This window comes from Colossoma macropomum, unplaced genomic scaffold (genome assembly GCF_904425465.1).
Source record: "Colossoma macropomum unplaced genomic scaffold, Colossoma_macropomum, whole genome shotgun sequence".
NCBI lineage: Eukaryota > Metazoa > Chordata > Actinopteri > Characiformes > Serrasalmidae > Colossoma > Colossoma macropomum.
The window spans coordinates 5,081,223-5,153,311 of NW_023494790.1; the positions used below are offsets into that span (position 1 = coordinate 5,081,223).

The window sequence follows — 72,089 nt, forward strand, 5'->3', positions numbered from 1 at the left end:
AAACTCCCTAAGAGTATGAGGAGGAACCAGTGAGAGGAACCACGACTCAAAAGAGGTTCTGTCCTCTTCTGGGCTGCGCTGCAAAGTCAGGATCATCCAGAGAGTTCAGAAGTCATTGGAGAGCGATTTCATGAAGCGACACTTCCACTTTCTTAAGCCAAAAGAAACATTAGCTCAATCAAAAATAAGTGGGCCTTCTTGCTTTTGCCTGAACTTATCCAGGTAACTGAGAAATGCATAGTGAGATGCTTTATGGTTGTCTAGACTTGCTATTTTAGGACTGTAATTTAGGATATTGATGACATTTAAAATCCAGTAACTTTATAAATGACTTTATTGACTGATGAGGAGAAAACCAGGAGCTTGGGGTGGACGACAAGGTGCCCAAAATTGTGACTTTTAAATGGGAAATGTGCAGTAAGGTAGAACTTGTAGTTCTCAGAGCCATTAGCTAATGGCTCCCCAGTCCACAGCCAATTAGGACCCAGTCAGTATGTGTAAAACGGAGACAGGTAGCCACTCTCCCCTCCAGAACATCTCTCTCAGAAATGCCAGTGTGGTCATTACCGCCAGTACTTTATAATGAAAACCGTCTGCCTTTGCCAACTTTAATTGAAAGATTTTAAGACTGGCACTCGAAAGAGACTGCTGATCTTTCCTTTTGAATCCATTTTCTCCTTTCTTTCTTTCTTTCTTTCTTTTTTTTTTTTTTCAAAATGTCAACAGCTGGAAAATCGTCCAGCTCAGAGGAATCCGTTTGTTTTCAAATCTGGTTTGGAAGAAAAATGTCACTGCGGGCTGTATTCCCAACACTCATTAAAAAAATATTTATGCATCATAAGCATTAATTAGTCTCCGAGAGGTGCACGTGAACAACAACAGACAAACTGTGTGTCTTTCCTGGTATTTTGGATGAATTGCCTCAAAGTGTCTAGCGATAATTGGCCATTATGAGGTTTGTATAGTTCTATTCTCGGACGCCTCCTCCCACTGTAGATGCTGATAAAGCATGAGGCGGATCCTTTTTTAAAGTATTCAAGGTTCGAGCTCCTTAGGGTTCCATTATGTCCTCATGCTGGAGAGTCACTATTGGGCTAAATTGCTGACGATTGACCCAATCAGTGAAGGAAGTGCTCGGCCTTGGACGGCTGAATGACAGCAGTTGATAATTTGTATCAGAAATACTGAACCTGTTCTTTAGGCATTCATTTCAATCAATGAAGTGTTTCCTGGCCTTACAGCCCTGACAAGTGGCGTATAACCTTGGTTTGTGGGCAGCTGTTGCAGATGCAAGTCAGTCATGCTTTTTCTACTGGAGCTACAGACTCATAATTTGGTAATTTACCACTGAGACTCTGTTGTTCTTTCTTTGCATAGAATGTGCTGCTAACCGCAATAAATCATATTTACTCCAGTCCACAGTGAAACCATACAGCATTCGAGGTGGGTTGGAATCAAGACTGTGTCTTGTGAGATTGGATCAAATATACATCAGTCTCTCAGCCATCCTCTAGTCCTTCTTCAATGGTCATTTTCTGACCACTGAGGTCTTGGCTGGATATTTTTGGGTGGGGGTCCACTTTTAATCTAGCAGTGACTTTGATGAGTGTAAAAACCCCAACAACTCTGCTGTGAAAGCTTTAAGCAATAGTGCAACAGGGCTGTGAAAATCTTTTTCATTTTTTTAATATATTATGTTATTTGATATTTGTGCGCATTTGAATGCAGAAAATTCAATCGATCAACAATTGATCGTTAAAAGCTGCAGAAAAATGGAAAAACAACAATGTATGTATGGGGATATATTCAAAATTCATTTTAAACAAAAAAGTATGTTTTCAAACCCAATTCCCAAAAAGTTGGAGCAGAAGGAAAAGCGCATATTAAAACAATGTCTATAAGAAATTTGTAACTTGCACATCTGTGAAAGCACCAGTAAGGGGTACATATACATTTTTAGATTATATTCCATTTTCACAATTAAAATTTGGTGTCTTCAGTCTCCAAACAACTATTAGGTGCTGTTAAAAGGAAGGGTAATGTAACAATGGTAAACCTGCCCTTGTCCCATCTTTTTTGGAAAATTTGCAGATTGATATCTAAGATAAGATAAGATATATAAGATAAGAATAAGAAAATATAAACAAATAAACAAGCAAAAAAATAAAAAAAACAGTAAACCAGTAATCAGTGGAACACAGGTCAAAAAGAAATTGCTGCTGTTTTTGTTTGTATTTTGGAACTGGGTTTATATTTTATAAGATAAACAATGGCATTGACATCATATCAGTATTGGCAGCTGTTTGCTTAAAAAAATACTTTAAAATCTCCAAAATGGTAACTTTACAGGAGAAGGAAGAAACCTACTTTACTTTTAATGTGAGTCAATGGACCCAGATGTTTTTCCAAATCATTTTGGGCTGCTTCTTTTGGTCCATTCATCATGGAGTATACATACAATTTAAAGGGCAACAGGCATTTTCAAATTATGTCAAAAACTGAAAAATAACAAACATTTTATATATATATATAATGCATACATATAATGCATACACACACACACATAAATATATATATATATATATATTATATTTATGGGCGGCACGGTGGCGCAGTGGGTAGCGCTGTCGCCTCACAGCAAGAAGGGCCTGGGTTCGATTCCTGGCCAGGTGACCAGGGTCATTTCTGTGTGGAGTTTGCCTGTTCTCCCCGTGTCTGCATGGGTTTCCTCCCACAGTCCAAAAACATGCAGTCAGGCTGATTGGACACACTAAATTGCCCCTAGGTGTGAATGTGTCTGTCTGCCCTGCGATGGACTGGCGACCTGTCCAGGGTGTATCCTGCCTTCCGCCCAATGACAACTGGGATAGGCTCCAGCACCCCACCGCGACCCAGAAGGATAAGCGGTTTAGATGATGATGATGATGGATATATATATATATTTATTTATTTTAGGCAACTGGCTTTTGCATCAGTACAATATCAGCTCATCCCTGGGTAACTGGCAGAAATATGCTCACATATGAGGTAAGTGAATGGTCTGCTTCAAATGGCTGGCTGTTTTATAGTGTAGTAAGCTAATGTAAGCTTATATAATGTTTATAAGGTAGTGAAGTGAACTGAAGCAAGAGTGGAGCTTGATTTTCTCCTTTCTCTCAAGGACACAAAGGCAGGAGTGCACAAGTCCCTTATTTAAGTAAAAGGACTGGTAATCTAGTAAAATCAATACTCAAGTAAAAGTAAGACTTACATTTTTTACTCAGGTAGAAGTATAAAGGTTCCTGCTCATAAATGTACTTAAAGTAAAGAAGTAAAAGTGTTTCTTTAAAAAATCATTGTATGTAGTATAAACATACTAGGACTGCAAGCATCATCCACAAAAATGCAGTTGTCTAGAGCAGCAAACAGATCTCCTTTACAAGAATCTGAGATGGACATTGATGGAATTTCTACTAAGAAAGAAATGTTAATTCTATTTTAGCAGTCAAATCATTCCTTTCAGTATGGCCAGGGCCGGAATGGGTTTTCAGACTGGGAGTTACATGATGCAGGCCAGCTCACACTCCACACACACACACACACACACACACAAACACACACACACACACACACAAAATGCACTAATGTCCTGCAATGTCATTACGTCAGGCTATAGGCTATTCCTAACATCCAGTAGGGAGCCGATTTGCGCTTTCTTAGGTGTTCTAACACAATTTACTGATAAAAAAATACATAAATAAGTCAATAGAGCAATAAAATAGATAATTATATCATTAAAATTAAAGCAATGAGTCTGTTTTGAAAATATAGTGAGTAAAATGTACAGATTGTTCTTTTGAAATGTTGTGAGTAAAAGTAAAAAGAGCATCAAGTGACAGAAATACTCAAGTAAAGTACAGATACCTAAAATGACTTAAGTACAGTAACAAAGTACTTGTACTGCTACTACTTTGTTACTTACCACCTCTGCTTAAAGATGAAAGCTTTAAGTGCTGTTTATCTGATGGGGACAGTGTTGGTGTCTACCAGGTCTTCCAGGTGGTTGTTAGGAGTCTCATTTTCTCTGCATTTTAATTTCTCTGATTTTAATAGTTTTTTGAACTCTACTTTTGGAAACTCCTGTTTTTCATGTATTTTCCTTTGACTTTCTCCTTCGTTATGCATGTAAATTAACTTCATCTCTTAGAAACATTTCCTGAAAAATAATACTGTCCTTAAAGGCTGTTCAGACTGGAAAATGGAAATGAAATGAATGAAGGGTGCTCTCTGATATTTTCACAGTACTGTATATTACCATTCATGCCTTTGCTTTATAAACACTGAGAAATCATGTTGTTAAATAAGACGGACATGGCAGAAATGGCTGCTTTTCAGCTTTGGCCTTACAGGGTTAATTAAAGGGTTTTGATCATATTGTCGTCATTGTTCACCACAAAGCTAACGAATGTTAACGTCAGTCTGAGGGACTGTCTGTCTCGCCTCAGTGGGGACGTGGGGAGGGTCAATATGAGGCAGCAGGTGTGTGTGCTCCCTCAGTGAGAGCGCGTGGCAAACGCAGATCAGCAGAAATGTTCCAGAAGCTTGAGTCTCCAGGTGGGCCTCGGTGCTATTGACCAAACATTCACCTTCATCCTGTCTCGTCCCTTTTGTCCAGCCTTGTCCATTTTGTATATGTGGTTTAAAATAAGCTTGTCCTTCACACTCATCGTCCACTTTATTAGAAACTCCTTCCTTGAAGCTTGACCTTGCTAGACCTAATAGGGTCTGAACAGTCAGTGCGAATTTCTAAACCAATTCAAAGCCCTGTGAGGGTGGAGCCCAAAGTAGGGGGTGATGGCGCATTGGTCAGCATTGCTCAGTGAACAACCAGCCTGCTGTTTACACATAGATGATAAAAGTATCACGTCTGGCACTCTCTCAAGAGCTGAAACACATTTCAAACTTTTAACTCACATGGACTTCAGACTAAAATCCTTTTGCTTTGAGTGACCATATACCTCAATTATGTTTATTTTATTGAAACAGATGATTGAACATTCTATTTTGTCACTACCAGAACAATCATAACATTACCATTAACATTACTTCACCAATCGTTTTAGTAGTGACTATGTATATATACACACACACACACACACCGATCAGGCATAACATTATGACCACCTCCTTGTTTCTATGCTCATTGTCCATTTTATCAGCTCCACTTACTATATAGGTGCACTTTGTAGTTCTACAGTTACAGACTGTAGTCCATCTGTTTCTCTGCATACTTTGTTAGCCCCCTTTTACCCTGTTCTTCAGTGGTCAGGACCCCCATGGACCTTCACAGAGCAGGTACTATTTGGGTGGTGGATCATTCTCAGTACTGCAGTAACACTGACGTGGTGGTGGTGTGTGAGTGTGTGTTGTGCTGGTCTGAGTGGATCAGACACAGCAGTGCTGCTGGAGTCTTTTAAACACTGTTTCCACTCACTGTCCACTCTATCAGACACTCCTACCATGTCAGTCCACCTTGTAGATGTAAAGTCAGAGATGATAGCTCATCTGCTGCTGCACAGTTTGTGTTGGTCATCCTCTAGTCCTTCATCAGTGGTCACAGGACGCTGCCCACAGGACGCTGCCCGACAGGGTACGCTGGTTGGTGGATATTTCGTCGAGTGACACTGAGTGTTTAAAAACTCAGCACTGCTGTGTCTGATCCACTCAGACCAGCGCAACACACACTAAGTGGATCCGACACAGCAGTGCTGCTGGAGTTTTTAAACACTGTGTCCACTCACTGTCCAGTCTATTACCTTGTTGGTCCACCTTGTTGATGTACGATAGCTCATCTGCTGCTGTGCAATTTGTGTTGGTCATCCTATATATATATATATATATGTATATATATATATATATATATATATATATAGAGAGAGAGAGAGAGAGAGAGAGAGAGAGAGAGAGAGAGATATGAAACTTTACTCTATACGATACCAGCTCCTAAAGTGAGTTGATTCCAGGGTAAATGTTTCTGATAAAGTGGATGGTGAGTTTATGTGTATAGTGAAGTGTTTTGCTGTTGATTGGTTGATGTTTTCAGCTGTTGCCCCAGTGGATTCCCAATCCATTTTCTCCTGTTCCCCTGACCCAGTCCATGTTTTAGTTGAAGTCCAGCTCCAAGCTAGCCCACACAATCAGCACCCTGCAGCCCTTGATTACCAGACTGAAGTGTGCTGAGAGCTGGAGTGGGTCAGAAATGCAGACCAGAAGACTCGGACAGAAACGTCTTGTTTTATTTCACCAACGTCTTTGACCTGTGTGACCATTGTCCCCATTGTTCTTGAAAATACAATACAGTATAGAAAAACACAGAAGCCTTGGTCGGATATGTCTCTTAAACTGTTTATTGTGGAATGTACAGGTATATATGTATCTCTCTTGATCTGGAGTACAACATAAACTCTATGTATTAAAAATTAAGTATATTCTCTACTGTAATCAAAATACATGGAATACAGAACTTACAAAAATAAATCAGCTATTTGTTTAGCTTGCATAAATGAGCTGTGACAGTAATCCATCAAACACCTATCAGACTTTAGTGCTATGTAATGCTATCTGAATGACATCACACTCAGTATAATAATTAAAAAAGAGGTTTGAAAGCAGATAAAGTGACACATTAGCTGTAATGCAATAAATAACGAGACCCATGAACATCTGATGTATAATATGACAGTTTTTTCAAGGAAGGAACAAATAAATAAATAAATAAATAAATAAATAAATAAATAAATGATCATTCAGATGAAAAGAAGGCAAAAATGACATCTGGAAAACATTAATTTTGTCACACATCTGTAATCCACCTCACAGTGAAAGGTACGATAATACACTTCATACAACGTTTCACACACTATTATTCTTGATTCGTAGACATTTATAGTGCACATTAAGTTCAGATTATGTCAGCAGTTCCATCACAAGTAAGAAAATATGGTTACATTTACATTTAATGTATTATTATTCATTATTTTTTCTCTGACAATTGTTATCTAAACTATGATATTTTTACTCTTATACACATGAGTTCACAGGACATCTGAAATACTTACATACATACATACATACAGAACATGTTACAAGCAATGTATCGACTTATATTTGCATTTATTGCTTTGTATTTGACAGTAAACACCATTCAACAAAAATATATTTCATCACATATAACATCAGGAACGCATCACAGTTAAATCTGTAGGTTTATTCTCACCATAAAATACTGAATATATTTTAAACACGCACTGCTTAGTTCACTATGATAGTTCTTTACATAAAGTGCAGATCTTAACTCAGCTCGCCTTGCAATCATGGCCTTTATAGCTTAACAGTGTTTCAGTTCCATGATACAAATTTTTTATTTCAATTCTACCTTTCTGATTATAATATAATATATATATATATATATATATATATATATATATATATATATGAGTATTGTATTTGCACAAACCCTACCATTCAAAAGTTTGCAATTGTGTTGTATTAAACATTTTTCTTATTGTATATACAATACAGCTGTAAATCCTATAAAGTACACATTAAAACGTGTTTTTATATGTTATAGTTTATACTTAACCCTTGTGTGGTGTTCAGGTCTGTGGGACCTGTTTTCAATGTTTAGCAAAAGAAACAATGTTGTGATTTATTATTAATTCAACCTCAGATTCTTGGCCTTTGCTCATTTTCTGTGAAGAACATATAAAATAACCCATTTTCAGTGTCTTCACTCTGTTCACCCCCCACACATTCATATTACACATGTGGTGTTGGGTGAACCTGCGGGGAATAAAAGTGTGGAGGTGCTGTGTCCTTCACTCTGTTCTCCTCCTACATGGCCTGCTGTTAGTGTGTGTGTGTCTGTGTTTGTATGTGTTTGTATATATGTGTGTGTGTGTGTGTGTGTGTGTGTGGGTGGACAACATGGACAGGCTGCTGACTGGCTACAGCTGCTGAAAGGAGAACCCTACGCTGCCCGACTTGTGATATTTTAAACATCTGGTATTTTCACGTAAATTGTTATGGCTGTATTGATTTATATAAACAATAATGTGGTGGGTCCACCAGACCACTGAGTAACACACACATCAACACCACACAAGGTTTAAAAGGACATATTAGGATTTTGAGTTAATGTCTACTGCAAATTCTATACTGTAAGTAAAAGCTGTGCTGTACAGGATTAAGGCCCTGTTTAAACTAGGTATTAACTTGTGTCCTGGGTGCTCCAATCATAAGTGGACAGCATTAAGTACAGGTGTGAACAGGGTACAATGCCTTATGGAGGGAGATACACTGTGATTCGATCACTAAACCACCTTCAGAGGTGGTCAGGGATGCACACGACCACATTTACAGTGTGAACACTAAAGTGTCTTTGACAGTGATGAAGAACCGCCTCAGTCAGCTACGTCATCACAGCAGAGACGTAAGCAGCTGCGTATCACATTAATGCTTCATACGGTCTAAATGTCTGTAACAGCTCTTTCATTTACATGAACATGGACTTTTTATCAGTCAACTGACGCAGCAAGAGACTGACATAGTAAATATGAGTGGTGCCCTTCATGTTTGTCCTTCCAGGGATGTTAATACCAAGTGTGAACAGGGCCCAACATACTGAATTAATTTTATACATTCATCTGAAACAACATTGGTTTAATATTGTTGAAAACATTGATTCCAAACTTTTGAAAGGCAGCGTAATTGGCTAATAAATCTGCTGGAATTCTTTAGAATATTATTAAAAGTACAAAACTTATCACATTTTGTTATTGGATTTGGCACGTGAGCACATAGTTGTGTGCAAAAGTTTGGGGGCCCCGGGCAAATTCCATGTTTTTAATTTTGATTTTAAGTGTAAGTAAGTTAAGGCATCTTCTACAGAGAACACACTTCTGCATATTTTGCTGAATTTAACACATTGAGAAAAAAATAAAACATAATGTGACCTGTGCACATTTCATATTTTATGGCACTATTTATATTAACAGACAGATTTTATGATTTTAACATATTTCCAATTTGCAAATTCCATAAAAGGAAAGAAACTGTGCAAAAAAATGCAGAAAATGCTATATTTAAGTGTGCTCCCTGTAGAGGATGTGTTACCTCTTTTTCACAAATCAGCAAAACATTAATTTGACCAGGGGTGCTCAAACTTTTGCACATGACTGTAAGTTAATCTTTACTCATTTGATGCTGATCACAAAGGTACTGATTAATTCTTTAAATAAAAAATAACTGCAACCCAACCAGCATAAGAACAAACAGCTGATTCTCATTCTTAGCTTGCAGACATTGAGGCCTTTCAGACTCATTACACAAAGTGTGACACCTAATGCTGTTAGTTATCGCATTTTTCCTCCTCAAAAAATCTGATTTTGATATTTTTTTTTCAAATATGGGTCACTCTACAGAAACGTCCACTTTTCTGTCTCTCCATAGGAGTCACTGGTGTTACTGATCCTCATTGGTGTTACACATAATAAAGGGAACACCAGAGACATTTTTAATGAACAATGCATTTTACTAATTGGCTGCTACAGAGCATCAAACCACACGTTGTCAAGATTTTTTGTTCTGCAGTAACACCAGTGACACGACTCCTGCAGACTTTCATTATATATTTTATAATATTTATTTGCCATTTGTTTTCTTTATGTCATTTAATTAATATATTCCATAGTCATGTACAGATTATTGTAATTAAAATTGCACTGACTGTAAAGACGAGCTCTTCTGTGGTCCCTGGAGTTCTAGATAATTGATTTCAAAACCAATATTGCTAAATTGAGGCTCAAGAAGGTGTAACTGTTAAAATAATATTGTTTATATAAAAATGTAAATAAATTTTAACCCTAACATGTTTTTTTTAAGTGTAATATATCTGTAAATGTCAGGGACACAAAAATGGACGTTTCTGTAGAATGACCCATGTCTTTGAACAGTACAAGTGCACCGTCAGCACTGAGGGATATTAGAACCACTGCCAAGCTTAATTACTCTTAATGTTTACAGTTACGCTAATATGGTATAAGACATGCCAGTCACAGTAAGACTCTCACCCTGGAGAGTAAACATGGCTTTTGTTTCCCTTTTAGAAGCTACAGAGATCATAAAGCACTAGATTCAAATAAACTTCTATTATTCTATGCACCAATCTATCTTTTACAGTATAAAACTAAATACATGCATGCAGGCTCTCTTGCACTCTCAGGTAAGACACCTGCTCTGGGTTCTACATCATAATGCATTATAATCATCCAGTGCCTGACCTGAAGGTTAGTGCCGCATGGACTGGATGCGTTCTTTACTTAATGAAGTGATCTTAAACTGAAGGATGAGGAAATATGGCAGACCCACAGACTCACACATCACTCATAAAGCCTGAGGCAGCTCATATCAGCTTTGATAGCTGACAATGTAGAAGCAAGCACTGGGCGGCTGAACTGTGAAAGAGAAATCACATCCCATTGGCAACTGGACATCATTCAGAACAATGACTGACTGACACATGGGCCTGTCAATAGTCTGGCTCAGAAATCAGAAGAGAAGAACCAACAGCAGCTGATTATATCAGATTTGTCAAATTAAAAGACACTAAGTTTATGTTCACATTACAGCATTTGCAGCTGTGTGCAAAAGTTTGAACACCCCAGTCAAATTCCATTTAGATTTTTTAAATAAAAATAACACATCCTCAACAGAGAACCTGTATATCTGCAGATTTTAGTGTACAGTTTCTTTTTATTTGCTTTATTTGCTTATGAGAGGTAACGGTCTTAGTCCAGTCAAATAGATGGGTAATATAGTTTTAAACTCTTATAATAAAAGAAGCTGAACAATTTTTTGTCTACTGAAAGTCGACCCATTTTTCCACAAATCTGGGCTATAAACTGTAAACAAATGGCGTCTCTTCAGTGATCTGCTCTGTAAAAATAACTTTTATAAAAAAATACAAAGATTCTAAGATTTTTGGCTTTCAGCAGTAAACTGTAAGCATATAGCAATATGTGTGATCATAAACACATGTTCTGTTAATTTGAGGGGAACTTTTACAAAAAATAAATAAATAAATAAATTAAAAATTGACATTTATTTCATGCAGTTACTGAATAATTTGCCTTACAATTTGGTCATGTAAATTCAGATGGACAAATCAAAATATACCCTGTTCAATAAGAGGTTAATGCATGGAAACGAGATCCAAATGCGTGGCAACGACTTAGTAAGGCGCATTAGGATCTCATTCCCATGCCTTACTAAGTTGTGGCCATGCATTAGGATCTCATTCCCATGCCTTACTAAGTCCTGGCCACGACTTAATTATCTTGTTCCCATGCCTTACTAAGGCGTGGCCACACATTATTTTTATTTATATGGGATGTCACCAGCGGGGCCTTAAAACTTAAACTTAAAAAATAAAACACTTTATTTCTCCTTTTGGCTCGTAGTGAAGTGCACACTGAATCTCATTATGCTTCTACAATGACAATAAAGGTGCCATAACTTTTGCACGGGACATCATTTATTTTTTCCCTGTATGTTTAACTCACCAAATAAACAGTGATTATGTTTTAAAATGTGCAGAAGTTTGTCCTCTGTAGAGGGTGTGTTCACTTATTTACACTTAGAATATCAACAAAACATCTTTCGAGCAGGGGTGCCCAAACTTTTGCATATGACTTTAAGTGGTGAAAATCTGATACTGTTGCCTGACATACAGTACTGTGCAACACCCAATAAAACTGTTTAAAACTATTTATCTTGGCAATAAGTTTGTTTTTGCCAGTAAAATGCTATTAGACTCTAAAATAAATACAAATAAACATAAATAACTCAAGTAGGTACTGAATGGTAACTGTAAACACTGGACGTCCTCAAGGAGAGATTTGGAAAGAGGTTAGACTAACACTCCCAGACAGAACAGCCGCGATGGATGGGCTATTTGTTTATTTGTATTTCGCCGTGGTCAGAAGAAAACCTGGTATTTCCAAAATGGTAACTTTACAGGAGGAGGAAAAAACATACTTTACTTTTAATGTGAGTCAATGGAACCAGACGTCTTACCGAGTAATTTTGGGCCATTACTTTTGGTCCTGTAAAATTACATACAATGTAAAGTGCAACAGGCATTTTCGGATCATGTAAAAAACTGAAAAATGTCAAAAGTGGAGATACAAGGTTTTCTTCCAACAGCAACAATTTATTCTAATTTAAGTGTTTTTTAAACAAATAAATGTTTAAAATGGCTTTAAAAATCATTTTCTCTGATGCCTTTGGCTTTCGGACAGCACTGTATATGATTCTTTGATGAAAATGATCACTATATCAGTCATCGTGATCAGGATCATCAGTGGGAGCAGCGGGGCTTTCACAAATATTTCACACTTAAACCAACAAAAGTGAACCATGAGGGCAGAAAGATCAGATCTGAATACAGCAGTAAGGCTTGTAATATCAACGAAGCATAGGGACGTCGCGTAAACAGTTGGGACACAGCCTGTGAGACCTCGCCTGTGACTACGACTCACTTTCTGGGTGTGGCTGGTTTGGCTGCTCCCTTTTCTTGACCGCCAGTGTTGCATTTATTGCACAGATCCTTCATATCCATAAGCGCCTGCTCCAGGGCCTTCACCAGCACCAGCGAAGAGGTGGCCGTACACTCCCGAAAACTCGACACGCAGAACAGGATGTGTTCGGCCTGAGGGTTATAACAGGCCCCGTAACCGTTAGGAACCACTGGACCGTAACAGCAGAACATGTCTACTGTGGTGGGGACCTACAGGAAGAGGAGAGTTTGTCACAAGCATTGTAATTGTGCAGTAAAGCCACACTAGCAGACCTGTTTATGTTCTATAGCAGTGGTCACCAACCCTTTTGGACATCTACTCTCCTGAGTTTAGGTCCAACCTGCATCTAAAATGCTCCCTCCTTCCTCACCTAAGACTAACGTATCTGATCCAGCCAGTCAAGCAACTCTGGAGATGATAAACAGCTGGAGCAGGTGTGGCAGAGACTACACTCTGCAGGAAGGCAGATCTCTATGACCAGGGTTGGTGACCTCGGTTCTATAGCAACATCCAAACTCATTCAAATGTAATCAGTAAAGATTTGGTTTAGGCAAGTCTATTTTATAGTTTATTTATATAGCACCTTTCATCAGTGCTGTCATCAAAGTGATTCAAGTGTTTGGTATAGTGTAGTGGGTAACACCTCTGCCTTCTACTCTGTAGACTGGGGTTCAATCCCTGTCTGGGTAAGCACTCTACACTATACTGATAAGAGTCCTTGGGCAAGACTCCTAACACTGCCTTCACTTACCTGTGTAAAGTGATTAAATTGTAAATAGATCTGGATGAGCATGTCTGCCATATACCGTGAATGTAAAGTGCTTTAGAAATGAGGAAATACAAAGTCATTTAAAAAGTAAAGGTGAACCGAAAAACATAACGTGAAGGAGACGGGAGCTACAAGGCTATAATAGCTAACAAGTAATGGAAGCTTATATCCTACCATTGAACACTGTGCAAACTGAAAGGGACATAAGTACATCACGCAGCTAAAACCAGTAGTGGCAGCTAAACTGTCTATTTTTTGTCCATTTTCATAGATAATAATTCAGGTAATGGGAGAAATCTGTATATTTTACATATATTTGTCTAAGAATATTGGGATGGTGTACACTTTACTGTGTTCAGTAATGTGCAAAAGTCAGAGACCACCAACACCAATCATTTACTTAGTTTTGCAGCCGTTACATATAAATTATTTAAAAAACTTTTTTTAGCTTTTTTTTTAGCTTTAGGGAAAAATCAGAAGACACAGACATCTCAGTGAATGATCTCCAATATGACAACTTCACAGGAGAACCAGAATTTTTGGGAAGTAATTTTGGGCCATTTCTTTTGGTTCATTTGTCATGAAATTTACATGCAATATAAAGGACAACAGGTGTTTTCAAATTATGTGAAAAAAAAAGAAAAATGGAAAAAATGGAGGTACGAGGTTGTTCCAACAGCAGCAATATTTATCTCTATCTATCTATCGAAGGGCCTGGGTTCGATTCCCGGCCGGACGACCAGGGTCCTTTCTGTGTGGAGTTTGCATGTTCTCCCCGTGTCTGCGTGGGTTTCCTCCGGGTACTCCGGTTTCCTCCCACAGTCCAAAGACATGCAGTCAGGCTGACTGGACATGCTAAGGTGTGAATGTGTATGTATGTCTGTCTTGCGATGGACTGGCAACCTCTCCAGGGTGTTTCCTGCCTTCCACCCAATGACTGCTGGGATAGGCTCCAGCTCCCCCCACGACCCAGAAGGATAAGCGGCTTAAAAAAATGTGTGTGTGTGTGTGTGTGTGTGTATATATATATGTATACCTATATGTATATATATATCCAGTGAGGCTTCTTAACAGCTACACATCCTTTCAGACCCATAGCTCTGAGTCGTCTTCTCACAGTGGAAGGATGGACAGAAACACCTGTGGATGATTTCAGATCTGAAGCAGCTTGATTTTCTCCTCCCTCTCAAAGACGAAAGCTGTTTATCTGATGTTTTTTTTTTCAGTTTTGGTGTCTTCCAGGTCTTCCAGGTGGTTCTTATGATTTTTATAACTTTCAATCATTTCTTAAACTCTGTTTTGGAAACTCCTTTTTTTCCTTTGACTTTCTCCTTCCTTATATAAGATTTTCTTTGATCTAATCTCCTGAAAAATTAATAACTTGTCCTTAACAGTCATTTTATTTTGACCATCAATAAAATAAATTAGGGGTGGTCGACTGTTGCACAGTGCAGCTCATGCTATGGGGCCTTCTACTCTTACCTGACTAGTGGAGAGGATGAACTGGTTGCTGAGTTGGTATGTCTCATCCGTGAAAATGTCTGGGGTTTCCATCTTCAGCTCCTTAGCAATCTCCCGAAGACCTAGCAAGTGATTGTCTATTCCCATTCCTGTAATAGCCTTATTGGAGCAAGCAGAAAGAAGAGTTATTGTCAGCGTTGTTGTTGTTGGTGTGAACAGGTTGAACACAACGACAAACAGAGAACTTATTTAGATGATGAATGTGGCTAATCCTTACCATCTTTGTGTAATCGGTCTGCGCGTCTATAGCTTTTCTCAGCCTCTCCATCTTCTCTGAATCCTAAAAGAACGAAATGAGACCCGTTCCCCAAAAGATCCATAGCATCTTCGTACACAAAATAGAACTCAAGTCAAATGCAGTCCCAGCAGTCATGCTGAAATTGATAATCGCAGCAGTAGCTCTGTTTATCATCAGACTGCTAGAGAGCAGTTTTATTGGTCTAATTTACAGATCAGTATGATTCGTCATTGCCATTAATAGACAGTGAGAGGCCATCATGTGCAGCATTACTAGCCTGCCTAGATTACACACCACACTGCATCTCAGCTGGTTTGTAATCTCTAATGTGATTAGTGGTTTGGCTTACCAGAGGAGACAGAAGCCAGGGGACCCGTTTAACAGCGCTACATGATGGACAGAATTAGAAGAGAGGCGCGGTAATAGGAGGATAAGTAAGAAAAACGAGGCACCTGTGTGGAGGCTCTCTCGTCTGTCATGGCCTTCACGAAGTCCAGAGCCTCTGGGGTTGCTGAACGGATGTTGTCCACACGGCCCTCACGGAAACGGCGGGTGGCGGCACTCTCGTAGGTAGAAGCGATTCTTCCATTGGATCTGAGGAAGAGAAAGAAGAGAGCTGCTCATGTACAACAGCTCTGCCTTAAAGAGCTGAGCTTCCATGCTGAATCTTCAACTGATGAAAAGGTGAAGAGATATGAAAGGCAGATAGTGCTGGCTTTGGAATGATAACCCTACTGAAAAATATATCATAGACACCATTTAAAGTTTCTGTTGGTTCCTGTAGCCTCAAGTCTACTTTTATCTCATGGTTTCCTAATGGGAATGTCCTACAGGAAACCTGTGATCTCTTTTGTGAATAACCTTTTTTTATTTTTAATACTAAACAGAAACAAGAAGTACAATTACAACACTAATACAAAAAAAAAGATCCTTCCGCCAAATTATAGTTCCTTAACAAGAGCTTGTTGCTACGTTAGAGTAACGAACTCCACTCACTCGCTGCTCAGTCTGCTGTAAGAGTCGCCTTTTGAAGTACGGACTGAGTCATAAACTGCCGCAATATCAAGTTTAGCTCAGTTTTGTCATTTTTTGCCAGATCAATATTGATGTTCCAGCCAGTCTGTAAAGCATCTTACAGCCCACTTAGTTTGGCTGTTTCCAGGTTGTTTAGCTGTTCTTCTGTCACAGCTGCTGACTGAAAAGCTGCTCAGTGGTGATGACAGTTTGGGAATTTAGTGTCGTCTCATCTTCAGAGTCTGACCAAATTGGCTGTAGGTCAATGTGTGTAATCTTAAAAGTATCCATTTTCTGTTTCTGCCCAAAGTAAGAAGTAAAAAGGTTCAAATGGCTTGAGCGTCTCCTACAGCTGTCAAAGTCGTTGCTTAGCAACATCGTCTCAGCGGAGTGATACAGTGTTCGTGAACTGTTGTGTGTGTATATATATATATATATATATATATATATATATATATATATATATATATATATATATATATATATATATGCCTACATACCTTTAAGAGAGTGATGACATAAAGAGGTTAATCTGCTATTCTATCCTAGCATGTATTACAGTAAAGGTACTCTATATCTCAAATTTACCTTTTTTAAACACTTTACTCATGCAAACAGTTCACTAATGTTACTAGCCAAATTTGCCCATGTTTGGATTGTTGAAGCCTTAGCATTGTGTCTTCCAGAAGTAGAGATCTCCATCATAACTATATCAAGAAAATAAAATAACCACAACCTCCAACGCTGAACCATCAGCTGCAGTCAAACCAGCAAACATAATTCTCCGTTGCGGATACTGGTGGTGTAATATACTTAGAAATTGAAATTTGGATAATAAAGTGCTGTTACAGTGGAGAAAAAAAGAAATGATGCCCCTAAACGTTCAGCCGTCAGTGCAGAAGGCTGTAGAAGTTGTGTAATTTGAAAAGTGTTGAAATTGTAGAAACCTGTGAAATTTGAAGGTAGCTTTGAATGTCTCTTTACCTGTAGAAGGCCAGCTGCAGCGCCACCTGAACATAAGCATCAGGACTCATCTTCTGCTTCTTGATGAACTCTTTTCCCATAAGCTCTGAACGTGAAAACCTCCATGTCCAAAGTTTTTCACAAGCCTAAAGCGAGGAACAAGAAAGTTTTGAGGAGTGCTGTTCTCATGAGTGTTAGACAATTTTAGTTGTTTGAAGTTACACTATGTCAGATGATTTGGAGACCTCTCTGGTGGAAATGTGTAATTGCATGCAAAAATATTTTGTAATGTTGGTTGTGCTTTGGTCTCTTTCCCTGAGCAGACGAGTCTGATGTTTGCGAGTGCATTGAAAGAGAATTCAAAGAGAACTTAGTCAAATCTTGGTGAAGGATGTGTTGTCCAAGGACGTGAGTGAATTATCTACTATTGTCATCATATCTTCATCAGTATAATGTTTATTGGAGACCTAAACATTAAGCTGGACCTTTGTTTTTGAGCTTGTGTGTGTGACGTTAATACATAGATGTATGATATGGTACAAAAATCATCTGCAAAATCTGACCAGACGCCTCTGACTTTTAAATATTTGTTTCAGGCTTTACAGGGCAATTTACAGAGCACACACCATAGTTGGTTTTTCTCCTGACTCAGTAGTGCTACTTGCAGCACAGTCAGTTTTCAGTCAGTAGAACTATTAGATCATTTTATTTTGCCTTATAAGAATATTTTACACAGCTGCTTTTTCAAAGCGATACAGTTGTGTAGTATTTTGAGTTTATTTTTTAGGTTTGGATCTTCTTTGTCAGTCCTCTAATGAACTGAATGTTGGATGGAATACATTGAAGTCAATCAACTTTACTCTCATCACCTCAATATACACTGGCATCAGATTTAGCCATTAAGTCTGATGTCTACTAGCTCTACTCAGTAACTGAGTCATTTTCCATGACGTCACATTGTGAAGGATTCTTTTTCAGTTGTAATTAGAATTTAGATGTTTTTATTAGAAAACATCTGTACAGTACATCTCACCTGTGCAGGTTTTCTGCAGAGGAGGCCAGCATGCCCTGGACCTGAGGAGAGCACCTCCAGGGGAGCCTGCGAGGATCTGGAAGCTCAGTCACACTGGAGCCCCTGCTCAGCTTACTGGGACTGCCAGTCCTGTCAGGAGAAGAGGAACAGATCTGCCGATAGGATTACGAATAATCTACATGCAGCTAAATCACGAGTGTTAAGCCTAGAGCACAACACAACAAACACTGGGTGTATGTGTGGAACCTGTGTGTGCTTGTTGGGACTCTCTAACCCTGGAGTGTCCAATATTAGACCGAGAGTGTCTGATTTTAGATGGGGGTGTCTAGTTTTAGATCAAGAGTGTCCAATTTTAGACCAGAAGTGTCCATATTTTTGACCAGTGTGTCTAGTTCTAGACCAATCGTGTCCCATTTTAGATCAGCACTGCAAAAAATGGTGTCTTGTCAAGTGAAATAATCTTAAATCTAGTTGATATATCTAATATTTTCCATTTTGAGATGGAACCTATTTCTAGACACTGTTCTACTTGTTTAAAGTAATTTTATTAAGTAAAATCTCACTATATTGGCAGATACCTTTGCTGGTTTCAAGCACGTTTCCTAAAACAAGCAAATTATCTGCCAATATAGTCACTTTAAAGAAGTAAAAAAAGTCTAGAAATAAGGAAAATAATCTTAAACTAAGATTACAACAATCTCAACAGGAGAAATATTAGATGTATTGACTCAGTTTAAGATAACTTTACTTGACAAGATTTTTTGCAGTGGGAGGTTTCAATGTTTACACCAGGCTGTCCATTTCTAGACCAGGAGTATCCAAATTTAGACTGAGGTCTCAAAAATGACACACAGGAATGTCCAATTTCAAATGTAGGAACTGTAATTTAGACCCATTTTAGACAAGGACAATTCTAGACTGTTATTCTATCATCAAATGCCAGCAACATAATGCTTGTATTAGTCTGAAAATGATTCACTGTGCTCAAGGTGCGAAGTACAGGGGGTTCTGGGGGGTCCGGGATTCCCTAGTTAACCTCGTGGACCCCCTGAATGTCTCAAAATTCTAGGGGGTCCATGAAAATAAACTTATTATGAACGTATGCTGTCCGTTAGGGACAAATAGACACTCACATACAAGCTTTTGTCTTAGACAACTAACTAGAGCTGCGGCCTTGGTCTGCATCAAATGAATGAAATGAAATGAACCTTTTTAGCCAACTGTGTCTGAACACATCGGAATTAGACCTCTGCATTTAACCCATCCGTGCAGTGAAACAGCACATACACACTAGTGAACACACACACTAGGGGGCAGTGAGCACACTTGCCCAGAGCGGTGGGCAGCCCTATCCATGGCGCCCAGGGAGCAGTTGGGGGTTAGGTGCCTTGCTCAAGGGCACTTCAGTCACGTACTGTCAGCTGAGGGGATCGAACCGGCGACCTTCCGGTCACAAGGTTGTTTCCCTAACCTCCAGCCCACGACTGCCCCTAGGTGATACTGTCCTTCATAGCCTATGCCTGGGCTACTTCTGAAAAACAATATGCTGTGACATATTTGTAAATCTGAAAACGTGTCAAATTTCACAGGAGATTGGTGGAAAGAGTGAACTGTCACTCGTTTCTCAAACCAAAGACTCTAAGGAGAGGTATAAGATCTCAGTTTATGTGTGGAAGAGCACAAATTAGAAAAGAACATTTCCAGAACAAGAACTGATAAACATTTTGTTGCCATTGAAGCATCAGCACTGCTATGTGAGTGAGTTAGCCAACACTGAAGCAACAGGCCAACATGGGAACCCCCAATTACCAGGGGGTATTTCACACACTGTGTGTGTTATAGGCTTAACTCTGACCTGCTGTCCAGTTCTCTGCTTCTCCAGTGTAATGTAAATGTTAATGCTTTCGCTGAGCATAATGTCTCTATTCAGTACAAACCACAAGCAAGGCTGTGTGAAATGCTTTGAACTGTTAAGGTTAGGTGTATTTTTACACTGTATAATTTATTGAATTTTCATATTTGTGTATTTGTGTATTATTTGTATATATACATTTTTTTTTTGTGAGGCTAGGCTCAAAAATCCAAATGCATGTCCATGTCAAATGTCAAATGTCATTACAGTTTTATGAATTTCATCATATTTTAATGAATGTACGTACTTGTATGATCTTGGTATAAGTGTTTTTATGCTCTGCGTTAGAGCTCTTTCAATATCTGAAGGATATATTTTAAATTGTTAAATGAAATCAAATAAAGTTTGCTTGTAATGTTTCTTCACTTACATGTACTTCAGCAGGTATTCGGTGCACTGGACGAGAACGATCCCCTCAAACGGTGAGTGTTCGCACACTACACCGCACACGCCGTCTTCACCAACTACAAACTGCAACAACAAGATGTTGCTGTTTAACTCAGTTTGACAGTTAAACGGTCTTCCAGGTCAAAAGTTACCCTCATCTCACACTGTTCAGGTCAGCCAATTCATAACTGAACCTCACTCAAAGATTTGAATAAGATTTTATTTGTGTATTTTAAATTGAATTAATGCCTTAATTTGACTATTAATCAAAAAACCCTGTTAATATCTCTAATTTTGATGTGGGTTTTACTGTAATAAATACTACAAGATGAGAAACAGAAAGTTTAAAGTTTAGCAGGTGTTCACTGCTTCTTGGGCCGTACCTGCATAGACTTATCGTACCAGCGGTTGGCTCCATTCTTGTCGTGGCCGCCGCCGTGTAGCATGAGTAAGGCTCTGTTGGAGTCCGTGGGCTGAACTCCAGTGGGCTCATCCAGACAGACCACACACACACATTGCTCAATCACCCCCAGTGACTCTCGGTTGACTGGGTCTGTTAATCAGATACTGCAGTCACTGTACAGTACATTGATGTAATTTCCAGTCGAAAATGAGCATTAAGTAATTTTTTTAAATATATTTAAGAGAAAATCACACAGAAGCCTGAACAACTACATTGTTTTTTTTTCTTTTTTTCAGTATTTTATGTGTCCACGCTTTACCTTTAGTACAGCTTCCATTCTTATTGGGAGACTCACTTTCAGTTTCTCAAAGAAATCCGTGGACACACCTCCAAAGTTCAGTCTTAGAAGTTGGTTTAGTATTTTCTGCTTTTTATCCTCCAAGTAATCCTAATTACATATTTCAGATTCATCTGTCTATAAAACCTCAATCTCAGTCCAGTTTTGGTGATTTTCTTCTCTTTTGTCTATTTCTCAGTGAGGTTCTTCTTGACAGCTACACATCCTTTCAGACCCACAGCGCTGAGTCGTCTTCTCACAGTGGAAGGATGGACAGAAACACCTGTGGATGTTTTCAGATCTGAAGCAGCTTGATTTTCTCCTCTCTCTCAAAGATGAAAGCTTTAAGTGCTGTTTATCTGATGGGGGCAGTTTTGGTGTCTACCAGGTCTTCCAGGTGGTTGTTATGAACCACATTTCTCTGTAGCTTTTAATCAGTTTTTGAATTTTTTTTAGAAAAAATGTAATCAGTTTTAGAAACTCCTGCTTTTTTCACTAATTTATATTTATATCCAATCCTCACAGAAATATCTCCTTTAGCCATTTTAAATGCACAATGAGAAAGAAATCTGAAGGCAGTTAAGGTGAGTTTGGGTTGCCTGTGTGTGAAGAGCTTTTATTAGGAGGACACAGCTGTAATTGATTCGTTTTAAGACTGGAAGGATGGGAGAGGTACACTGTCAGAATTAAAGGTCCTGTGCAGGTACATTTCTCGTTCATCAAGGTACAAACAATGTAAATGTTCCCTCAAAGGTACAACAGTGGTTTTAAGGTCTGATTGCTTAAATAAGTTTTTCCAGGTGAAAAGTTCGTATTTGTACCTTTTCATAACTGAATGTTTTAAAACAGAACAGTAAAATAAAAGCCTGGAGACGAGACGGGGTGTGTGGAGTCAGTACAGCTTAGAACATATCATTTCAGTGGATTATGGTTCAGTTATGTTCCCTGACTAAAGCTACTGAGGGTCCCACCCCAGTGACAAGAGGGGTCCTGCCCCAGTGACAGTTTACTATCTTTATTTCTGAGAGTGTAAATTGGCAGTATGAGCGCAAAAGTAAAGAGTGGACAGATGAAATACTGATAGGTTTGGTATTATACTTAGTGTTGGAGGCGTTTATATAATTTTCTGAAAATGATTTAATTAATTAAGTTAGTAATTTATTTATTAAATGAATAACTTTAATTAATGGATCAATAAGGTTAATTTAATTAATAACTAAGTGTTAAAGACTGATGTAAAATCTTAAATCATTCTACACTGCTACACTACGTCCTGCTTTTGAGTGCTGCAGAATAGCATTTTCTCAGCCTTTCTCTGAGCATGTGCTTAACATTTTGCCTGTCAAAGCTCCTTGTGCCACTTTAAGGTGACCTCTGACCTTTGAGCAGGGCGTCTCTAGCCTGAGCCCACTCAGTCCGTCCATCGGAGGTCAGGAGGCCGATGGGGGGAAGCCTCTCCTCTGCGTTTTCCGCCATTTTACTGATCTTGAGCAGCTGGCTCAGCACATCACTCTCGTTCAGCCTCCGGGACTTTTCCATCAGATTCAACACAAAGAACTGGGGAGATAAGCGAAGGCTCAGTTTACAGAGGACAGTCAGTAAAATCTTAAAGCTTAAACTGCTGGGGAATTATTGAGTTATTAATCTTGCAATATCGTAAAAACTCCCAAATAATGGAAAACTAAAACTAAATTTTCTCACTTTTTTGAAATAGACAGGGTTGATGTAGTGTGTAAACACTGTTAAAGTGTTCAAATAACATTCACCTCCAGTCAATACAGTCTATATATGGAAACTAAGCTGCAAAAACAGTCCATTTTGAATTCATTCATTTCTTGTGATGTCACAAAAACCAACACAATTAGATCCATCAACCTATCCAGCTCACAGCAAGCAATTCAGCCCCACCTATTGACTCTGAAGTCCGGACTGCTTTTTGAATCAGGCACAACACAGGATAGACAATTAGAACAGAGCTCACTCACATACACCGATCAGACATAACATTATGACCACCTCCTTGTTTCTGCTGGAGTTTTTAAACACCGTGTCCACTCACTGTCCATTCTATTAGACACTCCTACCTTGTCAGTCCACCTTGTAGATGTAGAGTCAGAGATGATAGCTCATCTGCTGCAGCGCAGTTTGTGTTGGTCATCCTCTAGTCCTTCATCAGTGGTCACAGGACGCTGCCCACAGGACGCTTTTGGCTGGATATTTTTGGTTGGTGGACTATTCTCAGTCCAGCAGCGACACTGAGGTGTTTAAAACCTCCAGCAGCACTGCTGTGTCTGATCCACTCAGACCAGCGCAACACACACTAACACACCACCTATATGCACCTATATAGTAAGTGGAGCTGATAAAATGGACAGTGAGCATAGAAACAAGGTCATAATGTTATGCCTGATTGGTGTATGTACATGATAAAATACAAGAAAAATGCAGGATTTTGTACCTACTGTGAATTATTTAGTAATTACTACACTGTAAAAATGAGACGTCTGCTCAACTTAAAATGATATAGTAACTGATTACATGGCTTTTCTTGAATTGACTCAATTTGATGACACCAGAGTCAAAAATTCTCCCAGCTACTGTTTCTCGGTCTGCATCTCAGTTAGATAAACAGAACTGAATTTGAGTTTTTTACTCAATTTCCCCTCTAGCTGACACTCCTTCTATCCCACAGTCCCATCTGGCATATTTTCCTCTTGGTCTTCCAGATATGGACAGCTATGCCATTACTGGGATTCAAACTCACAATCTCCTGAGTGGTGCAGTGGACTAAGCCATCATCCCAACAGGAGGTTGTGAGTTTGAACCCCAGTGATGCCACAGCCATCCGTAAGTGAGTACCCAAGAGGAAAAATGTCTAGCAGGATTGTGTGATGGAAAGAGTCCTGGCTGGTGGGGATGTTGAGTATAAAAACCAGGTTCTTTTTATTTACCAAACTGATGCAGAACTAAAAAATGAAGAGAACTCTTGACTCAACTAAGAAGTTTGAGTTGTGTGAACTCCCGTGTCCTCAAGTTGAGTCAACTCAGGAAAAGCCATGTAATCAGTTGCTCTATCATTTTGAGTTGAGCTGACCTCTCATTTTAACAGCGTATGCATTTTTTAGTAACTCTTATGAGACCAATATGTTAGTTATGTAGTGATGTAGACACTGAGATACTGAATTGACTGGGGTTTGACAGCAGTGAGTGAACCGAGCCAGGATTTTGTTCCAAATTAGGCAGTTCTACTGTTCCAAACTCAGTCCCAGAAATCCCCTTAACGTATCTACTAACCAGTCTCAGACCACAAAAATAAATATGAAAAAAAAAGAAAACTGGGCAAACCTTTGCTTCATCACTTACGATTACAGGCCTACTGTCTGCCTTTGTAAAAAACTAGCCTGTTGTTTAAAAGAGCTTGGGTGAAAATGCTCAGAATATTATGATACTGTTTCTTCTTGATGCTTCTGCTTTGCCACATTATCTGCATCTCTCAGAGCTAAATGAAATTAATCTGCTTGAAAACATACAATTACTGTGTGTAATTTCCTGTGAGGGATTAAGAGGGACTGTTCGAGGAGCCGTCTGGAATGGATCCTTCAGTAAAGCCCACCGAGAGAGAGCTGTTGTGCGAGGGTGGCTGTGGTAAACACTGCCAGCTTTGGCGGTCCCAGGCCCAGACGCTGGTGCTTCCAACTTTCCAGGCTGCCAGACAAAGTGGCAGATCCAATCAGAAATAATCAAGTTAGCCGGCTGCATCTCCACAGGGAAGGGCTCGTTAGCGGCAGATAGACTGTTCCGGAATCATTTCCAGGTACTAGACCCTCGCTCTACAACCAGCGCTGATATTTCCACATGATCAACATGGTGGGAAGCCCGAAAGATGTCCTTTGCACTTAAACACAGGCATCGGAATAAGTGTACTGGTAAATTCATGAAGTTATATTTCAGCAATAAATCTAATGCACACAATCGTCCTCTTACTATAGATGAACCTGATTAGCCAAGACAGCCAAGACAAGCTTACTCCTTTGAGCTGGACAATGAAATGGACAAGAGTACAGATAAAATTCAGGCTTCAAGATGACTGCTAATAGGGGAGTGTGGGAAACAACCTAACGTGGGGCACAATTTAACATGAATTTTTATGCTGTTAAAGAAGGTCAAGCAGCGCGAGCTTCTGGCCACATTACCACATTTCCTAGCTGCGGTCTCCCACCAAAATTCAGAGTGATTCGTCACCGTTTGAAAGAGATCTGCTCCAAAGAGTGTTTCTGGGCATGTAAGTAATTTTTTTCAACACGTGTTTTTTTCAGTTACTGAGCTGTTTAATCACAAAATCCAACCTTATATGACTGTAATCACTGTCTTGTTGCCTATAATGTAGCACTTTGAAGCAGCTGACAAGCTCACAGCAAGCACTAACTGGGCTTAAGTACAGCCTCCGTACTGCGGGGTTAGTTCTTACGTGGTGTTACAACCAAACCACAACTAAATTTTGTCTTTTCGTTCTATGTTTACACAGATTTAATGATGAAAAAGAGAAATCATCTAAAAACACAAAGTGATTTTCTTCTACTTTATTAGGATCTTTCAGATGTCAGTATTTTGGTTTTAAATAAGTATATTAATGAAATTGACATTAGCAGTTGGTAAAGCTGTAGTTATTCAGAAACAATGTTCCATATTTTACTGATGTGTGATGTTTTTATTTGCTGTCCTTCACTGGACAAAAATAAATTTGTCCTTGTTTGACACACAGAATCATGTCAGTTTTCATATATAATTTGATGTGTGTGTATCTGTCTATTAATGTGTCTGTCTTATAGATGATAATATATAATGCAGTCTGATTGGAAAATATATTTGTTTTTTACAACATAGAATTATACTGAATTAACTTTGTTTGGACCAATTCATCAGACGTTTCTTGCAGGTGTTAAACTGACCCTTTCTCAGTTACAGTGAACCCACCAATGGGGTACATTGCACTTCCCATTGTTTTGGATGGACTTGTACATGAACGGTAGGAGCTAGAAACAAAGTTCAAGTGTTGGTTTGTAGCAGAGATGTTTATGTTGCCTGTGTACAAATATGATTATTCCAACTTAAATATTTTTTAAATTATTCAACAAAAACCAAAATGTGTCCTGTTCTCCCCTACTATTTTTAGCTATGCTGTGCATTTTTATTTATTTGTCCATCCATAATATCAAACAACACAGTGTCAGAAACCATATAAGGAAGTCTGTTTGAGGTTACTTAACAGCTCTTATTGGTGATGTAATGGAGCTTGGTGAGGTTTTCTTCACCCAGAGAAGTAGAATTGGCTAAACTGCTGTTGTTACCAAAGACAGAGAAAAACATCCTTAAGTACCTTTAGGTTCTGTTGCTTCCAATCTTGACCAGCAAGCAAAAACCCATAAACAATGGAGCTTATGGTACTTTACTGATAGTCAATGGAAAAAAGCATAGTTCCAGTTTTCTGGTGCCAAAGGTTTTGGTGCAATGGAGATTACTTTAAGCTCGGCACAGTTTGAGGGAGGTGTGATGATTTAGACAATGCTAATGGTGTATATGACCTTCCATTACTTGTCAGCTACATTAGTCTAATACCTTCAGTACAAAAGAAGCAAAATTCAGACACCGAACTTATCACTGTTTTTGGAAGAAAACCTTGTATCTCCAAAATGATAACTTTTCAGGGGAAGGAAAAAACCTACTTTACTTTTAATGTAAGTCAATGGAACCAGAATTTTTACCAAGTCATTTTTGGCTGTTTCTTTTGGTCCATTCTTAATGAAATTTACATACAATGCAAAGGGTAACATGTATTTTCAAATTATGTCAAAAACTGAAAAAAGACAAAAACTGAGATACAAGGTTTTCTTCCGACCGCAGCGATATCGTACTTGACCGACTAAACTAAGAGAAAAGGCAAAACTGTGTAACTTTGTATTTTCATTAACACTGGGCCAAATTAACACCCCTGAGGATCTCATATAACCCCCATCACAACACAGTAGTCTTTACCAGTCAGGTCAGCTGTATAGTTGTACCAGTGAAGGTTACAGCAAATAGCCTTGCCAGGATTTGATGCCTTGCAGTGGGAGGGTTTCATATCATCGCTCATGAATGTTATTAGCTCTGAAGATCAATATCTCTGCTCTCAAAAGTGGTACAGTAAGCTGAATGGCTCATCAGCACGGACTGAGGCTTAATTGATGTCGTTTTGTATTTGTGAGCTTGCCGAGCTCCTGCCTGGTTTTGCCTAAGATTATCTTAAGTTGGGTTTCTCCAGAAGCACAAGTATCCATTAGAAGCTGACCACAGGTGGTTTAGGAGCAGATTTTCCACCGAAAGTTCCATGTGCACTCAAGTTCATTTCCCTTCTCATCTTTTATGCACGCTTTGTTCATTCTGCCTAAGACCGCAGGCTCGCTTAGCCAGAATCCCCATTTCTGGTCGGTTTGAAACTCATGGATCCAGTGGTGAACCATTACTTTGAGGCGTTTTGGGCCATAAATGGGATAAAAAAAGAAAAAAAAACACCCCTACAATAATGCTAACTTCCGCTAGCTTCTCTGATTTATTTTTGGGAAAATATATATATATATATATATATATGGGACATGTATCTGAAATGCATTCCAAACACTAAAATCTATTTCAGAATATAGTGCCATATTAACCAAATATATTTAATTTTTTATATACATATATATATATATATATATATATATATATATATATATATATATATATATATATATATATATATATATGGGACAATGAGTTGCTTTCATGCACTGATTTCTGATAGCAACTTCCACTTAATCTTCAGATCAATCAGAAAAAATCTGAGTGACAGATCATGCTCATTCTATTATTTCTAGAATTTGGTAAATGTTCACACCTCCTTTAAAGGTACAGTGTAAAAACACTGTGAACCACTAATCTTAAAAGAGCATGACACAAAGGCAGTCCAGCTTCTAGTGAGGTGAGTGTAAAGGACCATGCTGGAGATTATAATAATGAGGTCTCACCTGGTTTTTACAGGGCCACTATAATGTGACCAGGGTCTTGTGTTTTGTTTGCTCCTGCGCTGCTCTGGGTGATCAGTGAGTCCTGCTTGAGTCCTGGACGCCTGTACGATGTGAACAGACGGTAGTATTGCTCCATGCACAGCTCGGTTCCAGCCTGCTGCCCACGGGCGTAGTCCGGCGGCAGGGACCTCCTGATCAGACACACTCTTATCAGGTAGGTGTCAGCAGTGTTTTACTAAGGAGGGGGGTTTTCTCAAAAGCTCTGCAGCACTAAGTATGATACAGTTTGATATGCTTGGCACATAATGGACAAAAATACAGGCAAAATTCAAAAGCTGAGCAATGTCCATTTTATATGTAGCAGTTTGTCAGTTTACAGTGTCCGAAACCACACAATCAAGTCTAACTTAACCCGTTTCAGACAAGTGTGTGAAGATCTAGGCATGTAGTTAGCGGCATGCTAATCGGTGGGGTATAAGCTTCCAACACTTGTTAGCTACACTCTTAGAAAAGGATGGTTCTTCAGCGTTCTTTAGTAAATAGAAATTGTTCCATATATTCTATATAGAACAAGTTCATGCTTAAATGGTCCTTTCTATGGTTCTTCAGACTGATGGAGAATGTGTTGCATATGGTTTATATACAGAACCTTTTTGAAAATGGTTCTATATAGCACCAAAAAGGGTTCTTCTATTGTTACAAGCTTGACATCATAACCCTTAATGATGTTTTATAGAACTATACACAGCACATTCTCCATCAACCTGAAGAATAATTTCAAAATGCAAAGAAATATTTTAGCATGAAATAGTTCTATATAGAACTTATGGTTCTAAAAAGAACCATTACCTTTACTAAGAAGGAGAAACATCTTTTTTAACCATCCTATTCAATATTTAACATCTCTAAATAAAAGATTGGCAGTATTTTTGCTTTATATTTAATTATTTTTCCTAATTTAATGGGAACAATTTAGTAAACATAAAATTAACATGATAGTGATTTCAAGTTTCTGCACACATTCTGTTGTTAGCTGTACAACAACAACAACAACAACAACAACAACAACAACAACAACAACAACAACAACAACAACAACAACAACAACAGGCGGCATGGTGGTGCAGTGGGTAGCACTGTCGCCTCACAGCAAGAATGGCCTGGGTTCGATTCCCGGCCAGGTGACCAGGGTCGTTTCTGTGTGGAGTTTGCATGTTCTCCCCGTGTCTGCGTGGGTTTCCTCCGGGTACTCCGGTTTCCTCCCACAGTCCAAAGACATGCAGTCAGGCCAATTGGATGTGCTAAAATTGCCCCTAGGTGTGAATGTGTGTGTGACTGTGTATGTCTGTCTGTCTGCCCTGCGACGGACTGGCGACCTGTCCAGGGTGTATCCTGCCTTCCGCCCAATGACAGCTGGGATAGGCTACAGCACCCCACGCGACCCAGAAGGATAAGCGGTTTAGATTATGTAAGTATAATAATAATGTAACATACAAAATATAAAAATTTGACAAACATTTGTTTTTGGTTGATTTAGGCGCAATTTTTTAGTCTTATTAAAAATTATAAAATTCCCTCTGCTTTAGGGTCGTAACCATGCCTGTAGTAGTGCAAGACCCAACGATAGTTCACAACACATGGTGCAGGGAAAAAACATAATTCCTATTAGAACTTTGATATTTCCTGGACATTTAAACTACAACGATAAAAGTTGCTGGTAAATTTGAGGATAACAGGACGGCTAAGCATGTAAGTTAGTGTTGTAGCTTCAATGCAAACATGTCTTGGCTGATACATTTGGGGTATGATGTGTAATTTGATTGTTAGATTATTATCGCTCAGCTTTTAATTAACTTACAATTGGCATAGACACATGAGGAAGAACTTACACATCCAGTATAGCTTTGTACTCCATCACACCCGTAATGAGATGGGCTGCAAATCTGAAAAAGAAAAGGAAATACAACAGAACTATTACCTGAATAGTTGAATAAGTGCGTCATGAAGTCTTCATAAACCACTTTGTAAATCGGGGATTGACCAAGGCATCCCATACAGCAGGAGTATATATCTTTATATATGTACATTAACATGAGGAAATATATGTACATATCTTTTATTTGTTTGTTATATACATATATGTAAATTGAAAAATGCAATGATGTGCAAATCATTTAATCCCTGTATTTAATTGACAATAGTATAGAGACAACGTATCCAATGTCGAAACTCTCCTCTGCTCCCCTCTGCTATCTTCGCCTCCCCTCTCCTCTCCTCTTTACTCCTCTCCTCTCTGCTGCTCTCCTCTCCACTCTCTTCTCCATTGCTCTCCTCTCCTCTCCTCTTTACTCCTCTCCTTACCTCTCTGCTGCTCTCCTCTCCACTCTCTTCTCCATTGCTCTCCTCTCCTCTCCTCTTTACTCCTCTCCTCCTCTCCTCTCCTCTTTACTCCTCTCCTCTTCACTCCACTGCTCTCCTCTCCACTCTCTTCTCCATTGCTCTCCTCTCCTCTCCTCTCCTCTCCTCTCCTCTCCTCTCCATTCTCTTCTCCATTGCTCTCCTCTCCTCTCCTCTCCTCTCTGCTGCTCTCCTCTCCACTCTCTTCTCCATTGCTCTCCTCTCCTCTCCTCTCCTCTCCTCTCCTCTCCTCTCCTCTCCTCTCCTCTCCTCTCCTCTTGCCTCCTCTCCACTTCTCTACTTTCTCCAATCTGAGCATCTTCAGCCTGTAATTGAATTACTTTCTCATTTCTGAGCCACAACAGGAGCTAACAGTGTGTGTGTGTGTGTGTGTGTGTGTGTGTGTGTGTGTGTGTGTGAGAGAGAGAGAGAGAGAGAGAGAACAAATGACAATGAGTGACGTAGTAGAATCAGTGGCGGAACTGCTGCAGTAGCTCTGGGGCCTTTCAAATCTTTACTGGCTCTTCAGATACTGACACGACTGTACACAGCTGTCTCACAGAAAGATCCAGTTTCTTACTAACATTCATCACCAGTTATCTTCCCTCAACACTACACAGACAGAACTGATGTCCGTTTATCTTCATCTTATTCATTAAACAGCTCATCTATTTTCAAACGTGATAGAGTGATTATTTATATCTTTAAAATCTTAAATTAGAAGAATCAAACATAAACATTTAGTGAGTACTGTTTTTTTTTTCATTAGAAATATATATATTTTTTTGTTTTAAGTAAAAAGCAGATAAAATGTATTTGTTAAAATCAAATATAAAAATTTTCTGATTTCTTTACAGCCAAATTAGCGGGTGGTTGATCTTTCCTAGCCTCATTTTTTGACCAGAAGCTCACATTGTGAGGGCTAAATGAACACAGGAAAGACGTTAGCACATTAACAGAACCTTTTATTAGCCAAAGTCACAATAAATAAATATTACCAGCCGTTCTTAAGAAGCAAGTTCTTCTTAAGACCCATTTACACAGTTTTTATGTCGATTCTGACTCACCAATGTTCTTTCTTACTAACTGACGATTTGGGTGGTGGATCATTCTCAGCACTGCAGTAACACTGACGTGGTGGTGGTGTGTTAGTGTGTGTTGTGCTGGTCTGAGTGGATCAGACACAGCAGTGCTGCTGGAGGTTTTAAACACCTCAGTGTCACTGCTGGACTGAGAATAGTCCACCAACCAAAAATATCCAGACAACAGCGTCCTGTGGGCAGCGTCCTGTGACCACTGATGAAGGACTAGAGGATGACCAACACAAACTGTGCAGCAGCAGATGAGCTATCGTCTCTGACTTCACATCTACAAGGTCGACTGACAAGGTAGGAGTGTCTAATAGAGTGGACAGTGAGTGGACACAGTGTTTAAAAACTCCAACAGCACTGCTGTGTCTGATCCACTCGTACCAGCACAACACACACTAACACACCACCACCACATCAGTGTTACTGCAGCGCTGAGAATGATCCACCACCCAAATAGTACCTGCTCTGTGAGGGTCTATGGGGGTCCTGACCACTGAAGAACAGGGTAAAAGGGGGCTAACAAAGTATGCAGAGAAACAGATGGACTACAGTCTGTAACTGTAGAACTACAAAGTGCACCTATATAGTAAGTGGAGCTGATAAAATGGACAATGAGCGTAGAAACAAGGAGGTGGTCATAATGTTATGCCTGATTGGTGTAGATGGTGAAAGAGTTAGAAAATTGTTTTTATCTTGTGCTGAATAAAGTCAAAATCACTGGGTTTTCCCAAAGATTCTGACTCACCAGTGTTTTCTTATTTGGGATTTCTTCTTAGGTAAGAACTGAATCTACACGCTGAAGAGCACAAATGAGTGAACAGTTCTGCACCTTAAGAACACGTCATGAATCTGACGTAGACTTTTTCTTAGGATCTTTCTCAAAAACACACCTAAGAACAAACTCGGGAAGATCTTGGTGAACGAGGCCCATTATTATTTGCTTTTTAATGAATCATTTAAATATTTAAACAACATGAATTAAATAAAGTGCTATACTGAAAGTAGGACCCTTAACAGGTGGTGTGGTTAAGCATGTTTTTTGCAGTACACAAGCACATGTGGTGGATTTGTCTGTGTCTTTTTCAATTCTTTGTGTTTTCTGTTAAAGTGGGTTTCTATGACCTCCGTAAGGCAGAGCGGTGAACCTTCTTTGCCCTTTGAGAAACAGAGTGGTGGACAGTTTGAACATTTGAGTAAAATAATTCCAGCTTTAGTTAAAACCTCATAAGACAGCTGAATATTTGAATAAAGTGAACACAGGCCTGGCAAGGCTTTATAAAACTGTTTAAACATTAAAATCTTGGTCTCAGTGAACTTTTTTATGGATCTGTGCAATGGATGGAAATAAGGGGAGTGTTTTAGGATTTGATAGAGCAATTTAGCCCAAAGAGAATAACTTTTCTCATACTTTTAGACAAAATTGGATAAGGTCCACAATCCCTATGCAGATTAGACATGTGGGTAGCCAATGAGATCATGGTATCACAGAAGTAATGGTTCCCAAATAAAGCGAAAGGTGCTGTAACCCCTTAACAGACGATGGGCCCAAAGTTTTATTACACACTTCTATAAGAATAACTCAACTAGTTTGCACAGAAGTCCCTGTGGTTGCTGAACAATAAGCCTTAGTAGGTAATGAGCCTGTGATTTTAAGGGGTTAATTGGGAGGGGTAAAGGAGGAGTTAGACTAGGGGTTGGCAACCCAAATGTTAAGAAGAGCCATTTTGTCCTTTCAACAAAAATTAAACCACTTTGGGAGCCACAACATTTTATGTCCATTTTTTCATCTTGGCTGTGAATATGCCTCAGTATGTGCTGATGTTCTAGAATAGGCTAAAAAAAAATTATATAAACAAAAACGCAGATTTACTTTGCTCTGCTTTAAGCTTCAGCTCAGCTATAGCCGCTTTTCTCGCATCTCTGGCAGGAAAATTTTCGCAAAAGTAGAACAGTTTCTTGTAAAATGTCTCTCAACGTTTGTTTTTCGAGGCTGAATTCAGCTTCTCATTCACCAGCTTCTTGTTCAAATGTCCCCGTTCCGCCTTAAATGATGCCTGACGTGCCAGAACTGCTGCACTATTTAAGGTGGAACGGGAAAATTTGAACAAGAAGCTGGAGAATGAGAAGCGACTTCAGCCTTGTGAATTTTTATTGCTTGACAGTTTCTCATTGCAGATTAAACGTATCAGAAAACCAGCTGGAGTGATTATAAATGCAAATAAGTTCTCTTGTCACCAAATGATCAATGTTCGTCTTAAATCTTTTAGATTGTTGTCTGGGTTGCTATGGTGACCAGCAGTCCATGTGCCAACCTTCAGGGTTAAAGGGTGAATTAGCAGTTCTACATTAACTCCAGAGTTTAAGACCGTTTAGTGTTAAAACTGTGTTGAACGATCAGCAGAGCTTTATTTTACTGTAAAGGAGGATTATTTTATTTTTACCTACTAATCTAATTCTGCTGTGGAGCCGCAACAGGGCAGTAAAAGAGCCCCATGTTGCCGATCCCTGAGTTAGACGAACCCCTCCTTCACTCCAAATATGTATAAAAATAGGAACAATCCTTTGTGTGTTCAGTTGCTCTTGAGAACGACTCAGATTAACACTGTTTTGGTAAAAGCCTTAATCTTCAAATAAATTGAATGTTATTTCTGCCACTCAGGGATCCCTTTGAAATTATTTTACTTTTTATTTGGATGTAAGCAGCTTTGGCAAAACACGACACACACTCAGCTCTCATTTTCACAATATTTATCTTTCCACTTCAGTTCATTCAGTTCTGCTCACTTATTTCTTAATGTTCCTCACGTTTTCCAGTCAGACTGTTTCAGTCAGTGAATATTATTCAGTAAATGAAGCACTCAAACTGAAATTGCCCCCCACACCTGCTAACCTCGTCCTCTGTCCTTTCATTAACCCTCCGTGTCCTCTTCAGACCCCTTATTAAACCCCCTACACAGATGCACAGAGTCTCTCAGGGCTGCTTAGGCCTGTCGCTCCTGATCGAATCAGCGTGTTTGTTAGTGTGTTAGAGCTGGAGACAGGCGCTCCTGCAGCTCCTCACTCAGAGTTATGAGCCGACAGACGCTAATGATGACTTACTGCACTGAGTGCTGCGTAATGTTTCCTCACCAGCCGAACGGAGCACAGGCCTTTTAATCACATACAAACAGAGTTACAGCACAAGCCTAGCTCTCTCTACCTCCCTCTCTCTCTTTATATATATATATGCATACATATATATATATATATACATTTATACATTTCATTCTAGCACTGTCTTTCACTCTCTTTCTCTGTTTCTTTATCTCTCTCTCTCTCTGTCTCTACCTCACTTTTATCTTTTTGTCTTTCTCTTTCTGTCATTTACTGTCTCTCTTTCTGTCCCTCTTTCACTTCTCTTTATTTGTTCTCTTTTTCTAGTCTCCTCTCTCTCACACACTCTCTCTCTCTCTCGCTCTCTCAGCTCGTTCTTCTTTCTATTTTTCCATTCTCTCTCTCTCTCTCTCTCTCTCTCTCTCTCTTTCACTTTCTTTCTGTATCTCTTTTACTCTATCATTCATTTTTGTTGTTGTTCTCTCCTTCTTCCTCTTTGTTTGTTCTCTTTCTAGTCCTCCCCTTTTTTATTTACTAGTTCCTTTCTCTCTCTCTCTCTCTCTCTCTCTCTCTCTCTCTCTCTCTCTCTTTCTCTTTTTGTCTCTTATTTCTCTCTATTTCTCTCTCTCTTTCATTCTATCACTCTCTTTATCTCTCTCTGTTTCTTTATCTCTCTCTCGGCCTGAGGTGGTGTTTATTGTGTTTGCTGAAAGCATCTCTTCATTTTTGCTCAGTAGCCTTCATGTATAAAATGCCCTGAGAGTTTTCCTTCATCTGAAAGGGCAGAAGCAGGAAGGAAGTTCTGCTATCGGACTTACAGACGGGTTTCATTAGATAAAGAAATCAAACAATCGATCTGTGTCCGCATCACTCAGCCTGAATGTTTTGTCTTGTTCATGTCATCCAGCACACTAATAATAATAATAATAATAATAATAATAATAACTAACAAAAGTAACACACATATTAACAATGATGACTACATAATCTCCTCAAGGCATTAAAAATAAATAAACAATAAAATTAACTAACTAACTAAAGGGACACTCCACCAAAATAAAACATGTATACATGCTTCCTCACCTCCTACAGCGGTGCTACAGTGTTCTCTAGACTGAGAGTTTCCAGTGTAAAGATAGGAAATTCCCCCCTTCTAATGATGTATCTTGAAGGTGGGAGCAACTTTTGACAGGGGTGGATTTTTTTTGGAGGGGGGGGGGCATTGGGCGGGGGGCTGTTTGATTTTTGTACTTCTCTTTCTTACTAACTGACGAATGCAGGAGGAAGCCGGACAGCTTACGTTCTTACTGTAGCCTTAACTGTGGTAACTGTCTTCAAATCATCACTACAATGAAGACAATGGATCACAAAAACAACAGAAATGACTCGTCAAACGAGAAGGACAACAAGCTAACAGCTAAAATTAGAAAGGTAGTCGGCGTTCTAGATATCATTTATGTTGAAAGAGTCAGAAACTCGTTTCTTGCTTTTATCTTGTGCTGAATAAAGATACAATCACTGGGCCTCATACACCAACCATTCTTAGGAAGAAATTACGTCTTAAACCCACTTACGCAGTTTTCTCGAAGACTCCGACTCACCAGTGTTCTCTTATGTGGGATTTGTTCTTAGGTAAGAACAGAATCTACACACACTCAAGAGCTCGAAGGTGAGAACAGTTCTGGGTTTTAAAATACATCATGAATCTGACGTGGACTTTTTTTCAGGACCTTTCTCAAGAACACATTTAAGAAAAAAACTTTTGCTATATAGAACCCTTTCAACAAGGTTCCATATAGAACCACATACACCACATTCTCCATCAATCTAAAGAACAATTTCACAATGCAAAGAAGGGTTCTTTGAGTGTTCATGGTTCTATATAGAACCATTTTCTTTACTAAAGAACTCGGTTTTTGCATAACACCACAAATCGTCCCCTTGGAATTATGAAGTTCCATCTGACATTTTCGTCAAATTTGAGTTGTCAAATTCTTATTCTGTGACTTCTTAACATTATGTGAGGTGTTTTTTAAGCTGTATGTATTTTTGGACTCTTTATCTAGAAAACAAAAAGGTTCTGTCTCCAAAGTCAAACTCTAATTTAGTCCTGTAAGGTTCTATCTGTGAGCCAATCAGCACTTCGAATACACAAAAGAGGACCAATCAGGTTCTGCTTTGTCATGTCGCCGCTGCGCTCAGTGACTGTGGGAAAAAGTTTATAAAACTTTATGAAACATGAAAACATGTTGTTGAAACTCTGCCTGTCTTCTTACAGCTCTGTAAAAAGTCTTACTGTCTTAAAGTTTTATAAACGCAAAGTCTTAAAGATAATTAAATAGTAAACATTTGAATCAATGGGGTCTAAATTACAACATAAACTTTAATTTCATTCATTCATCCATCTTTTCTTTTTCTTCTTTCTCTGAAAATCAGACATTTTGGTTCATTAGAGTCACATTTCTGATATAAAACAAAACCTCATACAGCCTTCAGACTGACCTGCTACACTGACCTGCTGGGACAGTTTATTACAGTAGCTGGTTTCTGTCTAAACTAAAGGAAACTTTAATGGTTCCTACCTAAAACTGACCTCTGCACTGGACAGAATATTTAGCACTGACCTTTATACTTAGTCTGCAATGCAAATTGAGAGAATAAACTGTTTGTGTATCTTGAAAATCGTTGCTTCTTTTCAAGTTTTGTCAGATAGAAACTTGGTTCCAAGCAGAAAGTGGGTTGTTAGGATTATAAGGTTCTCTCTGCTTTTGACCTGTTCCAAAAAATCCTTTTACAAATCTGATAGGATTTTGATTTTGCACATTTAGAATAAATTTAGGGTGTCTGTCATTGTCATGTATGAAAGAGACGTGTTCAACATATCAGTTTTGCTGTTTGGAATACAAAATCTTTGAAGCTGAATATCTCAAAACTGCTCAGAACGTAAACAGAACCTTTTAATTCCAAGGGGATGAAATAGCATATTAAACTCTAGTTTTAGCTCATGCCCCTTGAAATGAAGCCAGTATCAACAGGAGTGAGAGGGTCAAAGTGTTGAACAAAGAGGCTGGAGAGCAGATACGAACCAGCTGAACACAAAATCACACATCACTGTGTCTCATTAGCCTTCAGTTCCTTTACGACCTACCTGAGTGAGTCCTCTCGGCCCCTGAAGCTCTGTTTGGGAAACACCAGGACAGGGCTGGAGTTCACGGGAAGAGCCAGTCTGTTGTTCAGGTACATATCCTCCAACCAGTAATCATAAACCTGAGGGAGACGCACAGGAAAGGGAGCGGTTCAGTCTACAGCAGCTGGATTTGGCCAAAGATAAACAGGCATAAATCAGCCTGGATTAGATAAGGCAGTGGTGTCTTATTTAAAATGTGTTCTCATGCCATGTTGTAAGGAAAACATCAGCAGAGGGAGATGTAAGAAAGTGAGAAGTGTCTGTGGGTTTGAATCGTCGAGAGCTGCTGTCTGTCGTCCCTTTCGGCTGAACGCAGCGATGTTTGTCAACTGCCTGATTGATCGCTGCCGGTTAAATATATGAGTGCATTTTTTAATAGCTGTGTACAGCTGAACTGAGCTAATGTTGGTTAAATGCGGTTTACTCCAGCAATCTTGGGGAACGGCATCAAAAAGAAAAATTACAGTCAGTCCTGCTGACAGGAGGAAATCAGGAGCACAGCACTGTAAACCAAGAGCACTGTCTGCTTTTTCTCCTGAGTTTTCTATGGATCACTTATTACTTGTTTTCCCTCTTTCTGTAATCTGGGCAGTTGCTTATCAACCATTGTTACTGTTTTAATAAAGATTAAGTGACCCTTATTAGTCCCACAATGGGGAAATTTCACCCATCCGTGCAGTGAAATACCACCACATACACACTAGTGAACACACACACTAAGGGGCAGTAAGCACACTTGCCCGGAGTGGTGGGCAGCCCTATCCACAGCGCCCAGGGAGCAGTTGGGGGTTAGGTGTCTTGCTCAAAGGCACTTCAGTCACGTACTGTCGGCTCAGGGGATTAAGCCGGCGACCTTTCGGTCACAGGGCTGGTTCCCTAACATCCAGCCCACGACTGCCCCCCTATTAATTAGTTATTCTATTAATTATGGAATTATACACCGATCAGGCATAACATTATGACCACCTCCTTGTTTCTACGCTCATTGTCCATTTTATCAGCTCCACTTACTATATAGGTGCACTTTGTAGTTCTACAGTTACAGACTGTAGTCCATCTGTTTCTCTGCATACTTTGTTAGCCCCCTTTTACCCTGTTCTTCAGTGGTCAGGACCCCCATGGACCCTCACAGAGCAGGTACTATTTGGGTGGTGGATCATTCTCAGCACTGCAGTAACACTGACGTGGTGGTGGTGTGTTAGTGTGTGTTGCGCTGGTCTGAGTGGATCAGACACAGCAGTGCTGCTGGAGTTTTTAAACACCTCAGTGTCACTGCTGGACTGAGAATAGTCCACCAACCAAAAATATCCAGCGAACAGCGTCCTGTGGGCAGCGCCCTGTGACCACTGATGAAGGACTAGAGGATGACCAACACAAACTGTGCAGCAGCAGATGAGCTATCGTCTCTGACTCTACATCTACAAGGTGGACCGACAAGGCAGGAGTGTCTAATAGAGTGGACAGTGAGTGGACACAGTGTTTAAATGGACAATGAGTGTAGAACAAGGAGGTGGTCATAATGTTATGCCTGATCGGTGTACTGTAAATGGTTCAAGATATTAATTTTATTTTGGTGACCTATTAAGTCCTAATATGAGCAAGCTAATTTGCATAGTTACAGCTGCTAGGCTATGAAGGCCCAACTGAGTGAACTAATCTGCTATAGCGCCACCCTGAGACAGACTAGTGCTACTGCTCTAGTTAGATAAGAACATCAAAGACAGAAGCTCTCTGGTTGTGGGTGAGGCACTGATACAATGAGTTTCCCCTAATTTGTATTTGAGCGTTTATTTTAACCTAACGAAAGCATAATGTCATGATAAGTTACGTTTCTTCATTCAGGGGGTCCAGGACACCCCAGGACCCCCTGTATTTTGCACCTTGGGTTTAATCTATCTATCTGCTCTCACTGTCGTAAGAAAACGCTGTACTTTTGAAATGGTAACTTGTTGAGTGAAGGGAAAAATGTAATATCTACATTATATTTAGAGCAGAAGCTACTGCATTCCTTAGAAATAAAAATGGTGATATAAATATAACATATTAATATAAATGACTGACATAAACGGTGCAATCTTTTGACTCAACATTTATGCACCCTAAAATGTTGGATTACACTAATTGGCTGTTTGAATATTAGGAGAGTGACCGGCACTTTGTGCAGTCTTGAGCGGTCTGTCTCTGATCACTGAAGTGACAGGGTGGAGCTTTCCTAAATTCCTTGTTGTTTTGTTTACCTTTATTTTCTTCATCTGTAGCTTATTTAACAGGAGTTCTGTTTGTTTGTTACAACGTTATTTTTGTTTTGTTACTCTCACCACAATGGTGCTCTGAGTTTCTGTGAACCAGCTCATCCTGTAATGTTATATTAACAGACGTTTGGTGACCGTTGTCTTTACAGTCTTAATGGCCTGATAAACTTTACTACACTGACTGTTCTCTTGAAACTATTTAACCGTTTGTATGAAGGCTCAGCAGTTTCCTCAGGTGCTGTACTTTAGAAATACAGGGCTCCAGGAAAAACTGTATAAATACAGTAATCAATTGTATAATAATAATAATAATAATAATAATAATAATAACAATAATAATAATGCAATACGAATATTGTAAAAAAAACAGTAAATTAGTGGAGAAACGGCTGACAGTAAATTACTGTAATTTACCGTATTTAAACATATTTACCCAGTTTTCTGTCTTCTCTCTCCTCTCCAACAACTTCTTCTGCAGTATCTCTCCTGTTCCGCCTGGTTTGCCAAATCTATCCACAATGGTCTTGGTCTTCTGGAACCGGGCCTCAGGGACCAGGAGTTTAACACATCTCAGGTACGTGTCCAGCGTCTGCTTCAGGTCTGGTACAGGCACTTTGGGCAGGACCTACAGAACGACAGAGCTGAGACTGTAAAACTGGATTCATTTGGTTTATAAGGCGAGTCGTGGTACTGAACTAGAGTGTAAAGGTTGAAAATCCTTTTGAATTTTCCCCTCCTGAACTGCAAACACCTCAAACGCCTCCGGTTTCAGAACCAGTCCTAACTGACCATCTCAGATTTGCTTTAGACTTTCAGGATGAAACAATAGATTCATTTAGTGGTAGTTGTTTCCAGGGTAACACTTAGGCCCAATCCCATTTCACCCCTCACCCCTACCACTTACCCCTTAGCCCTCCGTTTTGCGTGTTCACGTCTAGGGGTAGGGTGTCCTGATTTTGTTGAGATAGAGGGGTAGGGCGAAGTGTTAGGGCTACATGGCTCTCTGAATGGAGGTTTTTCAGAGACACTCCAAACAGAGTGTTAGGAGGAAAAAAAGAAAAAACGGCAAGATGGCTGAACAAGAGACCACAGAAACCCACAAATGTGAGAATTTTCTCTGTTATAAAATCACGATAACCACTGTATTATCTTAGTTTAATGTCGTTTCAGTGTATTGTGGTCGTTTTCTTCATAACAAGCATAAGAAATCACTTATTGTATGCTAATGGTTTGGTAGCTAGCTAGCTAAATTTCCCGTTCCACCTTAAATAGTCTGGCAGTTCTGATGCCTGAAGCGCCAGAATGTAACTGCTGCTCCATTTAAGGTGGAACGGGAAAATTCAAACAAGAATCTGGTAAATATCTGACTTCAGCTTCATATCACTGAAGAATTAGTGGTGGGTGATAATAAATAATTGCCCCCATCTTTGAAGGCATATGATGCCCTAAATGTAACTAAAGCCCAGCAGCGAGGAGCTGAACTTTACCCTCCTCTGCTGTCACTGCAGACTGGCAGGGTCGCCTACAGAGCAGCGCTGGTAGCTGTTAATGAAGTGATGCTCTTTTTTATTTGAGGGTCCCATTTCAGAGGGGAAGATTTCAACCACTACTCTGTAACTCAGTTCCAGGAGGCAAAGTGATACTTGATAACAAGGGGTAGGGGTAAAAATAAGAAATGGGATTGAGCCTTTATATGGATAGTCGCTTTAGATGCTTTGTAGATACTTAATTTACTTTCAAGCTACATTCAGCTAAATATCTACTAAATGAACTATAATTTTCTTTAACTCTAAACCTGCTCTAACCCTAATTAACTTAACCTCAGCACAAAACCTAAACCCAACCCTCACCCTGGTCCAAATCCTAACCCTGATCCAAATCCTAACTCCAACCCCACCACTGTTTACAATCAACTGAGTTAAACAGATAACTTGTTAACAATTTAAACATCTGTAGATAATCTATAGGGGACTATAGTGGACTGTCCAAATACTTGCACAAACACACGTAAACAAAATCTTACGGACAGACTATGATCAGATACACCACTCAGAAGAGTTTAGTAACCTTATTGCAACATGGAAAAAAGCTATTTGCTTTTTTTAAAATGAGTTGTCTTAGTTTTTATAGATCTGTGACGCCTCCCAGAAGGAAGTGGCTGGAAAAGATGGTTCGCTGGATGAGAAGAATCTGTAATTATTTTCTTTGCTTGCTTAAGGGTGCACTGAGTATAAATAGAGTCAACTGAAGGAAGAGCTATTCCAATTATCTTTGAAGCTTTAACAAAAATACCTTGCAATTTATTCCACGTTTCAGTATCTGTATATTCTTATCAAGCTGTAATAGAGATTGTCTGAAGAAGAGCAACCTTTGTGGAGATTTTTTGATCAGAATGAATTCTAATTCAAAGAATCACTATGTAAGTTTCCAAAAAAGTTCAAGATTTTGCAACAGATACTGATATTAACTGGAGTTTTTATGGTCCATTTTTTACTGTAATCCACAATGAACTCTATTGTTTTTGATGTATTAAGCTGGAGGTCATTGTTAGTACGTCATGGTACTGATCAGTGTCATTGTGCCCAGTAGATAAAGTCTATAACTGGTTTCTTCATTGGTTTCTTAGTTAAAAAAGTGGGCCTGGCCTTTAATTTTAATGCCTTAAAATGAATGTATCTAAAAAAAATGATCATCTCTGATAAGGCCTTACTTTTGAAGATTGGATGCTGCATTTGTCAGGGGTTGTTCTTTGGATTAAGATGTATTTAACCCTTGAACTGGGCTGCCGGTTCCAGGCTTTCTTTTCAAAAGGGCTGTTCTTCTTTTCACAAGCAATATATGCAGCCGTCTAGGGTTCTTTTTGTCTCTTTCTGTCATTCATTTATGCTAATTATGATATTGACAAAAAATGTCTAATGATAACTGTGCTTTTATGATAACTTCCAACCAAGACTCAGAAATGAGGCACACGCCACTACAACAGATTTTAATTTCATTTATTCGTATTTATTTATTTAATGATAAGTAAAATTTATTTATATAGGATATTTAGTAGTAAATCACTGTTACATTTTGGTTACCTTAACATTTACAGTCTACAGGCACCCCTGGTCAAATTACATACACATAAAATGTGGCCTGTGTTAAATGTATGGCATATTTTATGTTTATGTTTTATATAAGTGGAAATTATGGAGTAAAAGTTTCTGAAAAATGCCATGTTTAAGCTTGTTTACATATACATTTGTGGCATTTGGCAGACGTTCTTATCCAGAGTGGCTTACAATTTGATCATTTTATACAGGTAGGCGAAGGTAGTGTTAGGAGTCTTGCCCAAGGACTCTTGTTGGTATAGTGTAGGGAGCTTATCCTGGCAGGGATTGAACCCCAATCTACAGCGTAGAAGGCAGCGGTGGTACGTACTACACTACTCCAACCACCAACCAAGCTTGTTCCCTATAGTGTTCGCTCATTTTCACTTAGAAAATCAACAGAACGTGCTATTAGACCCGACCTGTTCATACTTCCGCAAACAGCTGTATTAAACCATTTTTTCCTAGTTTCTCTAAAACGGAGCATTTCACATCAAACCTCTCTGATTGACTTTGTTTACATCTCAACCATTGCACTATGCAGACATTTTGAGAAATGGGCAGAATTTCCCCTTTAACCTGTACACCCTTCCTTGTGATTGTGATTGGTTCATCTTGTAGAAGATGATACAGAAGGCTTTACTGTACATATTCACTATCCATGATGTGTCAGTCCTGGTATTGTGGAAATGCCCATTTCCTCAGGCTTTGGAGGACACGGTGTTCTCAGTCTTCTCATGGCAAAATGGTGAAATTTTCTAACACCAGTGGATCAGTCCTGGAATGCTGGAGTCTGCGCTCATGTCCTCGGGCCTCGGAGCATTAATCAGACGGCGTAATTGTTCAGCATCTCTCTGAAGTTTCACTGTGTTTTTCCGAGCTCTTCTCAATAATTCATGCGAATGGCTTAAAGACATATGGAGCGAGGATTCTGAAAAACCTTCTGAGACAGGAAGGGCTCACTTACCCCTAGGTTGCAGAATGCTATCTTGATTAGTAAAATGCAAATGATAAATGTACCAAAGTGCCATCAAAAGCCACCCGTCTATTAAAACGGTGCTATTTTTGCAGGAACATCTGAGATTAATTCTTTAGCCCTTGAAAGAACAGCTTGGATTATCCCTTTATTGTGAACAGGCTGATTTGGCTGATCACAGATTGATCATTCCTTCAGTTTTCATATGCAATCTTAAGCCTAAAAGATGTGTCAGGATAACACAGACTAAATTAAAATGTGCAACTATTTTCTTTGGATGAGCATACCAGTGTTTTCCAATCCTATTTAACCCCTTAATAAGCCATGGGCCCGTTGGCAGACCCAAAGTTTTATTACACACTTCTATAACCTAAGAATAGCTCCATTAGTTTGCATGGAAGTCCCTGTAGTTACTGAATAATAAGCCTTTGTATGAAATAAACCTGGATTGTTAAAGGGGTTAAAGCAAAATTCCATCGATTTCTGCATAAGTAAATGGTTGAGATGTAAACAGAGTCATTCAGAGTGGTTTGCTGTGAAATGCTCTGTTCTAGAAACTTACAGAGTCAGAATTGTTCACAGTGGTGGTGATAGGAACTAGATGTCCACCTCTAAAAGCTCCCTCACAGAAAGTTACTACATGAAATGGTTATGAATTCACTGCTAATGCCTGAGACATTGTTTCATGATAGTGTTGAGATGGTACTTTTATAACCCATTAAGGGCAGAAAGGTACAGGAAGGGTGCTGTAAGGCAACGTCCCAAAAGAAAACTGTATTTTTTCAGATTTATTACTATTTTACCTTATATATAGCATTACATATAAAAAACACATAGCACACGTGTAGGTTCTCTGGTGGTTTTTGGATAATTAATAAAATGTCTATATTTGACATTGTCTATTTTTTGACATTGTGACTCCTGGTTCCTATCACCACCACTGTAAAGAGATCTGAGTCAGTAAATTTCTCTACAATTAAGCACTTTAAACCAAACCAATCTGAATGAGTTTATTTACATCTCAACCACTGAATTATGCAGAATGTTTTGAGAAATTGGTGGAACGTCATGGTAATGATCTGGTGAACTGAGTCAGGTGAGCAGCCTGGGCTAAATCAACAAGCGTATCCAAAGGAGATGAAAGAAGACTGTGGACCACGACAAACCAGTGATTTAAACAGCCAAGGACATCTTTCAGTACCATGGACAAGGCCATTCATACATCACCACTGCAGCACTCTGAGACCTTTCAGACGCCACAGGGACAAAAACACGATGTATGACACGTATGATCGTTTCTCACTCGACAATAGGAGGAAAGAAATATGAGTATACAGTCTATGACAATAACAAGCCTCCAATTATTAAGGCTATCAATGCAAATGATTGAGCTGATCTCATAATAATAATAATAACAATAATAATAATAATAATAATAATAATAATAATACATTATTATTATTATTATTATTATTATTATTATTATTATTAGAGTAGTTGTTGATATTATTTTTTATCATTAGTAGTAGTATAGCATTTTTATTATCATTACCATCATCATTAATATTGTTATTATTAATAGTGGCTGTGGTAATATTGGTAGTTTCATCATCATTATTGTTGGTGTTGTTGATGATGATGATGATGATGATGATGATGATTAAGATGATGACATTACTATTGTTACTATTATCATCATAAGTAGTAATGGGATAGCATTATTATTATTATTATTATTATTATTATTATTATTTATGCGATGGTGATATTATTACACTTATCATCATTAGTTGTAATAGTATGCACTGTAATCATCATCATTATTAGTAGTATCATCGTTAAAGGTAGTAGCAAGCTTATTATTATTATTAGTATTATTATTATTATTTATATGATGGTGATATTACTCTCATCACTATTAGTAATGTATAGTAGTAATATTACAGCATTATTATCATCATCATTATTAGTAGTATCATTATTAAAGGCAGTAGTAAGTTTATTATTATCAATACTAGTATTAGAATTATTAGTAGCACTATTATTGTTACAATTATTGGTGATATTACTCTCATCGTCGTCATTAGTAGTAATATTATAGCGTTATTATCATCACCATTAGTAGTAGTGTCATTTTTAAGGGTAGTGGTAGGTTTATTATTATCATTATTATTGTTATTATTATTATTATTATTAATAGTAGTAGTATAGTGGTATAGCAGTATAAATGGCTTACATTGCTGTCTCTGCGGCCTTTGGCTGGTTCTCTCTCCAGTACTGGCATCCTCTCTCTCTCTCTCTCTCTCTCTCCTCCGTTCCGGCTGGTCGAGCAAGTCTGAAAAGCCCCAACACACATCACACACATCAGAGCTGCACGCGGCGATTCACAGATTCGCATACATTTCCATCAGTCAGTCTCAGTTATCGGAGTTGTGTTTTACTTCTGGTCGCTGTAAAGAGCTTTGAGGTAAGTGATGATGCAGGCCTCGCTTTATTTAAACAGCTGAGCCTGAAAAAGGCAGGAGGCAAGACGAGGATCTAAGACTTTTCTTTTCTTTTCTTTTCTTTTCTTTTCTTTTCTTTATCTGAAAAGCTACGTTTTCCTGAATGAGCTTAATTCATTTGTATTAACTCTTAAACTCACCCTGTGACCAACTAATAGCGAGCATTTACCAAAGAGTACAAACTAATCTAGCAAGCCAGCTCATCTCCTTCATTCCACAGAAAACAATCAAACACAGGCTGCTTCATCAAAGCAGCTGCTGAAAGAGTCAGTCTCGGAGTAACTTACCTGTGGAGCTGCAGTTCAAGCTGGTCAGAAGTTTACTGAAGCAGACCAGGGCTCGCAGTGTCCAGCATCCATCCCTCCGTCTTTAGTGTCCGTCTCTCCGCTCTCAGCATCCCTCAGCACTCAGCATCCATCCCCGCATCTCTCTCTCTCTCTCTCTCTCTCTCTCTCTCTCTCTCTCTCTCTCTCTCTCTCTCTCTCCTCGGAGCTTCACGTGTTTCCAAGCGAGCGAAAGTGTTGAAGGTGCGTGTCCTCCGGCACAAACTCCTCCCATCTGCCTCCATTCGTGGACCGTGCTGTGAGTAACAGCCCATTTCATATCAAGTGAAGGACGAGATGTGTGGACGAAGAAACGAGCCGAGGAGACAGTGACTCACTCTTTAAACTGCGTGTTAAAGCATCTACGTTTAGTTAAACTCGGTCAAATTCAAACGGATTTAAACCAGTTCAAACTAAATCACACTCAAACCAATTTAAAACTGTTTAAACTCACACCTAACCCGATCTAAACCCGTTTAAACTCAACCAAACCCAAACCTAAACCAATCTAAACCCATTTAAACTCAATCAAACCTAAACCAGTCTAAACCCATTTCAGCTAAATCAAACCCAAACCTAAAACAATCTAAACCCATTTAAACTAAACTAAACCCAAACCTAAACCAATCTAAACCCATTTGTACTCAATGAAACCCAAACCAATCTTATCCAATTTCAACTAAACCAAGTTTAAACCTATTTAAACTAAACCAAACCCAAACCTATCTGGTTTAAACGCATTTAACTTAAAATAAACCCAGACCTAACCAGCTTAAACCAAAGTGAGCAAAACCCAAACCTAACCCATCTGAACCATTTACCCTCAGCCGAACCTGAACCTAAACCCGTCTAAACCCATTTAACCACTCAAACTCAAATCTATCCGAACTCAGCTTGACTTTCTCAAAACCATCCAAACTTACCAAAACCAGTTTAAAGCCCTGAAAAACCATTTCACCACACTGTAACCCAGCCCAGTCCGAACCTCACCTACCTCTCCTCAAACCCAGCTAAAGCGCCTTCAGCTCGTAATGCTGTGTCTACGCTGCTGTGGGTCTGTGATGTTGGTGCGTGTATCTGTCTCACTTTATTATCGCGCGCATTTATTGACAACACCCAGAAAAAATAGTTCTTCGAGGGTTCTTTAGTGAAGACAGGAGTTACACAGAGAACCATGAACACTCACTGAACCAGACAGACGCTGAAAATGAGAGTGCATGTCGCAAATTGTTCTTTAAAGAACCTTTTTAAAAAACTGTTCTTACCTTTTTTTGGGGTAATGTGAAGAGTGTACAGTAAAGACTGACCACACTCTGGTTCTCTCTCTCAGACACACTTCAAAACATCAGGCAACAGATATTTTTTAATGTATAATTTGCTTATTTTTTTCCAATATTCCACTTCCCCTCAGATTCAGGTCATGAGCTGAATGAGAAATACATGGAAAAAAATGTTTTAATTTATTTTGGAAGCTTAAGCTTCATTCATTTCTAAAAAAAAATGATGAAGAAGAAAAATATCTGTCTGTCTGTCTGTCTATTTATTTATTTATTTATTTATTTATTTATTTAACCCTGTCGCTGTGCATTTCACCCACAAAACACGGACACCAGCTTGAGTTTTGAACCACTTTTTATTATCAAAACTATCATCGTTCAAATGAGAATGTATCTGTTCCGTTTTGGTCTGACGTCAACACCTTATACATCACACAAGTCTTTACAATTCAGTGTCGCTTTATTCACACACTCACACTCACACACACACACACACACACACACACACACACACACACGTGGACACAATCAAAATAGACACACAGATTCACATCAATTTACAAATTCCTACATATGTACACGAATAATATTACAGTATTTAAAAGGTAGCATCTTCCAATAAACTAAACGTGTTTACATTTGAATATTCAATTACATTTATTTCAAACAATAAAGAAAAGACTCAGTTCCTCAAAACGAAAAATAAATAACATTTGCTTATATGGAAATATAGACTTGTAGCTTTTTTTTTAAATCTTCTTTCGTTTCGGTATATTTGACTGTACAACAGAACTAACGCGCTTTTCTAAACACAGCGGCTGTTTGGCTCCCGCGATGCTCTGCGGTACAGAGTCGGCAGTGAACGAACTCCAGTGAACCCAGATCAGCTCAGTGAGTTCAGCTCGGTGTGGGAGATTTTTACTTGTCTGGAAGGCGAAGCAGGACACAGGCAGGGTGGAGTCAGATGAAATGGGACATCAGTGCGTTTGGTCAGAAGTTTGGTCATAGCTGTGGCTTTATTAAGTCTACCTTAATATATATGCACATGTCATGATGGGGTGGACAACGTGTGCTCAGTTCAGTGTGATGTGCTGTTTTGGGTCATATGGGTGACAAAGCAATTGGTTTACGTTTCTAATGTGGTTATCACAATAACAGCACTTCCTTTTGCGTAATTAGAAGGAATACATTAGTAAGCAGAAGCTTTCTTTACCTGATGTCCCACAAAAGCTGAGGTCCTACCTGCGTATGGATACAGTCACACATACTCATGAGTGGATTGTATAGCTCGGCATGATTGGCAACTCGTCTGGGGTTTGTTTGTTTGTTTGTTTGTTTGTTTTGGAATGAAACTAGCCGCTAAATGCACTCAGGTCCTGATGACTCCTCCTCGGACTGAGACCTGGAGCTGGCGATCATTGCGTCCAGTCCGCTTCCATCTACAGGGAGTGGGGTGGTGGTGGTGGCCCTGGTGTTTGTGCTGATTTTAGGGGTCTTGGGGGTCTTGGTGTTGGCAGTGTTTGTGTTGTTGGTGTTGGTGTTGTTGGCAGTGTAGGTGTTGGGGGTGCTGGTGCTGTACGTGTTGGCATTGGCAGGGTACGTGTTGTAAGTCTCGCTGTTGGCAGTGTTGGTGTCCGCGCAGAGCCCCTTCCTCTTCGCCCTGGGCTCCTCCATCCTGATGGCGTCGTAAAGCCCCGCACCCCCGTCCTCCTCTTCCTCATCCAGCAGTATGCGCCTCTCCGAGCGCGAGGGCTTGACCTGGCACACGCGCCGCAGCGCCAGCAGGGCAGGCGCGTAGAGCACGTTGGCGAGGCCCATGCCCAGGTTGAGCTGCGCGAAGCCCATGGTGTGCACGATGTTGCCGGCCACCACGGGCCCCAGCGCGTAGGCCACGGAGTACGAGATGTCCGCGATGGCGTAGACGCTGCCGTAGACGGAGGCGTGGCGCACGTCCACGAGGAAGGCGAGAGTGGGCAGCAGCGCCGTGTCCACGAGCGCGATCCCAAAGCAGATGCCACACAGTGGCAACATCAGCTGCGCGAAGGTTTTGCAGGCGGGGACCACGCACGAGCTGGCGCCGATGATCAGCATGCCCACGGCGCCGTAGAACCACTGCATGCTCGGGTAGCGCGCGGCCAGCTTCACGGTCACATAGACGCCCAGCACGTGTGGGAAGAAGGAAGGCAGCCACGCCATGCCAATCTGCCACTTGGTGGCGCGCATGGTGACCTCCATCCAGCCGGCGATAGTGGGCTCGAGGAAGGCCAGTGGAATGTTGCAGACGGTCAGTGCGCCGGCCACCACGGCGATGTAAGGGTCCATGATCAGGCGGTGGAGAGGCGCACCGGCCGGCACGTTCTGGCGCGCGGTGCGGTTTGAAAACGGCTTTACCACGGCGAGCAGCAGGCAGCCGTCTGCCAGGCACACGCACGCGAGAACCACGAACGGCACGCGCTTGCCGGCGAGCTCGTACAGAATCCCGCCGAAGGGCGGAGCCACCAGGCTGCCAAAGGAGATGAAAGCGAGCGCGAGGCCGAGCGCGCGGCTGCGTTCTGCCTCCTCATCGCCGTAGCGATCGGCGATCATGGCGATTCCCGAAGTGTCCGCGAACGCCGAGCCCAAACCCTGCAGGCTGCGCGCGGCGAACAGCGTGCCATAGCTCTCGGCGAACGCGAAGACGCACGTGGACAGGAACATAACTGTGAGGCCGATGAGTAAGGGCACGTCGTAGCCCACGCGGTCGATGAACGGTCCGGAGAGGGGGTTCACCGCGAGCTGCAGAATGGCCTTGGAGGCGAAAAGCACGCCGATTTTAACGTCCAGGTTGACCGGCGCAATCGTCGGCCCCGCGCCTGTGCCATTTCCGCGCGCCTGCGCCTGCGCTTTGGCCTCCGCCTCTGCCTCGCTCTCCAGCCCAGCCAGATAGTCCGGGATGATGGGCACGATCACCATGTACAGCATGTTGTCCAACAGCAGCGCCACGCACACGATCACCAGGATCACCGTCCTCTGCCTTTTTGGGTCCCGCATGGCCTCGCGCACCTTCGTCGCCACTCCGTTGCTGCTGGACTCCATCGCGTCTCACTGTCCGCGCTCAACAAAGTGAAACTTTCCTCGAATCTCGGGCTCTCGTCCCCGTTTCTGGACGCTTCTGGCGCGCGCTTTTGCGCGCTTTCGGTTTGCCAAAGTGTCTCTCGCTCGCTCGCTCGCTGTTCAGTCTCGCGCCTTCGCCTCTCATCCCGCTCGGGGCTGAGGAGGCTGATGATGCTGATGAGCTCGTGCGGTCCTCTCTCTCTCTCTCTCTCTCTCTCTCTCTCTCTCTCTCTCTCTCTCCTTCTCAGCAGATGCAACTCTCTCTCGCGCGTCTTTCCTTCTCCATCTTTTACGCACCAGCGCGTAAAAAGCTGTGGCACTCCGGACCGGGTGGGTCTCTCTCTCTCTCTCTCTCTCTCTCTCTCTCTCTCTCTCTCTCTCTCTCTGTGTTTTCTCGGCGCGTGCGCGCATCACGCCTACGTCAATGTGTGCCCTTCCCTCCCCCCTTTTCCAGAGCCGTTGGCACGAATGATCTTGTGTGTTTGTTTGTTTGTTTCTCTCTCTCTCTCTCTCTCTCTCTCGCTCTCTCTCTCTCTCTCTCTCTCTCTCTCTCTCTCTCTCTCCCCATCTTCCTCTCCAAGGGTCAGTGACGCACGGCGTCCTGAGTCTAAAAACGGACGTGCACTGACCCAGAGTGGGGGCGGTCGAGGGTGTGACGCGCAAAAACAGGAAGAAAAAATAGAAACAACAGTGTAAAGAACATTAATCACAGCGCATCTGACCAAAACCTGAGACTCTATTAGTTTCATTCAGAAAAAAAAGAATGACTCATGCTCATAAAAAGCTGAAGACTCGCGAGTTAAAACTGTTTATAGATGAAGTCTCCTTGCAGAACATGGAGGCAATGTTTCTCACTGCGTCTTCTTGATCGTTTTAATTCCACTTAATATTAATAATTCACTTTCCAGTGGTCTGAAAGTGCATAAATGCGCTCTGTAAACCTCGCCACGCCTCGTTTTGTCGTAATGGCTCTAGAACCGTGTGTTCTGTTCGAGTATGTGACCGATATAAGTGGCTTTCCAGTAGATTCACAGCCTATTATTGCTTTTGCGCATTTAACTTGTCCTGGGCAACTTGTCCATTTCCTTGTGTGAACTGAATATAAAATGCCTCTATAAAAGCTCTGCTGTGGTTTACTGTAGATAATTTCTTAATGTAATTTAGAAACAATTATAACAATTATAGCACCAAATATAATGTCTTGTACATCTGTAATACGAATGGAATGACTTAATAATGAATACCCAGCAATATGACAATGTAATACCCATAAACCCAAAATCAGTAACACCAATATAACACCTTAAGGACATCTTAAGGTGTTATATTGGTGTTACTGATTAATATATATATATATATATATATATATATATATATATATATGAATTATTAATATTTTATATTTACACTGATCAGGCATAACATTATGAACCATGTTTCTATGCTCACTGTCCATTTGTTAACAATGAGTGTTAGTGTGTTAGTGTGTGTTGTGCTGGTCTGAGTGGATCAGACACAGCAGTGCTGCTGGAGGTTTTACACAGTTAACACTGTGTCCACTCACTGTCCACTCTATTAGACACTCCTACCTGGTCAGCCCACCTTGTAGATGTAAAGTCAGAGACGATAGCTCATCTGCTGCAGCGCAGTTTGTGTTGGTCATCCTCTAGTCCTTCATCAGTGGTCACAGGACGCTGTTGTCTGGATATTTTTGGTTGGTGGACTGTTCTCAGTCCAGCAGTGACACTGAGGTGTTTAAAACCTCCAGCAGCACTGCTGTGTCTGATCCACTCAGACCAGCGCAACACACACAAACACACCACCACCACCTTAGTGTTACTGCAGTGCTGAGAATGATCCACCACCCAAATAGTACCTGCTCTGTGAGGGTCCACGGGGGTCCTGACCACTGAAGAACAGGGTAAAAGGGGGCTAACAAAGTATGCAGAGAAACAGATGGACTACAGTCTGTAACTGTAGAACTACAAAGTGCACCTATATAGTAAGTGGAGCTGATAAAATGGACAATGAGCGTAGAAACAAGGAGGTGGTCATAATGTTATGCCTGATCGGTGTATATATAATCCCACTAATGCTTATATACCAATACCAGTAACACGTTTCAGTCATAATGTTAAACAAATATAACCTAATCACAACAATGTCTCCAGTAAAAGCGCGTTTGCAGAAGCAGAGTTGAGCTTCAGCACCACAGTGAAGGACAGCGACCACGGAGAGACTTAACTGACCAAAACTCACCATCACGACTCAGATGAGTTTAAAATCAGTGAGAAAATGAACCTGTTCGTCTGATCTCCTGGCATAAAGTACTTCAAACCATTTTTAAAGGTTTTAAGTTAAAGCTGCTTCCATTTTAAACCTGGTGGCAGGGAAATAAACAACAATAAACAACTGAGTAAGAAGCCTCAGAGCTGAAATGCTGTGTGGGTTGTTGGTAAATGCGTCCTCAGGGCAGCAGAGCAGTGCAGCGCTGGATTAAAACCTTTCAAACGAGCTGCTGCCTTTTCTTAAACGCCACGACACTGCCATCTAGCGGAAAACGTAGGTTAACGCGCAAATCTGCTGGACTTGTTCATTTATTTAGTATTTTGTTTCATTCATGCTCTCAGCTTTTATACAGCACCATACATTTGGATACATATACACATAATGTATAGACCCAATAAACAACAACAACAACAAAAACGGTTATTTAGTAAGAAAGTTACATTTTGTGTTCAGTACTTTAAGCTAAGCTATAAAGTAAATGTATATATTTTTTTTAAAGTAATGTATAAGTGTCATTCTACACAAACGTCCATTTTTGTGTCCCTAGTGTTTACAGATATATTACACTGTTAGGGTTACAACTTATTTATATTTTAATATGAAACAATAAGTTATTTTAACAGTTACACCTTCTTGTGCCTCAATTTAGCAATATTGGTTTTTAAATCAATCATATAGAATTCCAAGCACCACAGAAGTGGTTGTCCTCACAGTCATGTGTGAAGGGTGAGGTGTTTGCTAAATAACACATTTTTCTGCAATTTTAACTACAATTATCTATACATGACTATGGAATTAAATGACATGAAGAAAACAAATGGCAAACAAATTTTATAAAATATATAATGAAAGTTGTTGTCCCCAGGAGTCGTGTCACTGGTGTTACCACGGAACAACAAATCTCTTATTTTGAAATAAAAGTCACACTGATGACATCACTTGACTTCCTTTTACCTGTTTTCTGAGGATCTATGAAGAAAAGCACATGGTGAGTCCACTGTGTCTTTCAGTTATCAGAGATTTTCTCTTTTAGCTCATGATTTCATATGAAGCTTTTAGCTGAAGTCACTGGTGCGACCGACTTTATTCTGAGGTAATTGTGAAAAAATAGATTACAAATGGATTAAATTACATATTTTAGTGGATATTCCATGATTGACAACATGTGGTTTGATGCTCTGTAGCAGCCGTTTAGTAAAATGCATTGTTCATTAAAATGTCTCTGGTGTTTCCTTTTTTATGTGCAACACCAATGAGTATCAGTAACACCAGTGACTCCAGTGGATAGATAGAAAACACATTTAGAGTGACCCATAAACTAAATATACAAGTAAATTTGCACATTTGATAAAGTCATTGCTATGGTATCCCAAGTGGTTGCTAAGGTGCTGTTAGGCTGATTCTATAATGTCCCAGGTGGTTGCTAAGGTGTTGCTAAGCCATTGCTATGGTATCCCAGGTTGAGGCTAAGGTGTTGTTTGGCCATTGCTATGATATTCCAGGTGGTTCCTAAGCAGTTGCTATGGTATCAACAGAGGTTGTTAAGGTGTTGCTAGGCTATTGCTGTGGTATCCCAGGTGTTTGCTAAGGTGCTGCTAGGCTATTGCTGTGGTATACCAGGTGTTTGCTAAGCAGCTGCTAGGCTATTGGTGTGGTATCCCAGGTGTTTGCTAAAGTGATGCTAGGCTATTGCTATGATATTCCAGGTGTTTGCTAAGGAGTTGCTAGGCTATTGCTGTGGTATCCCAGGTGTTTACTAAGGTGTTGCTAGGCTATTGCTGTGGTATCCCAGGTGTTTGCTAAGGTGTTGCTAGGCTGTTGCTCCTTCCTTCTTGTTCACAGTCTTGAGGTTGAAACTTGCCTGTTGTTGCTCTAAAGGGCTTCATTCTTGCTTCTGCTACTACTTGCCTGGTCTATTGCAATGCATTGTATTCCTGACTTTTCCTGTACTAGTTTTACTTTTGTCAGATTAATTGGCAAGTATGTGCTTTTACTCCCTGTGACATCACTAACTGGGTGTGGCCAGAGCCACAACATGCCTGAAAGTTGAAACCTTGACAGAGGTTGTTAAGGTGTTGCTAGGCTATTGCTGTGGTATCCCAGGTGTTTGCTAAGCAGTTGCTAGGCTATTGCTGTGGTATCCCAGGAGTTTGCTAAGGTGTTGCTAGGCTGTTGTTGTGGTATCCCAGGTGTTTACTAAGGTGTTGCTAGGCTATTGCTGTGGCATCCCAGGTGTTTGCTAAGGAGTTGCTAGGCTATTGCTGTGGCATCCCAGGTGTTTGCTAAGGAGTTGCTAGGCTATTGCTGTGGTATCCCAGGTGTTTCCTAAGGAGTTGCTAGGCTATTGCTGTGGTATCCCAGGTGTATCCCAGGTGTTTGCAGGAGACTTTTCCTGTACTAGTTTTACTTTTGTCAGATTAATTGGCAAGTATGTGCTTTTACTCCCTGTGACATCACTAACTGGGTGTGGCCAGAGCCACAACATGCCTGAAAGTTGAAACCTTGACAGCAGTGTAGTGCTGTACTCTTAAAAAAGACTGCATTATATTTGAATCCAGAATAGCAGATTTTGAATGTAAAAGTACACAAAAATATAAAACTAATAAGATTTACCTTAAAAAATACAAAGAAAAAAAAACATTCAATTGTTAATATGGACATAAAGCTTTATATAATGTGCTACATATTTAATTACATATAATTATGTAAAATTAGTCATTTTACATGAATTTGTATGTAATTTTTAAAAAGTAGACAAATACAGTATAAAAAATGTAGTATTTTTTCCATTAAAAATATAAGAAATAAGTGTAATTTGTCACTATTGGCATAATCCTTAAATAACAATTGGGTTGTTAAATTACAGATATTGTCTGTAATTTTACAGAGTTATGAATACAATTAAAAAAACTACTAACTAGTACAGAAAACTATTATAAAAATGTAGTTATTTTCTGTAAAATAAGAACTTTTCTTTACAGTATTCTCCTCCCTGTTGTATTCTCTCTCTCTCTCCTTCTTGTTCTGGTTCTCCTCTCTTCTGCTCCCTGTTGTATTCCCTCTCTTTCTCCTTCTTGTTCTGGTTCTCCTCTCTTCTGCTCCCTGTTGTATTCCCTCTCTTTCTCCTTCTTGTTCTGGTTCTCCTCTCTTATGCTCCCTGTTGTATTCCCTCTCTTTCTCCTTCTTGTTTTGATTCTCTTCTCTTTTCCTCCCTGTTGTATTCTCTCTCTTTCTCCTTCTTGTTCTGATTCTCTTCTCTTCTCCTCCATTGTATTCCCTCTCTTTCTCCTTCTTGTTCTGATTCTCCTCTCTTCTGCTCCCTGTTGTATTCCCTCTCTTTCTCCTTCTTGTTCTGGTTCTCCTCTCTTCTGCTCCCTGTTGTATTCCCTCTCTTTCTCCTTCTTGTTCTGGTTTCTCCTCTCTTATGCTCCCTGTTGTATTCCCTCTCTTTCTCCTTCTTGTTCTGGTTCTCCTCTCTTCTGCTCCCTGTTGTATTCCCTCTCTTTCTCCTTCTTGTTCTGATTCTCTTCTCTTTTCCTCCCTGTTGTATTCTCTCTCTTTCTCCTTCTTGTTCTGATTCTCTTCTCTTCTCCTCCATTGTATTCCCTCTCTTTCTTCTTGTTCTGGTTCTCCTCTCTTCTGCTCCCTGTTGTATTCCCTCTCTTTCTCCTTCTTGTTCTGATTCTCCTCTCTTTTTCTCCCTGTTGTATTCTCTCTCTTTAATTTTTAAAAAGTAGACAAATACGGTATAAAAAATGTAGTATTTTTTCCATTAAAAATATAAGAAATAAGTGTAATTTGTCACTATTGGCATAATCTTTAAATAACAATTAGGTTGTTAAATTACAGATATTGTCTGTAATTTTACAGAGTTATGAATACAATTAAAAAAACTACTAACTAGTACAGAAAACTATTATAAAAATGTAGTTATTTTCTGTAAAATAAGAACTTTTCTTTACAGTATTCTCCTCTCTGTTGTATTCCCTCTCTTTCTCCTTCTTGTTCTGATTCTCCTCTCTTCTCCTCCCTGTTGTATTCCCTCTCTCTCTCCTTCTTGTTCTGATTCTCCTCTTTTCTCCTCCCTGTTGTATTCTCTCTCTCTCCTTCTTGTTCTGATTCTCCTCTCTTCTCCTCTCTGTTGTATTCTCTCTCTTTCTCCTTCTTGTTTTGATTCTCCTCTCTTTTCCTCCCTGTTGTATTCTCTCTCTTTCTCCTTCTTGTTCTGATTCTCCTCTTTTCTCCTCCCTGTTGTATTCCCTCTCTTTCTCCTTCTTGTTCTGATTCTCTTCTCTTTTCCTCCCTGTTGTATTCTCTCTCTTTCTCCTTCTTGTTCTGATTCTCTTCTCTTTTCCTCCCTGTTGTATTCCCTCTCTTTCTCCTTCTTGTTCTGATTCTCTTCTCTTTTTCTCCCTGTTGTATTCTCTCTCTTTCTCCTTCTTGTTCTGATTCTCTTCTCTTCTCCTCCATTGTATTCCCTCTCTTTCTCCTTGTTCTGATTCTCCTCTCTTCTCCTCCCTGTTGTATTCCCTCTCTTTCTGATTCTCCTCTCTTTTCCTCCCTGTTGTATTCTCTCTCTTTCTCCTTCTTGTTCTGGTTCTCCTCTCTTCTGCTCCCTGTTGTATTCCCTCTCTTTCTCCTTCTTGTTCTGGTTCTCCTCTCTTCTGCTCCCTGTTGTATTCCCTCTCTTTCTCCTTCTTGTTCTGATTCTCCTCTCTTCTCTTCCCTGTTGTATTCCCTCTCTTTCTCCTTCTTGTTCTGATTCTCCTCTTCTCCTCCCTGTTGTATTCTCTCTCTTTCTCCTTCTTGTTCTGGTTCTCCTCTCTTCTCCTCCCTGTTGTATTTTCTCTCTCTCTCCTTCTTGTTCAGATTCTCCTCTCTTCTCTTCCCTGTTGTATTCCCTCTCTTTCTGATTCTCCTCTCTTTTCCTCCCTGTTGTATTCCCTCTCTTTCTCCTTCTTGTTCTGGTTCTCCTCTCTTTTCCTCCCTGTTGTATTCTCTCTCTTTCTCCTTCTTGTTTTGATTCTCTTCTCTTTTCCTCCCTGTTGTATTCTCTCTCTTTCTCCTTCTTGTTCTGATTCTCTTCTCTTTTCCTCCCTGTTGTATTCCCTCTCTTTCTGATTCTCCTCTCTTTTCCTCCCTGTTGTATTCCCTCTTTCTCCTTCTTGTTTTGATTCTCTTCTCTTTTCCTCCCTGTTGTATTCTCTCTCTTTCTCCTTCTTGTTCTGATTCTCTTCTCTTCTCCTCCATTGTATTCCCTCTCTTTCTCCTTGTTCTGATTCTCCTCTCTTCTCCTCCCTGTTGTATTCCCTCTCTTTCTGATTCTCCTCTCTTTTCCTCCCTGTTGTATTCTCTCTCTTCCTCCTTCTTGTTCTGGTTCTCCTCTCTTCTGCTCCCTGTTGTATTCCCTCTCTTTCTCCTTCTTGTTCTGGTTCTCCTCTCTTCTGCTCCCTGTTGTATTCCCTCTCTTTCTCCTTCTTGTTCTGGTTCTCCTCTCTTCTGCTCCCTGTTGTATTCCCTCTCTTTCTCCTTCTTGTTCTGGTTCTCCTCTCTTCTGCTCCCTGTTGTATTCCCTCTCTTTCTCCTTCTTGTTCTATCCGTCTAAAGCACATTCATGTACATTTTCAACCCAAAGAACCTTTCATGATGATTCTTGTTTAAGAGTGTCGTATAAACGTCATACTGGCTGCATATTCTTTTCAGCTGCACATGTATAAACACAGCTTAGATCACTTCTAACTCTTAAAAATAAAAGAAAGAGAAGGCCTGGTGCTCCACGAACTGAAACATTAAACACTGCCTTCTGCTTCTGCCTGTGATCTAATATGATCACGTATATAATCTCTATCGCCTTTAAAATGTAATATGTACAATGGCAATGTTCCTGTTTTTGAATCTTATAAGCAATATTGAGCCCAGAATGGAAATTCAAATACAATATGAAATTTTAATCAGCCATTTGGTACACTAATACACTATCACTCAGTTATTACAGTGTTTTTATTTAATGTTATTTCTCTTCTAGTGGGCCCTCCTGGTGAATTTCCATTCCCTAAGCAGTTTATCGCTGTTGTTGGGACAAAACCTCATTTCTCCATTTTTTTTTTCGTTGATTTTCAGTTTTTGACAAATTGTGAAAGTGCCTGTTGCCCGTTACATTGTGTGTATATTTCACGATGAATGGAACCACAACCCAAAATAACCTGGGAAAAAGTCTGGTTCCATTGACTTACATTAAAAGTGAGGTAGGTTTTTTCCTTCTTCTGTAAAGTTACTATTTTGGAGATACAAGGTTCTGTTCTGCCAACAGCGATATGCTTCTGCTAATTAAAACCTGTTTGTTCACCTAGAACAAAGTTCTAGATTTGCTTCATATCTTGTTGATATGAAGAATTACTGATACACTGACAGGTAACTTTATGTGTAGATAAAATTAAAATATTGGGGATGGAAAGTGGGATGGGTTTCTACACTAGGTAAGTTTATTGTTTGTTTATTTGTTTGTTTGTTTGTATGTTGTTGTTGTTTTTTATGGGGGGATTGGCACGCCCTTGCAATCCCCCTCAAAGTGAGCCCTGAATGTACTCCTCAGTCTGAATATGTTCAGACATTTATTTGCACACCTTTAAAAAAAGATGGTTCTTCAAGGGTTCTTTAGTAAAGACAATGGTTCTGTATAGAACCATGAACACTCAAAGAACCCTTTGCATGCTTAAAGGGCTCTCTGCATCATGAAAGTGTTCTTGAGATTGATGGAAAATGTGCATGAATGTGCTATAGATGGTTCTATACAGAACATTTTAAAAAAAAAAGGGGTTTATATAGCACCCAAAAGGGTTCTTCTATTGTTACAAGCTTGAAATTGTAACAATAGAAGAACCCTTTTGGGTGCTATATAGAACCATTTTCAAAAAAGGTTCTATACAGAACCATCTATAGCACATTCTCCATCAATCTGAAAAACATTTTCATGGTGCAAAGAGCCCTTTAAGCATGCAAAGGGTTCTTTGAGTGTTCATGGTTCTATACAGAACCATTGTCTTTACTAAAGAACCCTTGAAGAACCATCTTTTTTAAGAGATCAGGAGTATTTTTTTATCCAAGCAGTGCATACTGGAAGCACTAGAGGGCACCAAAGGACGGAAAACAGCACACAGCAGACAGCTCACTGAAACCTTTAGCTGTTAGAGCTCATGGTTAGGTGCTAAGTTGCTAAACTGCCAGTTAGTGGTCAGTCTTTCTGGAGGGCCAGAGTCCATTACAGTTTGGTGATTTGGTGAACACGTGTGAATGAGCTCAGCAGTTAGATACCAGTCATTTTATCAGGTGTATTGAGCACAAAAATGAGACATAGACTGATCAGGCGTAACATTATGACCACCTCCTTGTTTCTACGCTCATTGTCCATTTTATCAGCTCCACTTACTATATAGGTGCACTTTATAGTTCTACAGTTACAGACTGTAGTCCATCTGTTTCTCTGCATACTTTGTTAGCCCCCTTTTACCCTGTTCTTCAGTGGTCAGGACCCCCATGGACCCTCACAGAGCAGGTACTATTTGGGTGGTGGATCATTCTCAGCACTGCAGTGACACTGACGTGGTGGTGGTGTGTTAGTGTGTGTTGTGCTGGTCAGAGTGGATCAGACACAGCAGTGCTGCTGGAGTTTTTAAAGACCTCAGTGTCACTGCTGGACTGAGAGCCAAAAATATCCAGCCAACAGTGTCCTGTGGGCAGCGTCCTGTGACCACTGATGAAGGACTAGAGGATGACCAACACAAACTGTGCAGCAGCAGATGAGCTATCGTCTCTGACTTTACATCTACAAGGTGGACTGACAAGGTAAGAGTGTCTAATAGAGTGGACAGTGAGTGGACACAGTGTTTAAAAACTCCAGCAGCACTGCTGTGTCTGATCCACTCGTACCAGCACAACACACACTAACACACCACCACCACGTCAGTGTTACTGCAGTGCTGAGAATGATCCACCACCCAATTAGTACCTGCTCTGTGAGGGTCCATGGGGGTCCTGACCACTGAAGAACAGGGTAAAAGGGGGCTAACAAAGTATGCAGAGAAACAGATGGACTACAGTCTGTAACTGTAGAACTACAAAGTGCACCTATTATAGTAAGTGGAGCTGATAAAATGGACAATGAGCGTAGAAACAAGGAGGTGGTCATAATGTTACGCCTGATCGGTGTGTGTGTTTGTGTGCATATACATGTGGTTATGTTTTCCTGGCTGGCTATGGTCAGAGAAATGGATGTTTGCTGTAATAAACTCGAGCAGCCTCTCGGCAGCACTGTGACGTAAAATATGATCTAATCCAGATTATGCTCCATCCCTAATCCTTTAAAAAATGATTTCTTTACAAAAACCATTGTGGAACTGTCCGTCTTTATAACACGCTTAAACAGCGGTGAGTGTAATGACACACTTCAACACTGACACAAAGTCTTTCAGAAAAAAAGGCCACGTCCATCACCGTCTCCGGATTAGAAAGAGAAACTGAACAGCTAAGGATGAGGCAATTTAAGACTAGGAACATTGTGAAATGTTCAAAAAAGCATCATGCCTGTGGGTAAAAAGAGCATCAAAGAAAGGCCTTGTCCTTTACATAGGCGGAAATTACGGGAGGGAAAAAGGGGTCCTGACAACCACTTCCCGGGATGAACAGAGAGTTGCCCCCATAGATATACATACCTAGAGGCCACGTTGCCTTTTGTTCTCTATCTGAGGTGATACGTCTGCACATCCGCCATGTTGGGGAGGTCAAGATCCGCTTGTGAACAAATTCACTTGTATTGAGAGATGATGAGTCTCAGGATTAAATCAGCCTCAACTTCCTTATTACTCAACCGATTTTCACCAAATCTGTTTTGTTATAATCCTCAGATGTAGATTAATCTAGGCTGCATGGATCTGCTCTCAGTAGCTTTTATTACTTTAATAACTGATTGTGCTAATTATCTGTCCAGACCAGCAGAAAAATATTCAGTCTGCAGCTGACGTTAAAAACCGAGTTTAGTATGAGTAAAAACACAAACACAAACACATCAGCAAATCCATCAATGTGTGAATAATTTCTAATCTTAATACACATAAAAATAAAATAAACCCCCCAAAACACAGTAAGAAGGACGAAGCTGAAGTTGGCTTCCTATTCGCCAGCTTCTTGTTCGAGTTTTACCGTTCCACCTTAAATGGTGCAGCAGTCACTCTATGGTGCCTGAAGTTGCACCATTTAAGGTGGAATGGGAACATTTGAACAAGAAGCTGGCTGATGCACCATTTAAGGTGGAACGGGAAAATTCGAACAAGAAACTGACAAATAAGAAGCTAACTTCAGCTTCATGTAAGAAGGTGCTGAAGTTGATCTATTATGAATATCTACGCAGGTTAATGAACGCTATACCTTACCTAACTACGAAGCATTTACCATCACTGTAAATAAATAACCACTACATAAAGTTCAGGGATAAGATTATTTAACTTGATGGCTTAACCTGCCATCCTTCAAGACGCACGGAAGACAAGCATCAAGACTCTTCTCTGTGCTGGCGCCCATGTGGTGGAACGAACTCCCACTGTCTCTCGTGGTCTTCAAACGCAGACTGAAGACACATCTCTTCGTACAGCACTTAAGTGAGCACTGAGTTCAGTACTTATTGAAATGTATTGTATTGCTCTATGTTTAATTTTGTTTCTTTTTTTCTAGGTGTCAACCTGGGCTTTTGTTTCCAGTAATATCTGAGCTCAGGACTAGCTTTACTCTAACCTATTTGTAATAGCACAGACACTTTCTCTGAGTGGACAACAAAGCGCAAGTAAGTCACCCTGAATGAAAGCGTCTGTTAAATGCTGTGAAAGTAAATGTAAATATAAGATAGAGAACCCAGCGATCCACACTCGTGATTATGTGTAGATGGCTGAGTGGTTGGTGAAGCACGGAGAACTTGTTGGCATGATTTTTTTTTCTTTGTTTTTATATTAAACTTATTTAATTTAATAGCCTATACAACTTGTTGTAGTAGTTATATTCATTTATTTACTTACAATGACTGTTAATGTTGAGGAAGCATTGTAAGTTACAACATTCCTTAACCCATATATTCACATTAGATTCACCTTGAAGGCAGCTTCTAATTCGAAAGCTTCTGATTTGAATTTTCCCGTTCCACCTTAAATGGTGTAGCTTCAGAGTCACCAGAAAGTGACTGCTGCACCACTTAAGGTGGAACGGGACAATTCGAACAAGAAGCTGGCGAAGAAGCTACTTCCCTGCTGCTCCGGACAGCAAACCAGCACAATCACAGTTATTAAATAGAAATAAAAGCTACCAAGATCTAGACTAATCTCTGTCTAAAGATAACATAACACGTTTCGTGAAAATCGGTTTGGAAATAAAGAAGTTATGGTGAATTTAATCATGAGAACTCATCATATGTCAGTACAAGCGGATCTTGACCGCTTCAACTTGGCGGACGTGCAGACGTACTACCTCAGAATGAGAACAACGGACAGCATGGCATCTATGTATTTATATCTATGCCCCAAACACCTTTCAGAAATTGCTCTTATGCATTTTTTTCTGTTTACTGTCCCCCCAGGAGTGAAATAAAATATCCACCCATGGTCCTTTATGAGTAAGGACGTGTCAAGATTCACTACTTTGCCCAAAAATGTATCTGCAGATTAAGAACAATGTTGTTGAGGAACACTGTCCTTAAACTGCTGACACATTTTTGTCTCTGTGCATAAACGACAAGGCCAAAAACCACAACTGAATGCTCTTGATCTTCAAACCCTCTGAAATCACTGCATTAAAAACTAGCATGTTTCTGTGATGAATATCACCACATGGGCTCAGGAATACTTTGACCAATTGTTGAAAATAAGCACAGTTTATTACAGCATTCACAAACAAGTATTAAGACTATGAGTTAACTACATACAGTTAAAACTATATAACTTCCACTATGTACAGTGGAAGTCATGTCAACAACATCCAGAAATGCCGCTGACATCTGTGGACTCATCTGAAATAGACTCATGCACAGTAGAAACGTGTACTGTGTTCTCATCAGTCAACTTCTCAGGTTGTTTATGGAAATAATAGCTGTCATGTTCTCTGGACACAAAAGAAAAGGACTATCGAGATTGTTGCCAGTGTAAAGTCCAAAAGCCAGGGTCTGTTATGATATGGGAGGGTATTAATGAGTGACCTGCACATCTGTGAAAACACCATTAACTCTGACCACATTTTGGAGCAACATATGCTGCTTTCCAGACATTCTGCACGTGTTTCAACAGCATGGCTGCATAATCAGAGAGTGACAGACTGCAGGCCTGCAGTGAAAATGTGTGGCACATTATAAACCACACAATACAACAACTAAGGCACCGTAAGACTTGTATAATTATAGAATGGCAAAAATTTTCACTTTCAAAACTGGACTTGTGTCTTCAGTCCCCAAATAATTATTAAGAGTTACAAAGGTGATGTAACACAGTGGTAAACATGCTCCTATCCCAATGTTTTGGAATGCTTTGCAGCCATCAAATTTGGTAAGAATTTTTTTAAAATGACATTTTATAATGTAAAATATCAAATATACCCCAAATGTAATGGTTTGCACTATTAGGTCTTATAGCAAATTTACTAATCACTGTTTTATGTTTTTATTAGCATTTCACATACTGTCCCAACATTTTTGGAATTGAGGTTTGTGGATGTAATCCCTTTAGCCCTTAACTTCTGTATAAACAAGCTCTGATCAATGTCTGCAAGATCAGTAGGTTAACATTGTACTTTGTGCATTTTTATAGTGGCATGTTTCTCATGGCAGGCAGAAAAAAATAGACTTGAAGCTCTGAGTGCCGCAACTGAGCATCCCTGGCAACATCATTATCACCAAACACAGTGACTGGTCCAGCTGCACACCTTTATAAAAGGCACAAGAAAAGTGCTCTGATCCAGCTTCCTTGCAGCCCACTCATCCCCACACTACTGTACTATGTGCTAATGTAAATGATGTGTACACTATTTCAGAATGCGCATGCTAATGTAAATGAAAAGTATACTGGGTCTGTGTCTGTATGCACATCTGTGTGTTTGTACTTTCTGCGTGGGTTTACCCTCAGTTCACCTCATGTTGTGCATGAAAATCTCCAGGTTGAGGCTTATAGTGAATTAATGATTGACGGGAACTCTGATCTTTGTCCTGAGCTGATCTACACACAGCGCTAAATGCAGCCACTACAACTGTGCTGCCGCTTCACTGAGACTGCTATAGGATGATTACAGCAGTGTCTTGTGTATGTGTTGGTCCACTGCTGCACATTAGACACTGCTCATTTGGCCCGATCCATTAAGATTATGTTGGAGCTCATCTATAATATCTGCACTGGAGCGAGTGCTTACACTGCAGCGTTTTATCCACTGTAATCAGAAACTCAACCCACTCAATAAACCAGCACTGTCCTCTTCATGAGTTCACTGGTGTATTTATACGAAAAAATAATTATGTGCATCGTTTCTTTTCCGATACTCAGTTAAGCGTCTCCTTTGTCCAGCACCAATCCTGTCAGGTAAGGATTACATCAGTCTCTTCCTGTCCATTTTAGCCCATTCTTCCACTAACTGTGCTCTACGTCCAAGCAGAACACAACATTGACATTCCCATGTTCCAGGATGGGAACTGTAGGGTGTCTGTATGTGACTGGTTCAAAAGACATGATGGACAGTTTGACTGACCAGCAAAACCTCCACACCTCAATCTCAATTGTTAATCTGCAACAGCAGGTGAGATGTTGAAATAGGCACTCAAACTCTGACTGGCATGTCGTTTGACTTTGTACTTATGAATATGAACACAAGATTATGGACTCATAAGCATAAACAACATGATAGCATGATACATTTAAAAAGTAAAGGGAAAAAAATCTAATATTCTACATATTAATGCTGCAAAAATAAACATGTTTTTCTGTAAACTGCACCTGGTGTCAGTATAAAAGACGTCGCCATTGTTTGGGGAGATTTCACGCAACAAGTAACAATCATAGTGAAATGAAGGAGCTTTCTAAAGTTCTCAAGGACAACAGTATTCAACCATACTACAAATGAACCCCTTAAACAGCCGGGGCCTCTCGGTGGGCCCAAAGTTTTATTATGCACTGTTATAACCTGCAAATAGCTCAATCAGTTTGCACTGAAGTCCCTGTAGTTACTGAATAATATGCCTTAGCATGTAACAAGACTGGGATTTTAAGGGGTTAATAATTTTAGTACTTTAACATCCAGGGAACTCAAAAACATTAAAAAAGCCTTTATTGTCATGGCATGGTCATATTAAACCTTTAAAAACTCTGACATGGTTCAGTAACAAGCCTTCATCAAGGAGTAAAAAAAACTTTTTTAAAGTTTATACTTATCCTATCCAAAGAGCCCCCAAACAAACTAGATTAGAGTCCGGGAGGTGCTGCCATCCAATTAGGGGTGGAATCTCTAGGCACCTCACGATTCGATTCGAATACGATTCAGAGGCTGGGATGTGATTATAAAACGATTATCTTTTTTCTCACTGTGTGAGGACTTGGTACTTTTAAAGCAAAGCATTTGTGATGATCTATAACAAATTTACTTCCAATATATTTAATTAATAAAACAAATGGAAGTGATGAGGCAAGTAAACTACAAGGCTCTCATTCACTGCTCTTGTTTGGAGCACATGAGTGCGCAACATAGCGCGAAAGCCCTGGTTCTCAATGACTGAGAACCGGCGTGCAGACTGCAGGTCACATAGCAACGCAGACTCTTCTGGCTAGTAGCGAACGAAAAGGCAAAGAGAGATTTAAGACGAACATTTGGACACGAATTGGTTTGCATTTATATATAGTTTCCTAGTATGTTAAATCGCAATGAGAGACTGTCAAACACTAAAAAGTTGCGAAGATGAAGTTGCTTCTCTTTCGAATTTCCCCATTCTACCTTAAATGACATCGCATTTACATTCTGGCGCCTCAGAATTTAAGGTGGAATGAGGAAATTCGAACATGAAGCTGGAGAAGGAGAAGTGACTTCAGCCTCGTAAAACAGTCGAACGTTGAGAGACATTTTACAAGAAACTGATCTACTATTGAGGAAAAGTTTTCTGGCGGAGATGAGAGGAAAGCAGCTGTAGCTGAAGCTTAAAGCAGAGCAAAGTAAGTCTGCATTTTTGTTTATATTGTTTAGCCTATACTAGGACATCAGCACATAATGAGACATACTGGACATTAAATGTTGGTTTGATAAAATGGCTCTTCTTATCATTTGTGTTGTGGGTCCTGACCTAACCCAGCTTTTAATGCAGAGGGAGCCGGTCAGATTTCTCGCTCATCCAGTAGTGTTTTTGTTATGTGCCGCCAGCAGACTGTCCGGGCGCTGCACTTCCGCACTTCCAATTTCCCCCTTTTGCGTTCCGTCAACATTACGTTATAAATTAAAATTCAGAAAATCGATTTTTGACATTTGTGAATCGATTCAGAATCGTCCAGGTCTGCATCGCGATGCATCTAAGAATCGATTCCCCCCCACCCCTACATCCAAACCATGTTTGAGCATTACTACTTTGTTGCAAACAGTTGTTGGCAATTACAGCTCCGAGATGTGTACAGTAAGCCTTATTTTCCTTTTGTGCAGCATTGTGGTTCAATTTCAGTCCATTCGTCTTGGCAGAGCATCTTCAGTTCTCCAGGGTTACGAGGTTGATAAACTCATAATTTTAAAATCCTCCATACGTTTTCATTGGAATTCAAGTCAGGACTGGCTATGCTATGCAAACACCTTCATCTTTTCCAGAAATCAGAGACGGCGAGTAGACGACTTTTAGGGCTGCAGAGAGATTAGCAAAGGCACATCAGCAAAGACTTCTTTACTTCAGAGTTAGAAAACTGAGTGAGACAACACGGTCATGATCTTATCAGCAGAGACGTGTTTGAGTGGAAACATCTCTACAGATTTGCCAGATATGTTGTATGACATGTTGTACACGCACTGATCTGAGAGAGAGAGAGAGAGAGAGAGAGAGAGAGAGAGAGAGAGAGAGAGGGAGAGAGTCCCATGCCAATTGATAATCTTCTTTAATAAAATCCATTTGAATCTGTTACTGGTTTATAAACTCTAATCCTGAGACAGGAGAGTGTTAGTTCTGAATTTTTTCCTTCTTTTTCCTTCTTTTTTGCAGAGCCCTGCTGGTGACATCCATTCTTAAAAAAATAAAGCATGAATATGACTCAGTAAGGCATGGGAACAAGATAATTAAGCCAAAGCCATGATTAGTAATGTGGGAACAAGATAAGTAAGACTTGGTGATTAATTCGTGGTCATACGTAACTACAACTTAATTATTTGTGGCTTGGATGTATGGTTCTAGGAAAAACCTTTAATTAGTTTATCTATGGAGGTTCTTTAAACTTCAAAAGGGTTCTTCACACTAACTCATCTTATTTACTACAATGGCCCTTTAGCCCTCAGGACCCGGAGACCGCAATGATAAACTTCAGAACGGTTTAAGCTACAAACATGATCCACATATCAGGACATTCAGCAGACCCACCCCTAACAAGCAAGCATGGCATCATCGAGCTGTGAGGTCAGCATCAATGAGTAATGAGTGATTTCATCCACCTGTGACCATCAATCAGCCAGCAATCCAGCTCCAAAATCACCCAAACCCACTCACTACTGTTATATTACATCTCAGCTTTTAGCCTTCATATTATAAGCAAAGGGCTTTCAGTTTACGTTGATTTTGAGTATTAAAAATATCTGATATTAAATTTGCAACTCAATTTCTAATTTAACATAAAGCCTGTCTTGCTGTATATCAGAGATTTAGCACTAAGCCTGAATCCAGGAGGACAGAAAATCAATAAAAACATGTCTGTCTTACACTAATTGTTTATTTTTTACTAATAATAACGAATAGAATGAATCACCATCAAAAGTATTGCACTTTCAGCTCACAGACACTCCAGACTAACAATTTCTGAAAAGATAACTACAACTGCACTTGTTTTCAAGATCTCAATAATTAAAAAATACAAAATTTAGCAGGTGCTGGGTAAATTTTTCATCAGAAATGACCCAAATTCATAAAGATATCAAATTTCTGTCAGCATTTACACGTCAAACAACGGCATATCTGAGCAGCCCAGGGTCTCCTGAAAATAACAACATGTGGCCTGTGTGACTGTCATATAAATACTCTATAATTGTAATTGTAATTGACTCAAAAAATACCAAAAAATTGCCCATAATTTTAGGTTTCTAAGGGTTAAAGAACAACTGAAAGATTTCTATAGGGAACCAAAATATCTAAGTGTGGGGTTCATATGTCACGTTTGTGAAAGTAAGAAGCATAATTTTCTCCCTTTTTCTGAATATTTCTTCAATTTTTGCTTTATTATTCAGTTTTGAATGAATCTGTGGTAGTTCATGCGACTTTGTTACAGTAAATTTGGTTTATAACCATTTTGGATTTAATGTAAATAAAATATGAAAGTAAATTATGAGGGAAATGTAGCCTCCAATGTTGTGCATGTTCTTTTTTCTACACATCCCTGATTTTCTCCCAATGTTACATCATTCCAGCTAAACTCTAAAAATGGATCAGAGTAAAGCAGAAGAGTCCCGGGTGAAAATCGAGTGGACGCAGATAAACCTGATTCACGTGTGTGTGGTCTAATGTTGCGCATATGTGCCGAGGGTTTGGCTTTAGGGGGTATTTGGTGGTGTGTGAGGCCACGTGGTGTTTCTGTTTAGATGCAGATTTGACAGATGGGTCCTTTGATCTCTGAGTGAGTGTGTATCTCTTCTAACTGGTGTTTTGTGTGTGTGTGTTTCTACCCATAAACACACCTTCGACCCTGTGCCAGGTCAAACTAGGTCCAAACTTGGTGATTAATGAGAAGCTGGGTTAAAGAGCCTTTCAGCATAGAGTTACATTTCCTCATATTTTCCCAACAACATATTTTCATATACATTCACAGAGATCAGGCATAACATTATGACCACCTCCTTGTTTCTACACGCATTGTCCATTTTATCAGCTCCACTTACTATATAGGTGCACTTTGTAGTTCTACAGTTACAGACTGTAGTCCATCTGTTTCTCTGCGTACTTTGTTAGCCCCCTTTTACCCTGTTCTTCAGTGGTCAGGACCCCCATGGACCCTCACAGAGCAGGTACTATTTGGGTGGTGGATCATTCTCAGCACTGCAGTAACACTGATGTGGTGTGTTAGTCTGTGTTGCGCTGGTCTGAGTGGATCAGACACAGCAGTGCTGCTGGAGTTTTTAAACACTGTGTCCACTCACTGTCCACTCTATTAGACACTCCTACCTTGTCAGTCCACCTTGTAGATGTAAAGTCAGAGACGATAGCTCATCTGCTGCTGCACAGTTTGTGTTGGTCATCCTCTAGTTCTTCATCAGTGGTCACAGGACGCTGTTGGCTGGATATTTTTGGTTGGTGGACTATTCTCAGTCCAGCAGCGACACTGAGGTGTTTAAAACCTCCAGCAGCACTGCTGTGTCTGATCCACTCAGACCAGCACAACACACACTAACACACCACCACCACGTCAGTGTTACTGCAGTGCTGAGAATGATCCACCACCCAAATAGTACCTGCTCTGTGAGGGTCCATGGGGGTCCTGACCACTGAAGAACAGGGTAAAAGGGGGCTAACAAAGTATGCAGAGAAACAGATGGACTACAGTCTGTAACTGTAGAACTACAAAGTGCACCTATATAGTAAGTGGAGCTGATAAAATGGACAGTGAGCATAGAAACAAGGAGGTGGTCATAATGTTACGCCTGATCAGTGTATATACACACACACACACATTATACGGCCAAAAGCAAGTTGTGGACACCTCTTCTAATTATTGAGTTCAGGTGTTTAAACCACACCCATCACTAAGTCCATAAAATCAAGCACACAGCCATGCAATCTTCATAGATAAACACTATCAGTAGAATGTGTTGTCCTGAAAAGCTCAGTGACTTTAAACATGACACTGTCTTAAGATCCCACCTCTGCCACAAGTCTGTTTGTAAAATTTTTGCCCTGCTAGGTCTGACCTGGTCAACTGTAAGGGCTATTATTTTGAAATGGAAGCACCTAGAAGCAATAACAGCTCAGCCATGAAGAGGCAGACCACACAAACTGTGGGGCACCAAATGCTGAGGCACATGATGCGAATGAATTGCCTCCATTG

The 72,089-nt window shown here is 39.9% G+C and overlaps 1 protein-coding gene and 1 pseudogene across 2 annotated transcripts; both read right to left on the bottom strand.

Annotated features, from left to right (window-relative positions):
* Nucleotides 1-12,331: 12,331 nt before the first annotated feature.
* Nucleotides 12,332-47,258, bottom strand: LOC118808798 (annotated as a pseudogene).
* A 1,895-nt stretch (nucleotides 47,259-49,153) lies between these two features.
* Nucleotides 49,154-51,745, bottom strand: slc18a3b (solute carrier family 18 member 3b). Of its 2 annotated transcripts, XM_036571675.1 has the most exons (2): nucleotides 50,078-51,745; nucleotides 49,154-49,900 (listed from the first exon to the last, which is right to left on the bottom strand). In XM_036571675.1, exons 1-2 carry the CDS (start codon nucleotides 51,505-51,507, stop codon nucleotides 49,792-49,794), a joined length of 1,539 nt encoding a protein of 512 aa, XP_036427568.1. In that variant the 5' UTR covers nucleotides 51,508-51,745; the 3' UTR covers nucleotides 49,154-49,791. The 2 variants fall into 2 exon arrangements, with proteins under 2 accessions (XP_036427568.1, XP_036427567.1); XM_036571674.1 differs by having other exon boundaries at nucleotides 49,154-51,745.
* Between the last annotated feature and the right edge of the window lie 20,344 nt (nucleotides 51,746-72,089).

Bases quoted from the DNA above. Each gene is read 5' to 3' on its own strand.
- slc18a3b (XM_036571674.1), bottom strand. From the start codon at position 51,507: ATGGAGTCCAGCAGCAACGGAGTGGCGACGAAGGTGCGCGAGGCCATG.